We start from the raw sequence: 72,089 nt of genomic DNA, 5'->3' as shown, positions 1-72,089 counted from the left end.
ACCCTAATGCTGGGAAGAATTGGGGGCAGGAGGAGAAGAGGGCAACAGAGGATGAGATGGCTGGATGGCATCACTGACTCGATGGACGTGAGTCTGAGTGAACTCTGGGAGTTGGTGATGGACAGGGAGGCTTGGCATGCTGCAATTCAATGGGCTCTCAAAAAGTCGGACACAACTGAGCAACAGAACTGAACTGAACTGGGAGGAGGAGGAAGAGATACAGTTTGAAAGAAGGTGATCAGAGATCTGAAGGAACCAGGGAGTGAATAATGCATTGTGTGGGGAAAAGGAAAATGCCTCAGGCAGAAGGAAGCTCTGGTCTGAAGACCAGAAGGTGGGAGCAGGCAAGGTCAGTATGCAGAATCTGGAAGAGGCTGGAGGGCTGGAGTTAAATCAAGTAGGAGGGCTGGATGAGGTCAAGAAAGTAATGGAAATGGGACTTGGGGCTGAGCAGGGCTCTACAGACCTTTTAAGGACTTTGGTTTATATTGTAAAGAGATGAACAGCCGTTAGGGAGAGAGAGATAAAGAGAGAGAAACAGAGGACTAATCGATCTGACACATCACTTTAAAAATAGAGTCATTCAGCTACTGAGCTCAGCACAGCCTGTCCAGAGAAAAATCAGAAAAGCCAGTGACGAGGTTCTTATAATAATCTAAGCAAGAAATGATGGTGGTTTGAACCAGAGTTGTAGCAATAGAAGAAATAAGAAACATAGATTCTGGATATATTCAGAGTTTCATTGTGGAATTGCCAGTCTTGCTGTATAGAGGGTAAATTTTTACTTAACATTTACTGAGTGGTTAACTGTGTGCCAGATAGTAGTCCAAACACTTTCTATGTATCTACTCATTTATTTCCCACAACAATCCAATTTAAAGAGGAATCATTATTATTCTCTACTTTACACATGAGGGAACTGAAGCAGAGAAATAATATTGGAGTTGGGAAAATCAGAAGCTTATTCCAGGCATGAGATGATAAGGGTCCGAGTTAATGCAATAGTATTGGAAATGAAGCAGAAAATCAGGCGGTGAAGTGGCGGGGCAGAGAAGATAATATTTTCCATCTTTAGTTATTTTATTTCTTTCTTTCTGAGCCGGGCATTGCATAAGTGGCCATTAAGATGGTGCAGGGAGCTTGAGTCTCTTCTCCAGGCAGAAGTGTTTTTGGTAACGTTTTCTTTATAAAGCTCCAAGAGACAGTTTTTTTTTTTTTTTTCAGAGCTATCATTTTGATTCATGGAGGAAAGTCTTTTAGACGATAATAAAGGATATAGTTGAAAATAACTGCCATGAAAATATATCCTTAAACCAAGAGAGATGGTGAAAATATAAAAATTGAGAGGGTTGAGGGTGGGTTTGTATAACAAATGTTTTAGCTTCTTTGCCTCACCATCTTCTGCTAGGTAAATTTCTAAAGTAGGGGCATAATTTCGATCTTACCTGTGGGGTGACAGGCAATGATATTTGCAAATTTGGAATTACTTGAAATAGGTTTTATTAATGAAGCTGTCAGCATTAGGGTGGCAGAAGGAGCCAGTGTACTAGATTATCTATTGGATTCAGTTGTAAAAGACCTTGATTCTAGTTCTAATGCTGAAGCTTGCTTTATAAAACTTCTTTATATCTTATTTATAAAACAAAGGCCATGAGAGACAGCTTAGAATGGATGCTTCCAAGGCTTTTTGAGGATGAAGGAGGTACCTGATGAAAGACACTTCATAAAAATCTAAAATCTCAAATTAGGAACATTTGAAGGGAGAAAGTTAAGGTTATTTACTCACTCTAGGGAATTTTTCTTTTGAATTTGCCATTCTGACACTTTGCCCAAAGAAAGGGATATAGCAGTTAGAAGTTATTATGATTTACAAATGTCGCTTGTCATCACAGCGGGAAGTCTCCATAACAGCATTTCAGTCTAGACTACATTGCAGGTCTTAGTCTTCATCTTCTTGGGCATCAACTGTAGTTAAAAAGAATCTTTCCTTTAGATTTCTTTGTTCATGGGAATATTTACTCTATTTAAATGCAATTTTATGTTATACCCCTAAATTAAATCTCCATTTTGTGCCTCTGGGAGTACATTAAAAAAATATAATCTAGATAGCTTAAAGATGGTGGTCTGAACTATGTCAAAATGTAACCCTCTGAAACTTACATTTAAACTATTTGATAACGGCATCATCTTGTACTTGTTGATAGGCTAAGAAAGCAGAAATTGATAAGCTATATCATCTGTGAGACCAATCGACCGTGATTTGTAATAAGTACATTTTACTACTTATTTCTTATTTCTTTGGCAGCTGGTGATCACACAAATATTATGGGCCATAAACTAAAAGTACTAGTTTTAAATTAAATTTTAAATTAAGTTGCAATTTAAATTTAGAAGATAGTCTAGCATATGTAGAATTCATAGCCATTTGTATGTTAATTAGGATTCAAAATTATTTTTTAAGTGTCTAGTTTCATGGCAGATTTGAACAGAAATGGTTTCTTAGTGTCCGTCTGGTCACTTCAAAGGAGTATTGAAGGAAGAAAACTTGCAATGTTGTATTAGCATTTTATGGTTGAAAAGGCCCATTTAAAGTCATCTGGCCTTAGCATCTGAGCATCTCCAGGTTAGGATGAGATGAAATTATTTGAATTGCCTCTACAGTTCACAGTACGTGTATTTCCAGTGCCAAGGAACTTATTACTTCCTGAGGGAATCTATTCTCTCTTTAGAATTTTAGACAGATATTCTTTATATTGAATCCAAATTCATCTCCCTCTAACCCTTAGGTCCTTGTTGCAACCCCTGGGACTAAGCCGTATGAATAGAATTCATTTTCCATGTGACAACTCTTCAAATATTTGAAAAAAATCTATCATGCAAGCCACCTTCCCACCCTCCCTTCTTGCCTCTGTCCTCTCTGCTTAAAGCTAAACAACACAGAAAGAACTGTTATTTGTGAAATAGAGGCAAGAACCCTCACCAGTCTGATTAAGTTTAGCAACTTATCATTAAGGAGATACACATTCTTCCCTTTGGGGAACACTAAAAATATATTTCCTTATCTTCATTCTTTTGGAATTGATTTCACCTAGAATTCTAATAGCTCCTCTTCCTCCCCAGTGTCTTGGAATATAACTCATATGAATCAAAACACTTGAATTCATCAAAGGATTTGCAAACTCTCTCAGAATGTCTACATTCATCTGGGGCTTCTCAGTTTTATATTTTATTTTATTGTAGCAAGAACACAACTTGAAATCCAGCCTCATCTTAACACAATTGTTAGTGTCCATGATGTTATTGTTGACTATGGGTTCAATGGACAGCAGGTCTGTAGCATTTATTCATCTTGTTCAACTGACACTTCATGCCAGTTGATTAGTAACTCCTCTTTTCTCTGTCTGCCTAGCTCCTGGAAACCACTGCTCCACACTTTGACTCTATGAATCTGGCTACTTTAGGTACCTTCTGTAAATGAAATCATGCAATATTTTTCCTCCTGGGACTGGCTTATTTCACTTAGTATAATGTCTTCCAGATTCATCCCTGGTGAGGCATGTTGCAGGATTCACCTGCTAAATGGCCGGATGAGGAGAGATTAGAACTTCTTGCTCATTGCCGATGGGAATGTAAAATAGGGCAGTTACTATGGAAGACAATACAAAGTTTCTTCGAAAAGTTAAAAATAGAACTACTATATGAATTAGCAATCCTGCTTTAGGTATTTATCTCCCAAATCTGAAATCAGGATCTTGAAGAGACATTGGCACTCCTATCATGTTCATTGCTTAACTATTCACAGTAGCCGAGATGTGGAAGCAACCTAAATGTCCATACACAAATGGATGGATAAAGAAAATGTGGTATGTACATACAACAAAATACTAGTCAGCCTTAAAAAAGAAAAAGGAAATTGTGAATGTTGATATCTCTTCAGATGCTCTTTTAAAAAAAATCTGCTTGGCAGAAGAAAATTAACTCCCAATAAAAGTGACCAAAAAAACCATGTGTGTGTGTGTGCACACACACATGTATGAGAGATTCATGTATGTTGCACCATATTGAACAACTGGCCATGCCCCTCTTTGAAATTTTCATTATGAATATAATGAGAGCTCTGTGGTCCCAAGTCACTTTCACACATCTCAGCCTCTTCAGAGGCTATTTTCATAGCTCTATGACAGTCACTCTTGTCTGCACATGAATAAGTGCCTTCCCCTCCAGATTTTAGATTAATTTTAACTGAAATTGTTAATAACTGCATAATAGGAATCGCTTTTTTGAGAGCTTTTAACTGTTGAAACATTCATCCTTTTTAGCTTCTCAAGCCCTCTTCCCATGACTGTTTTCCTCTGGGTTGCATTTGGAAGCCTGCCTTCTTTCAATTGATGTCATGTAGCTGACGCTCGTCTTCCCTTAAGTGGCCATAACTAATTCTAGGGTTGCATAGTCATTTTTCTCCTATGTTTTATTTTGCTCTTAACTTTACAGCCAATCTTACCTTGTGAGTTAGAATTATATCCAATTCAGCAAATTCCCCATCTTTTTCTCTATATTTTGAAAAGATGCAATTTTTCAGGAAGTCAAGTGAAGAACTCATCAGACATACTGTTTTTCCCAAATGAGACTTCCAGCAGGTAGCTAGAGGATTGACCTCACTCTCCACAAGTATTTGAGCTACTCAAAGTCAGAGGCAATGATTTACTACTACTAGGTCACTGGGTGTGAAGAGTATATTCAGGATTCAGAACCTGAGCTTATACAGCATAGCTCTGCCTTGTATCAGCTACATGACTTTGGGCAACTTATTTAACTTTGGTGTTTTAATGTTCTCACTGTGAAATGAGAATAACAAAAGTACATAATTCACAGTATACTTGACGAGCATTTGAAAAGTTGTTGTTCAGTCATGTCCAGCTCTTTGCAAGCCCCTGGACTGCAACACTCCAGGCTTCCCTGTCCTTCATTATCTCTTGGAGTTTGATCAAACTCATGTCCATTGAGTCGATGATGCCATCTAACCCCCTCATCCTCTATAGCCCCCTTTTCCTCCTGCCCTCAATCTTTCCTAGCATCAGGGTCTTTTTCAATGAGTTGGCTCTTCCCATCAGGTGGCCAAAGTACTGAGGCTTCAGCATCAGTCCTTCCAAGGTATATTCAGGGTTGATTTCCTTTAGAATTGATTGGTTTGATCTCCTTGCTGTCTAAGCGACTCTCAGGAATCTTTTCCAGTATCACAATTTAAAAGTGTCAACTCTTTGGCACACTTCCTTCTTTATCGTTCAACTCTCACATCTGTACATGACTACTGGAAAAACCATAGCTTTGACTATATGGACCTTTGTCAACAAAGTGATGTTTCTGCTTTTTAATACCCTGTCTAATATTGTCATAACTTTTCTTCCAAGGAGCAAGTGTCTTTGGATTTCATGGCTGCAGTCACCATCCACAGTCACTTTGGAGCCCAAGAAAAGAAAATTTGTTACTGCTTCTACTTTTCCCCCTTTGCCATGAAGTGATGGGACAGGATGTTTTAGTTTTTGGAATGTTGAATTTTAAGTCAGCTTTTTCACTTTTCTCTTTCAACATCATCAAAGAAGTTCTTTAGTTCCTCTCTGCTTTCTTCTATTAGAGTTGTGTGTTAGTCTTTCAGTCATGTCTGACTCTTTGTGACCCATGGACTGTACCCTGACAGGCTCCTCTGTCCATGGAATTCTCCAGGCAAGAATACTGGGGTGGGTTGCCATTCCCTTCTCCAAATTAGAGTGGTATCATCTGCATACCGATACTCCAGTACTCTTGCCTGGAAAATCCCATGGATGGAGGATCCTGGAAGGCTGCAGTCCATGGGGTTGCTGAGGGTCAGACATGACTGAGCGACTTGACTTTCACTTTTCACTTTCATGCATTGGAGAAGGAAATGGCAATCCACTCCAGTGTTCTTGCCTATAGAATCCCAGGGACGGGGGAGCCTGGTGGGCTGCCGTCTATGGGGTCACACAGAGTCGGACACAACTGAAGTGACTTAGCAGCAGCAGCAGCATCTGCATACCTGAGGGTTTTGATATTTCTCCTGGCAATCTTGATTCCAGCTTGTGATTCACCTAGTCCAGCATTTTGCATGATGTACTCTGAATATAAGTTAAATAAACAGGGTGACAATATAGGGTCCTGACACACTCCTTCCCCTATTTTAGTACCCTATGGATTGTAGCCCACTAGGCTCCTCTGTCCATGGGATTATCTAGGCAAGAATACTGGAATGGATTGCCTTGCCCTCCTCTAGGGCATATTCCTGCCCCAGGGATCAAACCCATGTTTACTATTCCTCTTGCATTGGCAGGTGGTTTCTTTACCACTAGACAACCTCACCTGTCATTTAAAAAGTTGGTGCATGTAAAGTGCTGAAAATGGTACCTGCCACACATTAAGCATCAATAAGTGTTTTTTGTTATTATTATTCTGGCAGTGGGTTGATAAACTCATGTATACTTAGCTGAAAAAATTCCTCCCCTCCCTGTGAGGGGGACTGATAGCAGGCAGGATTCAAGAATATCCACTTTGTCCACAATAAGTGTGTCCACAATAGGGTGAAATGTGCTACAAGAAAAAGGTCCTCACATTAGTTGTGTTCATTTGGATAATACCACCACCTCCTAATTGGAGAAGGCAATGGCACCCCACTCCAGTACTCTTGCCTGGAAAATCCCATGGACGGAGGAGCCTGGAAGGCTGCAGTCCATTGGGTCGCTGAGGGTCAGAAATGACTGAGCCACTTCACTTTCACTTTTCATTTTCATGCATTGGAGAAGGAAATGGCAACCCACTCCAGTGTTCTTGCCTGGAGAATCCCAGGGATGGGGCATCCTGGTGGGCTGCCGTCTATGGGGTCTCACAGAGTCGGACACGACTGAAGTGACTCAGCAGCAGCAGCACCTCCTAATACAATGCATGGTGCAAGGTAAGGTATTCAATGTTTGATGAACTAGAAGATAGGAACAAGAGTGGAAAAAAATTGTATGTGTCTAGGGGGACAGTGCTGCCACTGTATGGGTCAGGAGAATGTTCTCTATCTGGCCAGTTATTTGTAAGCTTTCCCACAATAATGTTACTTCTATTTCTTTATCCCACTTCCTTCTTTTTTACCCCTAATAGTTTCCACTATGCCTCATAATGTCTGCCTTTAGGGCTTGAGATTCCCACAGATGTGCTTCCACATTCTCTTCTAATAACTCTGCTTCTAATATTCTGTTCCAATGATTGCTACAATGGCACCAAATCCTGGGGTAAGTTTGAAGCTACCAAATGAAAGAAGGTCAGAGGGGACTAAGGGAGCTTCAGAAGCACAAATAGTCCCCCAATTCACGGAATTTTAGGCTCACTGTTACTTTCCCAGTGAGTAATTTTAGGCTCGGTGCTCTTTGCTTCCCTCCCCTAGGACTATGTTAGAGAGGGTTAGTGAAGGAAGCCAGTTCTTACTCTTCTCCCCTATGTAACCAATACATAGATTGCAAAATAATATAACTCTAACACACTGAATAATTTCTAATATGCCAGATTTTTGCCTTAGCGATATATATCATTGTGACCTCATAAAAACTATGTCAATCATTACCATCACATTTTATATAGAGTACAAAACTTAAGCTCAGAGAAATGAGTAATCTGTGATCCAGGCATTCAGTGACAGACTCCCATATGAACAGACTAAACAAACTCCAAAACCAATTGTACAGAGTATTCCACTCTTTTGTCCCACATAGAGGAGTGTCGACACTAACGGGAAGATATAACTACGTAGGAAGGGATGAAGCCACTGTGCCAGGTGTGTTAGGGAGTGTAGTTTAAGACCTGGCCATATTACAGCATTAAAATTATGCTGCTTAGGTGCTTGCCTACTTAGTCTACAACTAGGGCCTGTACAAAAGCATAGATTTTTTTTTTAAGCAGAAGTATATTTTTCAAGTGTTTACGAATATGGTCAGAGGAAAAGGTTGTAATGGAGAGCTGAAACTGATATCACAGAGACGATTATCTTTGAGATGTATGTGGTGTTGGAGAAGACTCTTGAGAGTCCCTTGGACTGCAAGGAGGTCCAACCAGTCCATTCTGAAGGAGATCAGTCCTGGGTGTTCATTGGAAGGACTGATGTTGAAGCTGAAACTTCAATACTTTGGCCACCTAATGAGGAGAATTGACTCATTTGAAAAGACCCTGATGTTGGGAAAGATTAAAGGCAGGAGGAGAAGGGGAAGATAGAGGATGAGATGGTTGGATGGCATACTGCAGTCCATGGGGTTGCAAAGAGTCGGACACAACTGAGAGACTGAACTGAACTTTTTAAAACTGCCATTTTAAAAAGAGAGCAAGTCAGATTGAGGCATACGTATAAACACTGAATGCCTGAGGACTGAAGAAGGTTGAGAAAATAGAAAAAATAAGAATAATCGAAAATAGAAAATAATAGAAAAAAGTAATAATCTCCTTTCCCCAGAAAAAAACTAGGTTGTAAAACAAGATCACCTGAAGACAGCTTTTAGGCATGATTTTTCACTGGTTTTCCTTAGAGACTTATTCAATAGTTTCAAGAATATTTGAAAACCTCGGCTTCCTAGGTGGAGTTAGTGGTAAAGAACCTGCCTGCCATTGCAGGAGTCTAAGAGACACAGATTTGATCCCTGGGTCAGGAAGATCCCCTGGAGAAATGGCAACCCACTCCAGTATTCTTTCCTGGAGAATTCCATGGACAGAGGAGCCTGGCAGGCTATGGCCCATAGGATCACAGTCAGACACGATTGAAGCGACTTAGCACTAGCACACTTGTAGTCGTAGCGGTAAAGAATCCACCTGCTAATGCAGGAGATGTAGCTTCTATTTCTGGGTCAGGAAGATCCCCTGAAAGAGGAAATGGTAACCCACTCCAGTATTTCTTGCCAGGGAAGCCATGGACAGAGGAGCCTGGTGGAATATAGTCCATAGGTTTACAAAGAGTTGGACACGACTGAGCACATAGATTATACTACTAATTTTTAATAATCTACAATGCATAATGTTTATCATTACTATAAAAACATTATATTCACCATTAATATTTCTTTTTATTTACCTACTCTTATTGAGTTAAACAATGTTAATGACCACGGGGAAATCTTCCTATACCTTGAATACCTTAAAGTTATAATTTGGAGGATACATGCTGATCTTGAATGGATATGTTCCAGAATTTTCCTGTCTACCACCACTGCTGTGTCTATTTAGGTGCTGTGTCCCATAATAACCACAATAACCACAAATGCCCAAAATAGCTACAAGCTTATTTTGTACTGTCCAGAGGAGAGAGAGGAGTGTCCCCACTGGAGGCCACTCTGTGTGGGAAGAGAAAAATTGATGCTTAAAGGAATTCAAAGGCACCCAGCTAAGATTCTGGAGGGCTGGTTAGACCAGCTTAAAGCTGGCAGAGGAAAGACACCTTTCAATAAATCCCTGGCTTGAGGATTCTGAGGACACAAGTTCTACCTTATAACTCTGTTGTAGATTTGACCCATTCTTCTGAAAGGTTGTTGCTGAACTACGAAAAGACACTGAGATTCTTGGCCTCCGAAGGAGAAGAATTCAATCTGGGGCCGGAGAAGAGGCTTGATCGCTCAGAGCTTTTGTGTAATAAAGTTTTGTTAAAGTATAAAGGAGCTAGAGAAAGCTTCTGACATAGGCATCAGAAGGGGGCAGAAAGAATACCCCCCTGCTAATTTTTAGCTGGATGTTATATAGTCACTCGGAGAAGGCAATGGCAACCCACTCCAGTACTCTTGCCTGAAAAATCCCATGGACGGAGGGGCCTGGTGGGCTGCAGTCCATGGGGTCGCTAGGAGTCGGACACGACTGAGCGACTTCACTTTATTTTTTCACTTTCATGCATTGGAGAAGGAAATGGCAACCCGCTCCAGTGTTCTTGCCTGGAGAATCCCAGGGACCGGGGAGCCTGGTGGGCTGCCGTCTATGGGGTTGCATAGAGTTGGACACGACTGAAGTGACTTAGCAGCAGCAGCAGCATATAGTCACTATATGGGCTTCCCTTGTAGCTCAGTTGGTAAAGAATCTGCCCGCAGTGCAGGAAACCCAGGTTCGATCCCTGGGTTGGGAAGATCCCCTGGAGAGGGAAATGGCAACCCACTCCAGTATCCTTGCCTGGAAAATCTCATGGACAGAGAAGCCTGCTGGGCTGCAGTCCATGGGGTCGAAAAGAGTCAGGCACGACTGAGCAACTAACACACTTACTTACACTATATAGTCACTGCTGCTGCTGCTGCTAAGTCACTTCAGTCGTGTCCGACTCTGTGCGACCCCATAGATGGTAGCCCACCAGGCTCCCCGGTCCCTGGGATTCTCCAGGCAAGAACACTGGAGTGGGGTGCCATTGCCTTCTCCAATGCATGAAAGTGAAAAGTGAAAGTGAAGTCGCTCAGTTGTGTCCGACCCTTAGTGACCCCATGGACTGCAGCCTTCCAGGCCCCTCCGTCCGTGGGATTTTCCAGGCAAGAGTACTGGAGTGGGGTGCCATTGCCTTCTGTTAATGAAAGAAAGGAATGTCTTAAAATTCAGAATGGCACCAGGCCCCCTGATCCAAAAGATGTATTTTGGGGTAATCTTGGCACCAGATGAGTCATCCTGGGCCATAAAATGATTGACTTGAATCTTGTAGAAAGGCAGATTACCATACAAAGAGTTTCGTTTACATAGATTAGGGGAACAATGTCTGAGTATAACATACTGGTTTGTCAAGTCGGTTCTGAGCCATACCAACTTGAAGACAGAGTTTGGGGTAAATGCATAGTACATTAACATAACTAAGAAAAATATTTCCGTAAGAAGAATGCATTGGTTAACTCAAGGTTTGAGAATAGTTAACTTCAGGTGGAATCAGGTGTCATTATGGCAATACAGTATTTTAAGAGAAACCTCCTTTTAAATTGGTATAGAGAAGGGAAAGAAAAAAAAATGTATCACTAGTTTGTTTCCTCCTGCTGCTTATGAGAGAGATAAAAAAATGTTTGATTCTTTCAGCCTATTTCCTCCGTTTGGAGACCCCTGGCCTTCCTGCCTGTTAGCCTCTCACTTCTCTTAGTAACAGCTCAGTTTATAATCTAAAGCATTGAGACACACCTCAGTTACACAAATGAGGCCTCATGAAGGTCAATTCCTATCTCCTACTCTTCCAGAGTTAGTGGTTGGAGCCTAGATTTACCTTCCCCCATGGTGGGTGAATTGAGAGAGAGAAGGAGAGAAGAGAGAGAAAAAGAAGGAGAAAGAGGAAGGGAAGGAGAAGAAGGGAGAGAAAGGAGGAAGGAAGTCCAAAAGGAAGGCAGGCAAGAGGAATGAAAAGAAAGAGAAAGTTCCTTGGTCCTGAAGAGATTGAATCTTTGGTGCCAGGAAATTTGAAAGGCCTACTTTCTGGAGTACTTATTTTACTTCTGGCAGTAAATAAAGCCCTTCAGATCAGATCAGTCGCTCAGTCGTGTCCGACTCTTTGCAACCCCATGAATCGCAGCACGCCAGGCCTCCCTGTCCATCACCAACTCCTGGAGTTCACTCAGAGTCACGTCCATCGAGTCAGTGATGCCATCCAGCCATCTCATTCTCTGTCGTCCCCTTCTCCTCCTGCCCCCAATCCCTCCCAGCATCAGAGTCTTTTCCAATGAGTCAACTCTTTGCATGAGGTGGCCAAAGTACTGCAGTTTCAGCTTTAGCATCATTCCTTCCAAAGAAATCCCAGGGCTGATCTCCTTCAGAATGGACTGGTTGGATCTCCTTGCAGTCCAAGGGACTCTCAAGAGTCTTCTCCAACACCACAGTGCAAAAGCATCAATTCTTCGGCACTCAGCCTTCTTCACAGTCCAACTCTCACATCCATACATGACCACAGGAAAAACCATAGCCTTGACTAGACGAACCTTTGTTGGCAAAGTAATGTCTCTGCTTTTGAATATGCTATCTAGGTTGGTCATAACTTTCCTTCCAAGGAGTAAGCGTCTTTTAATTTCATGGCTGCTGTCACCATCTGCAGTGATTTTGGAGCCCAAAAAATAAAGTCTGACACTGTTTCCACTGTTTCCCCATCTATTTCCCATGAAGTGGTGGGACCGGATGCCATGATCTTCGTTTTCTGAATGTTGAGCTTTAAGCCAACTTTTTCACTCTCCACTTTCACTTTCATGAAGAGGCTTTTGAGTTCCTCTTCACTTTCTGCCATAAGGGTGGTGTCATCTGCATATCTGAGGTTATTAGGAAAGGTTATTAAATTATCTGGTCTAGTTAATATACTAAAGTACACTATTTCATACTCCACTGGCCTGAAAATGTTAATTTCATACCATCTGAATGGCACGAATTGCCATTCAGATGGTATGAAACTATGCCAAGTCTTGGCACTTTACAACAGTTAACAAACATTTGGTATTTTTTGCTTAGGTTTGTTTTATTTTTTATTAGTATCTATGGAGAAGGAAAATGAAACAGTAAGGTTCCATTGAGGATACCATGACAATTGTTGGCTAAGGTGCCATCTTGGACTGAAAGGTGCCTTAATCTAGGGTCCTGATCCAGAGGGAAGGAGAGAATATTAGATAGGAAAAGGAAAGGATGGAGATGGAAAGAAGGGAGATGATGTGAACCCTGAGCTTCCTGTGCTCTTGCCCTTTTGATCTGGAGTGCAGTAACCGTCTGTCTCACAACCTTGAATTTTCTGAACCTCGTGCCTGTCCTCCCAAAGATGCTTTATGAGCTGTCGTGTGGGGGCTAGAATAGGATTTTGGAAATGAACAACTGATTTTTATTCCTCTGGATATATTGGTTGCCTGCTGCACTAAAACAACGTGAATTGGTTTTGAAATGAAATGTCACTTATGGAAGAAAAGCACATAATAATTTATTTAATTTAAACAGTGGGGAGGAAGGGAAAGATATCTGAACTGCATATTTTATGTAAATGAATGTTTATTGGACTTTTGGATGCTATAGAAATAAACTTCTGTATTGAAGGGGCGTGATTACACATATTGATCTTACAGGAGGAGCATAGATCAGTATGAAAACTGCTGTACCCTTTAGTTATTTTGGAGATGAACATATTAATCATGTAAGGTAAACTTGAACGCTGCTTTTGTCTTTGAAAGTTGTGAGGGTGCCTTTGTGTTCCAGAAGATGCTTGATGCTGAGCCATCAGATCCCACCTCTCCTTCAAGAATAGGGGTGTTGAGATAGAGATAGTGCTTGGCAAGCCGGAGACTTTCTCCTTATTCTAATAGACCATTTTGCTGTTGTTTGTTCTTCAGCCACTAAGTTGTGTTGGACTCTTTTGCAACTCCCATGAACTACAGTTTATGGAGCTTGCCAGGTTCCTCTGTCCATGGGATTTCCAGGCAAGAATACCTGAGTGGGTTGCCATTTCCTTCTCCAGGGGATCGTCCAGACCCAGGGATCCAGGAGAGTTCGTGAATTAAATAAATAAATGAAAATGCAATGAATAGACGAGTAAATGGATATATATATATATATATATATATATATATATATATATATATATATAAATGTGACATTCTTAAAGTAGCTCCTGGTGAGGCCAAACTCCCAGATATTCAACTAATTATATACGGAAAAGAGAAGCTTGTAAATTGGCAAATGCCTGAGGTTAACCACAGTTAGTGTTGGCTCTGGTCCGTCCAAGACGCCAACAATCGGCTGAAATAAGAGAAGCTGGAATTCCAGAGCGGTCCGGGGCTCCGATTCTCGCCCAGTGGGCTCCAAGAGTTCACAGCCGGCCTCCCCCAGGGCTGCCCGCAGGCCCCACATCTCGGACCTCTCCAGGTGCCCTCCCAACCTCTTCGACTTCCCTGGGGGAGGGAAATGAACCGCCAGGTGCGACCCAGTAGGGGGAGTGGGTGAGCCGGCCCCAGGGCAGCCCGAAAGTGTCCCGGAGTGTGGGTGTGGGTGTGGGGTAACTTGGGTGGGAACGGCGTGGAGGTCACCGCAGCGAAGTCCTGCGCCCGGTCGGTGGGGTGTGTGCCACGGGAGCGAGGATAAATAGGAGGCTCCCTCCTCCCGGCGACACTCGCCGAACCTTCAGGCCGCCTGCCCTGGGTGTTTGCCCGCGCGGTAGCCCGGGTGCCAGCCTGGGGAGTAGTTTCGCTTCCTGCTGGCTCCGGGCATTCGTTTCCAGGCACCCGGTCGGGCGCTCGCGGCTCGGGAAGGGGGCGCAGGAGGAGGCGGGAGGCTCGTCTGGGGGCTGCGCGGCCCCGCAGCGCGGTTGATGGCACGGGCCGCCCCTGGCAGCGGCGCCAGCCCCCTGCCCCTGCTCCCGGCCCTCGCCCTGGGTAAGTGGCCGCAGTGGGCACGGGAGACCCGGGAGGAGAGGCTCGGGTGGAGTCGCAATAAGGGCAAATCTTCCGCGCTGGCGTTTGGACTCCGAGGGCGCCCTGGGGCTGGCAGGGGCGGGTGGAAGAACTTGTGTGATTTTGGGTAGCTCGAGGATCCGGCAATTGGGCACCTGGGGCTGCACCTGCTGCGGCGGCCCTGGGCCCAGGGGGCGACCCGAGGGCAGTAAGGATCCCGCTGGCGGGCGCCGAGCGGAGGGCAGGGGCGCAGGTGCCCGCGAGCGAGGAGTGGTGGCAGGGAAATCCACTAAAGTGGGAGCCTGGGAGACTAGACCGAGAAGACATCCCGGGGAGGAGGAGGAAAAGGAAAAGGAACTCCTTGGCTGGCTGGCGATGCAGGCCTTAAGGAGTGTGGAGCCTGGTGGAGAACTATTTGCCTGTGTGTGCGCCCTGGGCGGGTACTAGAGGTAGGAGGGGGAGGACCTGGGAGGCAGAGGGAGCTGAAGAGGGCCCGGAGAAGAATTATTACACTCCCTTCTTGCTGGCCAAGTTAGGGGGAACAGGAGAAGGGGAGAAAAAAAGACTCAACTTTTGAGATCTTCTGGGTCTTCTGTTGCTGATAGGGAAGCAAAGGAAAGGGAGATGAGGTATTTTGCTGAGGGCTAGTACTACTGATGAAACACATTGGTGCTCCACTTAGAATATATGATTTCCTATTTTAAGGAGAAATTGCAGAGAGAAGACTTTCCTTCACCTCCAAGGTGAAACCTGAGTTCGTAGGTTAGGGACTACTGGGTGTGGTCGCCTGCTAGGAGGGAAGAGTGGTTAATGGAAGGAGTGGCAGGGTGCTGCAACTTCGGATGCTGGCGACTTTATACAGCTGGAAGCAAGGCTCCCCTCGCCCTCCAGTATAGGAAAGTAGCAGGAAGATACTCAGGTGGGAAGATCCTACTACTTCAAGGTGTCCCCTCTGCATCTTGATCATTGGAGGTAGGGGGAGTGGCAGAGGGATGGGCAACTGGCAATATTCTGTAGTCCTGGCTGGGATGAGGGGGAGGGACATCTGGACTTGGGGCACCAATGTGACAGCTGAAGTGTCTATGTGAAGAGGACACTATCTTCCAGTCTGGAAAGGACTGGGCTTTCTCTTATGGAGGAAAAGAGGTGGGGTCTAAATGAAAACTTCCATTTGGCAGTGTTCTTGGAGTAGGATTGGTGCCTAAAAGGTGTCATGGCCTTAGTTGGAAGTAGATCAGACTTACACCATGGTTAGAGAGAAAGAACCGATTTACAGAGCCTGCAGAGGGAGAAGTCAGAAACAATTTAGAAATGGAGTGATGTGGAGCCTGAAGAAGGGCAGTGAGCCTGAGAGGTAGGGCTAGAGACAGTACTATGCATTTACCAGCGTCACTTGGGTGAAACTAGCATTCTCTTCCTCTGTTATATCTGCTCTGTCCTGCTGTCAAATTGTTTATTGAGAATCTGCTACAGTGAGCAAGAGGCTAGAGCATATTAGGATGGGGGTGGGAAGAGGGCTCAAGAGAATCTTAAAACATGATTCTTGACCTAAAGGATATGTGTTAAATTTAGGAATGCAGGACTAACAGATAAGAAACAATAGGAGAAAATGTCATGAAACCAGAGAAAGGAGAACTCAATAGGGAGGAATGGAACAGTGGGGACGCTGCATGGAGGACTTGAGTGGGTTGGATTGGAGCTTGGCTGGGTTTGAAACAGTAAAGAGAGAGGGAGGGCCTCCTGATGGCTCAGCTGGTGAAGGATCCGCCTGCCAATGCAGGAGACCCAAGAGACACAGGTTTGGTCTTTGGGTCAGGAGGATCCCCTGAAGAAGGAAATGGCAACCTGTCCTCGTATTCTTGCCTGGAAAATCCCATGGACAGAGGAGCCTGTTGGGCTACAGTCCATGGGGTTGCAAAGAGTTGGACATGACTGAGCGTGCATGCACACAAACACAGACACAGACACAGACACAGACACAGACACACACACACACACACATGGTTTGAAATAGTGGAGAGAGGGGCAGGAGAAGGGGGAAAAGTATTTACCAAAGTGTTGGTGATGGGAATGAAATTAATTTCCTGGAGTCTGCTTGCCAGAAAGTAGAATTGATGAGAGGCAGACAGATTATGAAGAGCCAAAAGAAGCCAGATTAAAATATTTTGATGAGTCAATAAACAGTTAAACATACACCATCATAGGTCTTGAATACAGAGTGATATAATACAAACAATGATTTAAGTAGACAAGCCTGGCAGTGGAGTGCAGTGTGAAAGGAAAGGGGGCCAGGGTACGTGATTGTCTCATAGATATAATCCAGGCAAGAGCTGGTTTGGGACAAGATTAGGGTGGTGTCTGCAGAAATGGCTATAGTAGAAATGACTATTCCAGGTTGATAGGCATTCTTCACTATTAACTATCACATGGTGCTTTTTAATTTTTTCTCAAAACTTGTCAAAAGGCAGAAATGAAAAAGCAAAACCAAACAGAGCTCTAATCCAGTGCTGTTGTAACTGAGGGTAAGCTAAGTGTGCAACTGCCGTGTTGAATGTTTGGCTTAGCGAATTGAATTCAGTCTCTAGATTCCCTAAGAGGCTCCACTCCTTGCAGAATGCCAAAGGATGTAATTTGTTGACCTCAATGTTTCCATTAAGTGGTCCTATTTCTCTCACACATACTTAATTTTTAAGTCACATTCCTAATTTAAGTCACATGTTATTTTATTTACTTCTTGAAAAGAATGTGAGCAATGGCTTGTGTGATGTTCTAGGGGGTGTGTGTGTGTGTGTGTGTGTGATAGCAAAAGTGCCTTGAGAGCTGGCAGTGAACAGACACGAGACCTGGTTCCAGCTCTGCCATTCCATGACTCTGAGATGTCTGTAAATTACAATTTCCTGGTCATTGTTTTTCTTAAGTAAAGGGATTGCTTTAGATGAGACTAAGGTCCTTATCAACTTGACACTTTGCTGATCTTTTAAAAAAATATTTATTTATTTGGCTGCACTGGGTCTTAGCTGCAGCACTTGGGATCTTTGATCTTTGTTAGACACGTAGGATCTTTAGTCATGGCATGTGGACTCTTCTTAGTTGAGGCATGTGGGAACTAGTTCCCTGACTAGGGTTCAGACCCGGGCCTCCTGCAATGGGAGTGTGAAATCTTAGCCACTGGACCACCAGGGATGTTCCAACACTCTCCTCATCTTTAACCAACATTTCTCCTGGGAATTTAAGAGAAAAATCTTTGTACAATAACATTTAATTTCCATTTACTTGTAATGGATCTTTGTTTCCTATAAACTTTATCTTTACAAAAAGAATCATACATGCTCCCTTCTTTGATAAATATGGTAAAAGGGCAATAACTTTGTTTAAAGTGTTTTTTTTAATTTTGAAGAAGTTGGATTCCTTATAAATGTCTCCTTCTCATCCATTGCTGTAACAAACTAAAGCTAAAATCCTAACCAGTGAAAAAGGGAAAAAATGCTTTATAAAAAACAATGAATGAGTTTTAAGGTCAAAAATATGTTCTGCTCCTTATAAACATCTGCACCATTAATATATGTAAGTTGTTTTTTTCTTCTCGAAGGTATGAATGTATTCATGATGTAATATCTGACTTTCAAGTTGTAAAGCAGGTAGGTGGCAGCAAGTAAAATTCTCATTACAGAAAGGAAGTAGCTGGGGGCCCACACAGTGAGGATTTTAGGATTTGCCTCTTCAGTTATGCTTTTTGGCTTAGAAAAGCCTTGGGAGGTTTTTTTTTTTTTTTCCTTTTCAAAAATTCCAGGTTTCATAGGCCACACTTGCATATTAACAAGTGTTACAAATCAAATTTTGCTCTTGCTCCATTCTCAGTTGTTGTGTGGAAACTCCCAAATAATTCTGCAAGAAAGACCCCAGTATTGCAGACAGGCCTTGTTGTGCCCACTGAAGGTGGCTCTGCCAAAGCTTGGCCTGCAAATATCTGTGCTAAAGTCAAAAGCGCCCAGGAAAGAGAGTACCTGTGTCTGTCCACACCCCTGGCATCACTCCATCTCTGCTGAAAGTGCTTGCCCCAGTTCCGTGTGCTCTTGAAATCTGTGGAGAGCCCAGTGGGAAAGCCTCCTCTTGTTTTTTCTCACCCTCCCTGTAGCTCAGATGGTAAAGAATCTGCCTGCAATGCAGGAGATGGGGGTTCAATTCCTGGGTCAGGAAGACCCCTGGAAAAGGAAATGGCAACCCCCTCCAGTATTCTTGCCTGAAGAATCCCCATGGACAGAGGAGCCTGGCAGGCTACAGTCCATGGGGTCGCAAAGAGTTGGACATAACTAAGTGACTATCACACGTACAGTCAGCTCATGTCAGGACACAGGCATGAATACTACTAGGAGCCTAGGTTAGGGGTGAGTCAGTGAAACAGGTACCACACTGAAGCCGGAGTCAGCCATCTAAACCATGATTATCAGCTTTGGCACAGTGGTAAGGAATCTGCCTGCTAGTGCAGGAGACTCAAGAGACACAGGTTCAACTCCTGGGCTGGGAAGATCCCCTGGAATAGGAAATGGAAACCCACTCCAGTATACTTGCCTGGAAAATTCCATGGACAGAGGAGCCTGGCTGGGCTACAGTCCATGGGATCCTAGAGAGTCAGACTTGACTGAGCAAGGGGGCATAGCAGGCTGTTACAATTAGTGTCTTCCCAGGGTGGTTCAAATAGATTAGCCAGAATCTGAGCTGCAGGCAGTTTAGGCTTAATCCATAATCTTGATACACTTCCAAATTTGTAGACAACCCTTGGATCCACAAAGAATCCATATTCTAGTTGGTCAAGAGTCTCCCAAAATAAAATTTAAGAGGAAAGCAATCTGATTAAAATGGCTATACTTTGTGCTGCTAATGATTTCTAACTTGCTCAGGCATATTTGTATCTTAAAAAAGGAATCTTGGTAGCTCACATGAATCTGTACTTGCTATACTTTTTTACAGAAGATTTTTTAGATGGTTGGAGAGAGATGGGGTATTCCATCTTTACTAGTATCGGTTAGGCAATAACCTATATTGATTATCAGCAACACCAAGTCAAATAGCCAAGAAGTACTTTTATTCATTCTTTATGTTTGTTTTTAAGGGATATGTAGTATAGTATTTGGGCTTCCCCAGTGGCTCAGTGGTAAAGAATCAATCTGCAATACAAGAGCCACAGGAAATGCTGGTTCAATCCCTGGGTGTGGAAGATCCCCTCGAGGAAAGCATGGAAACCTACTCCAATATTCTTGCCTGGAGAATCCCATGGACAGAGGAGCTGGGTGGGCTATAGTCATTAGGGTTGCAAAGAGTTGGACACGATTGAAGCAACTGAGCACACACAGTATAGTACTTACCTGACCTCTAGACCAGAATCACGGATTCCAAAACAGTGACAGAAAGTATGACCGAGTTTGTGTCCAGGCTTCTTATTTCAAAGTGCCCCAATTGGTTGTATAACAGGATGAGTTACTAATATAGCATTTCTCTTTACAAAGAGCTTCCCCAGTGGGTCAGTGGTAAAGAATCTGCCTACAGTGCAAGAGATGCAGGTTCAATTCCTGAGTCAAAAATATCCCCTGGAGAAGGAAATGGCAACTCACCCCCGTATTCTTGCCTGGGAAAGCCCATGAACAGAGGAACCTGGTGGGTTGTAGGCCATGCGGTCCCAAAGGAATTGGACATGACTTTGTGACTAAACAACAGTTCTGCAAAATCATGGATTTATTCATTCATTTAGCCTTATCTTTGAGATGTATAAAAAGTGCATGGCACATAGTAGGAGCTGAAAACATACTAGTTAATTGAATGAATGAATGAATGATTGCAAGTGGCTATTGGTGACAGTGCCCAGGTATGAAGGGAAGAGTATGTTCAGTAAAGAAAACAGCTGTTTCTTGTTGCCAAAACATGCTCACAACTTAGAGATGATGTAGAAGGACACATTTATTCATCTCTTCTTACTTGGGACTTGCCTCTGGTGGTGCTAGAGATGCCTTCACAAAAGGACTTTATTTGGCAAATAGTAAGTTTACTTCTGTTTTAGGTTCAGAACTGCTACTTGTGTCTCACATATTTGGTTCAAGGGCAGATCTCATCAGTCAAAATATAGGCTTTTAGAGCAGGTGTTTAAAGCAGGGAGGGAAATGCACTGGATTCAGGGCATTCTCCATTGGTTCATTAAAGAAAATGCCCTTTGGATTTTGTGAGGTGTGAGGTGACTTGCTCTCGTATATGATTAGAACTTTTCCTAACACATGTGTGTTTCATTAGCTGGGAGTAACAACTTGGTTATTTATGGGTTTCGGCTTAGTATTAAATATATGAAAACTTTTGATGGTTCCCATAGAAGTTGAGATAGATTTGCTGTGGAGGCTGAATGCAGTCTGACTTGTTTGTATTGAGGGAGTCTCTGGCTTATCTAATGTTACGTCGAAGTATTTCATAACTATCCACTGTATGGATTCCTTGATGGTTAGATGTTAGCATTGTGAGCCAATGGCACAGGCCTGTCCAGAGTAGGAGAGGAAGGCTTATTTCTTCCTCTAATACAAACAGCCTAGTAGAAAGGACAGGGAATTCTCATCAGAGCCAAATGAGGCCATTTGAGGGGGGTCGCACAGAGTCGGACATGACTGAAGCAACTTAGCAGCAGCAGCAGCAGTAGCAGACTTGACTTGGGGGTTCCCAGGTGGTGCTAATGGTAAAGAACCTGCCTGTCAACGCAGGAGATGTAAGAGACACTGGTTCAATCCCTGGGTCAGGAAGATTCTCTGGAGAAGGGAATGGCAACCTACTCCTGTATTCTTGCCTGGAGAATCCCATGGATGGAGGAGACTGGTGGGCTACAGTCCATAGGATCACAAAGAGTCAGAAATGACTGAAGTGACCTAGCAAGACTTGACTTGTTCATGACCACCTTCCTATTGGGTTTCTGGCATTTGCCTAGTCCAATCTCGTAGAGTGACTGACACAAGACATTGCTATGTACTCAGATATCTGCTTAACCTTGGGTATGAAATCTCAGCATAATAACTCTTTACACTCTGGACACCTTCACAATTGATAAAGTGTTTTCATATTAATACCATTACCTCACTGATCTTTACACCAAAAATAATAGCAGAGCAATTATGTAGTATGCATTTTGGGCACTATTCTAAGTGTGTAATATCTGGTTTCATCCATGTAACACTATCCCCTGAACACACAAGCTAGACATAATGATGATTCTCATTTATGTTGAAGGATATGAGGCATAGAGGCGTTAAGTAACTTGTTCTGGCTTTATGAGCCTGAACAATGATAATGAAGTGACAATGCCTGGATCACAGTAGATAAGTATTTGTGGCTGAATGAGAAAGACAGCAGATAATAGAACACTAAAGCTCAATATGTATCACTGTATTTAAGAGGAACTCAGTTCTTCTTATTTAAAAAGCATATAAGTCTGTTTTCCTACCATCTTTGCTTTCCCTGCTGCCTACCCGCACATCTGTGGCATCCTTGGCTTGGGCTATGCCTCAGGTTCTTGGACTCTTGGCTCTTCCTCCCAGCCAGGAAACCTGCCCACTCATGTCCCAGGCCCAGGCCATTCCAGCTGGTACTGAACAGTTGGCATTGATCAGGCCAGGTGTTTTCCTTTGGTCTGTGCCTAAAATCACTTTGACCATCCTAGTCTGATCCTGTCCTTAAACAAATCTGAACCTGTGGGGTGACTCCTGCACTTTCCTGGAATGCTTGCAACACTGTGACACTTGGGGAACACTCCTTAGTGCAGGTGGAGAGGGGTGATCTCTCTTTAGATTCCCCCTGATTGCATCCGTAGGCCTATTACTGAGAAGGAGTAAAAAGAGCATATCCTGAGTAATGTGATGCTGTGGGCAAAAGTATAGATTCTGGGCTGGACCATCTAGGCATGATTCCCCTGGCGCTGTGGTTTAACAACTCCTTCCTCTTGGACAAATCTCTTAAACCCTCTTGGCATCAGTTTCTTCATCTGTAAAAGCTGACAGTAACAGAACTGAGACTGTTATGTGGACTGAGTTACTGCATAAAGCACTTCAGCTGTGCCTGCAATATAGTTAGTTCTAGATTAACACGGGCTGTTATAATGGATAACTGGAAAGCACAGATGAAATTATTAATTTTAAAAATTGTAGATATTTTGATTCTGGGTATTTCTAAAATACAATCAGCACCTACCAACTGGTGGGAAAACTTTCCCTTGCCTTTATTTCTCAAATTCCTCCTCCCACTAGTTATGAAATAGGCAATAGATACAAATTCTCAACAAGAGTTCTATTTTGGCTGGTTTTGGTAGGAAGGAACAAATGTAAGAAATGGTGCTGCAAAATGCTTATCTGCTTTCTAAAAATAAAAAGTCTCAATGGATTCTTCTTCAACCGCCAATTTTGATCCTAGTTTTGTGCAATGAAGAGCTTTCCAGCACTTGCCTGACATTGACCCCCAAACCCAGCATCTTAAGGTGAATCAGATAAATAGTCATTCTTCAGTAGCAGAGAAAAATAAAATATTTACAAGATAATTTTGATACTTTTAATCTCATCAAAATGAGGTTGTCCATTTATTGGGAGTTATGCAAATAATTACCTTATATAAAGAGAATAAACTGTCATTTTTGAAGAATGAATGACGATGCAATGTCAAAATTCATTTCTAGATGTCAGACAGATGGAAAATAACCTGGTTGTTTCAGAAAAGCTTTCTTTTGACAAAATAACTTCTCCAGATTTTAAAGAGCCAAGAGCCCTGCATAAATATTAAGTTGTTCCATAATAATTGTCTTATAAGGTTGAGAAAGTTACTTAGGCTCTCTGTGCTGCATTTTCTTATCTATAGAATGACAATAATGATAGTAGTACTTATCATCTAGAGACATGGGAGTGTATTGAGGATAAAATAGGATAATGCAGGAAAAGATTTTAGCAGATAATTGGCTAAAAATTGCTCAAAATTTATTAATATTCTTAACTTTATGAATATGTAGATAACCTTTAAATTATTTCATAGGTGTGTCTAAAAGGGAAAAATAGAATCATTGTGTTCATTAAGCCTATTGGAGTGTTGTTTGTACTTTGATCAAAGGAAATTGCTATCATATTCACCACTGGAAGCATGCAAAGGAAAAAAATGAAGCAGAAGTCTGCCTCATTATAACCATGTTTTCCACAGTCCCATTAGAATGTAAATGGGACTCATGATGTCAGGGGTTTTTATCTGATTTGTTTGCGGCTATATTCCCAGTACAGAGGGAATATACAATTGAGGATTCTTGTACATAGCAGATACTCTCACCTTAATTTAGGAAAATTTCTCCCAATAAGGCTCTGAAAAAAATAGAATCGGCTGCCTTGGGATGTGGTGAGCTTCGCAAGCCTGGATATGTCTGTGGTTGGGTGGCATTTAGGAAGGTTGTATAGAGGTGATTCCCAGGTGAGGTAGGAGTTGGACCAAATGACCACTGAGGGTGCTTATGTCTCTATGAATGATGGATGTTACTATGATGCTACTTCACTTTGGGGATACTTTGGAGGTAGGTAGATAGAGTTTCAAACTAAGAAACTGTCAGCTGACTTCCCTGAGAGGAGAAGAGGCAGGACATTTGGAGACCTTGGGGGCCAATGGTAAAGAATTTGAAAAAAATATCACTTATTCCCCCCCGTCCCTGCCCCAAACTGTATTCAGTAACCATGTCTTTCCATGACTAGAATTATCAAGGTTAACACAACCAACAATGCCAATACAGTATCATGTACCCCTCATATGATGTGATGAGAGTATATCCTGAGATATAGTATCAATCCCATGCTGTAGCCTCAGTTTTTGCCTTAAAGACTCTGCACTCTATATTTTACCATCTGTTGGGATAATAATTATCACTTGGGATCCTATTGTGGAGGGAAAAATCCCTGATATAACTATAATTGATAAGTTCTGTTGACTAAAATTTCAAATGTTATTATTTCAGGAGACACATTTATAAAATTGCCATCCTGTGATAGGAAACTTCCATGAGAAGATTCTCTACTCACTTTTAGATAAATGAAAATTACCCTGGAAGAGAGGGCAAGAAGTACAAAAATGTGACTTAGATGCCAGATGAAATGAATACACTTTTCATTGGCCTTGACAGAAGCATAACAAACAAAATGCACTCTGTTCTTTCTTACTGATTTCTAACCAACAGCATCCACCCCTATTAAATACTTCTTGAGTGGTTTTCTAGATTAGTCAGATGCTTTATTCAGGATGTGGTGAACAGAGGTTTCAAAGTTTCAATTAGAACTATGTGGTGTGACTATTTCTTAATGAGTCTTATTTTCATAGGTCACACAAGAAAACCAATTGAATTATTTCACAGTCACACCACACACATCAAGAAGACCCTTGTTGTCTAATAGTTCTGTGTATAATTCTTCACTCTGATTGGACATCTTTACGCATTGGCCCCCAGAGCATACTCAGCTCCTTTCTATGTTATTACCTTTGGTTCAGTTTGGTTTCCAACTTCTTTTGTGAAACTTTTCCCAGTGATTTCTTCAGCTCAACACCTTGCCTCTTTTTGGAATTCTATTAGAATTTATTTTCTTTATAGTTATTTACCATTAGTCACTCAGTTGTGTCCAGCTTTTTGTGACAACGTGGACTGTCGTCTACGTCTCTTCAGTCCATGGAATTCTCCAGGCAAGTCTACAGGAGTAGGTATCCATTCCCTTCTCCAAGAGATCTTCTTGACCCAGGGATCGAACCCAGGACTCCTGCATTGTAGGCAGATTCTTTACCATCTGAGCCACCAGGGAAGCCCTGGCACTTACAAATATACTATCTGATATTGACTGATATTTCTTGTCTCTGCAAATGGTTTGATCAATAAAGATAATAATGGATTAATGTTAAATTGGGTTAAATTATTTTAAGGGCCTAAATTCTGGGACTTTTTTAGGTTGGGTGAGCATCTACTCTAAAACCCTATCTACTCTAAAACATAGGGTTTTCCTTTCTTTACCATTATTAAAGTTTGATGACTGTTTCCTCATGGGTCAGAGGCTCTGTTATCGCTGGATCGAGAGGCCAACTTTGCTATTCCTCCTCACTTTGCACTTGGATAATCCTCCTTGATAACAAATTTTCTTTTTCTTTGGTTCCTTTTGCTTCCTCTCGTTGAACTATTACGGAAATTCAGTGAGCCCAGAGCTTTTCATTTAAAGTGCTACAATGTCTGACTGTCTTGTCTGGCCTTATCATAAAGGAATAGGATTAAAAAAGTCAGGTTTTGACAACTGATAATTTCTAAGAAACTAGCTCTAGGTTACTATAGGGTTCTTATTCAATTTAGTCATTGTTGTCATAGATTTAATAATGGTCAATGGCCAAAATAAAAAGGTTGATTTACTGGCAAAGGCATTATTGTGTTGACAGCTTTCAGATATATGGGTTAGTTTATGTATGACAGGTTGTTACATTGCTTCCCTTTCTGAGCTTTAAAAATATTATTGTGGTGTTCTTTTATGAGTTAAATATATGTGATCCATCATCCTAAGTCCTTCTTAAACACTAAGATATTGTTTTTACCATTTTGAATAAAATTTTGTATTGAAGGAGGAAGGAGTTCATATTCTACTTCCCTTATTTTGAATGGACATAAACTATTTGTGAAGACTCTCATTTTTTTCTCTACCCTTTTCTAGGTCTCCTCTCCTAGCCCTGAAAATCTGGAACTGGTCTTTCATTTTTTTAAGAATACATAGTCCTTCCGGTGGTGTGATTTGAGAGATATTAGAAAAATCTCTCCTTGTCCTGGAACAAGGCTCCCTCTGAGGTGTTCTGATGCCACCAAATACTCCACTATATTGGGACACAAAGTCAGGCATTTCTTAAGGGCCCTTCAACTACCTCCCTTGTCCCTTGGTCTGCTCTCTGCTCATACCAGCTTGCCCGTCTTTCGGGACTTAGATACAAGGCCATGTCCCAGGGCAGGCATTCCAGCCTCTCACTCACCACGGGGCCAAAGAGAGGGGCAGGCAGCACCCAGAGGGGTAAATTTCATCCAGTGGGAAATGGGTGATGGAAGTGACTGGGGAAGAGAAATCCCTCCTGCATTCTTTCTCCTGTTGTGCTACTTCAAGATGTAGTTCCTTTACAGACTTTTTACATAGACCATGGATGAGTGGACGTGTCACTCATTTCTGTCTTTGTGACTCACTCTGGAGCTGCACCCAGAGTGACGGGTACACTCACGACGTTGCATTGTCTCCTTCTCGGCTTCCTTTCCTTTTTTCTCATTCTCACGACCCAGAGCTTGTACATCCCCTACAAAGTGATAATCCCTTAATCTGTATCTCAGGCTCCTAGAAAACCCAGTTGAGGCACTCTATTCTAGAGTATTTCTGTTGAGTTAAACAATTTCTTTCTTTGCAGGTATGCTTTGAAAGCAAATGCATTTGGAAAGGGAAATCTAGGAAGAAATTATGTTCTATTAGGGGAAATGTTAAAGCAATAGGAGGATACTGGTTTATAGGAGAGGAAAAGACAACAATGAAAAAGGATAGGAAAGGAGTCACCAAAAGATGGAGGAGAACATCAATGTCAAACTTAATCTATTTCACAGTTTTTTACTCAGCCACCCACAAGCTCAATGTTAAAAAGGATTTCTACTCCTGAATATTTTTTTCAAATTCATTTTAGATATGTCCTCTTTTTGGATGTAGAAAATACTTTTTGTGTATAGTATGCATGCTTAGGATTCTGTTTTTCTTTTTAACAATAGAGATACATTGGGGAAATTTCCCAGCTGCTTAAATTCTAACATTGATTTAAATTTTAAAACTTTATTAATTTTATTTTTCAGAAATTAAAAATTAGATATATAATACATTTGATTGCTAAATAGTATCATCTAAGATCTGAATTTATCTGTTATATTTGTATCATTGACTTATTTAACAAACCAACTGAATCAGTACCACCCATCTGACATAAACACCATGCTGAGTTGCTGACAGACTGTACTGAAAATACAAAGAAACATAAATGTAGAAGATGATGTATTTCTATTAATTGGTTGAAGTGTGTTCATGTTAATTATTTTTTAAAAAACACTGGAGAAAAACAGCATGTGAAAAGACCAACGTACAGGTTTTTCTCACTGAACACATTTCATCTTGCACTTTAGAAGTGTAATAGGTATATGTACATTTATTTATCTTTTGTAGGTTGTTTCATAGGAATACTTTACACAAGAGGCAAATCACACCATAAATGTAGAAATGTCCCATTAATGAGAATGAGAATCTATATTTTACTAGAGAAATAAGAATTTTTTTGCTTTTAGTCCCATAGCTGCTATTCTGTTGAGTCCTATATTGTGACAGGTATTGTCAAGGTTAATAATCATAGTTTACTTTTTCCAGTTTCTTTAAGCAGCTAGCTAAATTGTTACCTTGTAAGTCATGTATTATAGGCCTCCATTTGTAGATGGACACCCTGTAGTTCAATGTTGAGTAACTTGATCATATCACAAAGCTGGTAAATTAAAAGGTACATTCAGGATTCAAATACAGCTCCATTTGTCTCCAAACATATCCTTTTCTTATTAATCCCTCTAATATAAATGAACTTTTGGGAATTTGACTATGAAATATTCTTCTGATTTCTGCTTATATTTGTAAATTGATATATTCTCTGTTGATTTACAGTTGGATTGCCTAATGGGACATGGAGTGTGATTTGAATCCTAAAATAAGATTGATATGATATCACAGGAAATCACTGGATTTAGTAGACACGAGTAGATGTCCTAAACTAGGACATACGGACATTTTGTGATACTGTTATATTATTTTAAAAATATAAAATGCACTTGGGTCTAAAAACGGAAAGTTCAGCTCAGAGATGAGGCAAATACAACATATGTGACTGTTTGGCTTGGTCACGTTTGATCTTTTTAAATAGTTGACCCAGCTGGTGTATGACTTACCTCAACATTAGCAGTAACTTTAAGACGACGGGTCATGCTCCTTGTCAACTGTGTCTCTTTGAATGCTTGTATTGTTCCCAATGACTTCATTCTCTATGCTGGCTGATGGGGATAATACTTTTAATACGTTCCATAATTTTTAATTTGAGAACCTCAAAGTGCAGAAAAGTAAATGGAGCTTTGACTCACTAAAGTAGAATTAGGTTTCTTTTCCTTTTTGTCTTTATGAGTAGATTCGCCATTTAAAAACCAACCCCAGAAATACAGACTCAATATCCAGTCACTTAGTAAGCGCAGCTAATTTAACTTTTTTGTGTGTTATTTTTATTGCTTGAATGCATCTGAGAATTCTGCAGGTCATGTGCAGCAGGGAGACATGGATAATAGACTGAATGAAAGAATAAGAAAACAAAGAGATTGTGAAATATTTGGATGGTAGCTAAAATTTAATGCAATATAAAGGGACAACTGCAAATTCATGTTTAGGTGAAAACTGAAACGAAACAAAACAAAACAAAGGAAGAAAAAAATCCATCAATTCACTGCCTTCTAGCATATAAGAAACTTAGGAGTTTCTTTTTATTCTAAGCAGCATAAAACCCCTGAAATTAATGGAATAATTTAAAAGGGCTGATATGCTATGGGGCTGCATATGGTGCCTTTACTGTGGTGGTTGAGAGCCCCACTCTGTCTTTGCCAAACCATGTAAAATACTGCTTTATTTTAACCTTGTATTTAAGGAGGACGTAAGGTTTATGAGAGGTCTTGGTGATTTCAGGTAAAATATGATTGAAGTCACCAGGACGTTTAGCTTGAGAAAGAGAAATTCTTTCAGGAAGGCCTGATTTCTGGCTTCAAATATATGAGGATCTGTCATGAGAAAGAGAGATTAGACTTATTGTATGTGATTCCAATTAGCAGAGTAAAATTATGAAAAGGAAAAAACTAGTTCAACATAAAGAAGCATTTTTAGAGGTTTAGAAATAGATGCTTAATATTTATTTCGAATGAATGACTGTGATCGAAAGAATGGGTGAATGGTCTCATTGAAATGGGATGCCTTAGAAGACAGTGAAGTCTCTGTGCCAAAATTTTAAAGGTGGGCTTAATGAACTGTCTCAGGGGATGTTTTATAGAGAAGCTGAGAGTTGGTTGGGGGCTTTCCAGGTAGAGCTAGTGGGAACCCACCTGCCAATGCAGGAGACATAAGAGACATGGGTTCAATCCCTGGATTGGGAAGATCCCGGAGAGGAGGCCATGGCAACCCACTCCAGTATTCCTGTCTGGAGTATTGCCTGCCTCTCTCACGGATGGGGAAGCCTGGCAGGCTACAGTCCATAGGATTGCAAGAGTTGCACATGACTGAGGCAATTTAGCCATGAGAGTTGGTTGGTAGGAGATTTGAATACCTCTGAGGTTCTTACTAATTCTGAAATTTAATATAATTTGTGACTCTTGAATGAAAATCTTATGTTTTCCACATCTAGGATCATACTTTCTTTCATTTTCTCTAAAATAAAATCCATAGGTTCTCTGATAAAGATAATTTTAATAATGTGTCTTCTTTTAAAAATTCTTTTGCTAAATTATTGCACTTGATTTTTGTGAACTAGATCATGGGATAGGCAGAGAGCCTTTGATTGTACTTTTTCTTGAGGAAAAAGTTCAGGAGAGTGTGTTAATTAACTCAAGGTCAAGTGGTGAATTAATGACTGAGTCTGGTGATCTTTCTATAAGATAATGGCATTTTCCCTAAGAAATTTTTTAAGTCAAAATTTGAGCCTTTGAAGCTATGCAGTTGAATTAGATTAAAGGAATATATTTAAAAAATGAAAGCTGTGTTTTGGATAAAAAAAAATTAAAATGGTTTGAAGAGAATTTCAGTGGTTCTCAACCAATGTAATTTCTCACCCAAGGAAACATTTGGCAAGGTCTGGAGATAGTTTTGATTGTGACATCTTAGGGTTGGATGGAGGAAGGGAGGGGGATGACACTGGCATTTTGTGGGCAAAAGCCAGGTATACTGCTAGTCATAGTACAGCACATAGCATCCTGAAAGAAAGAATTATCCAGCCCCAAAATGCCAGTAGTGTGAAAGTGGAGAAACCCATTAGATATTTCCCACTCATTTTAACCAGAACGTGTGTTTCTGTGATCAGTGAGGTAAGATATATTGAATATAAGATGTCTTTAAGCTTTTATTCACCAAGGACTTTTCATTCACTTGAAATAAAGTTATATCTGCCAGAACTGCTAACTTTGACAGCCAAGTACTGCCTTGCAATTGCAGTGGCCCTGCCTTTTGGGCTAAACTTTCCAAACTCTCTGCCTCTGTCATTCATTCATCCTTTGCCTCTCCCTTGTACCTTTGGCATCTTCCTGTCAATTATCTTTCATAATAAAGATGAAAGCAAAATAATTCTCTTTTCTGTACATATTGACTAATGGTACCCTTCCCTTTCTAATCTTTGAAGAGTAATCTACAGTTATTTGCACATGTTTCATGCCATTTCTATCTAGCAAGATATTGTTAGTGCTTTTTGGTTTTCAAATCTAATGCATATATTTCAGTTTTTATTTTTAATTCTCCATCAGCCCTTATCCCTGCTTTTGCTCAGTCATGTCCAACTCTTTGCAACCCTAGGGACTATATCCTGCCAGGCTCCTCTGTCCATGGGATTTTCAAGGCAAGAATACTGGAGTGGGTCACCATTTCCTCCTATAGGGAATCTTCCCGACCCAGGGATCTAACCAAAGTCTCCTGCACTGCAAGTGGTTCTTTACTGCTGAGTCACCATATACAGTTGATCAAATTCTTCTAGGAAACTTCTCTTCTTAGTTCTGTGGCTGTTCCTTCTTGATCCCTTGAGGTCTCTTCTCTTTCTGCTCCTCTGTGATACTGGTTTTTTTTTTCAGGATTGTATGCTTAGTCAGCTTTTTTTTTCTTTTCACATAGTTCTTTCTAACAGATCCATATCAATGGTGTTAAATACCAGTTTATTTTTCATGACTCCAAAATTCAGAACCTGTAGCTTTGACTTCACTCCAGGGTTCCAGATCTAATATCTATCTACTATTTGTAAATGAGACACAGTCATGTCAGATTCAGAATGTCTAAAACTGAATTTTTCTCCATGCCTATTTTATTCAGTTTGGGCTGCTGTAATAACATAACATAGCCTTGGTGGCTTGTAAACAACAAACATTTATTTTCCACAGTTCTGGAGGCTGCTAAGTCCCAGATGAAGATCTCTAGCAGATTCAGTGTCTGGAGAGAGCCTGCTTCCTGGTTCATAGCCAGCCATCTTTCTACTGTGTCCTTACATGGCAGAAGAAGCTAGGGAGCTCTGTGAGGTGTCTTTCATAAGGTCTGATCCCAAACATGAGGGCTCCACCCTCACGACCTAGTCACATCACATTCGAGATTAGGTTTCAACAAAACAGTCTGTAGCAATCCTCAACCTGTTTGTTTTCTTGTATACCTTATACCGGTGGTTGGTACCGCAATCCAGCCAGTAACTCTAGGCACAAACTGTGGAGTCATCCTAGACTCCTTTTACCCCACATCCTACTCTAGCTTATTAGTCACCAAGTCTTTTTTGTTTATATTTCACTTTGTGAATGTCTCTCATGTTAATTTCTTCTTCTCCATACGGTTGTGTTGCCACCACCGTCATTTAGGTGTGTCTGAATCACCTGTACTGGTATTAAAGGAACCTTTTCAAAGTGGAAAAACAGACGATCACAATGGTTCTCACTTAAAACTTTTCAATGACCCCATTTTAACTACACGAAAGTGAAAGTGTTAGTTGCTTAGCCACATCCAACTCTTTGTGACTTCTTGGACTGTAGCCCTCCAGGCTCCTCTGTCCATGGGATTTTCCAGGCAAGAATCCTGGAATGGGTTGCCATTTCCTTCTCCAGGGGATCTTCCTGACCCAGGGATGGAATCTGGGTCTCCCGCATTGCAGGCAGATTTTTTTTTACTGTCTGAGCCACCAGGGAAGCAGATCCAAAGTAATTAACATGGCTCTTGGCCATTTCTGCGGAGAAGGTGATGGCACTCCACTCCAGTACTCTTGCCTGGAAAATCCCATGGATGGAGGAGCCTGGTAGGCTGCAGTCGGACACGACTGAGCGACTTCACTTTCACTTTTCACTTTCATGCATTGGAGAAGGAAATGGCAACCCACTCCAGTGTTCTTGCCTGGAGAATCCCAGGGACTGGGGAGCCTGGTGGGCTGCTGTCTATGGGGTCGCACAGAGTCGGACACGACTGAAGTGACTTAGCAGCAGCAGCAGCCATTTGTGACCCACGGGCCCCCCAATCTTTTCTTCCATCACAATCCCCACCAGCCCTCCAAAGAACTGGACAAGTTGTATTATTCATGCCATGCCTTTTTATAAGTTGTCTCTTTCATTTAGAATGCCCTGGTTAGTTACAATTTTAGTTGTCTTTTTCTTAAAAATTAATTTTGTTTTTAATAAAGTAATACACATACACAGATTTTTAAAAATCAAATAGTGCTAAAAGGATCATAATATTGAATAGCAGATCTTTGTTCCTGCCTTCCTGGCTCTTCACCTTGCTAGAATCAACCACTTTTGACTCTTTAAGGTGCTGCGTCTGTATTTACCTCTGTATTGCTAAACCATTTGTTTGTAATACTATTTCATGAGTTGTCAAGTTTAGACTTGTTGAGTTTCTCTTCTCATTCCAGTATAGTGACTATAAGGGAAATACTCAAAACACTTTGATGATGAGCACTGCATAGATGAGCACTGCATAGATAATGATTAATCACAACTACTCTACATGGTCTATGTTGGCTAATTAATGGTCTTAATTTTATGACACATTTGATAGCCCAGTTGGTAAAGAATGTACCTGCAATGCAGGAGACCACAGTTCGATTCCTGGGTCAGGAAGATCTGCTGGAGAAGGGATAGGCTACCTACTCCAGTATTCTTGGGCTTCCCTTGTGGTTTGGCTGATAATGAATCTGCCTGCAATGCAGAAGACCTGGGTTCAATCCCTGGGTCCCCTGGAGAAGGGAGAAGGGAAAGACTACCCACTCTAGTATTCTGGCCATGGGGTTGCAAAGAGTCAGACATGACTGAGTGACTTTCACTTTCATCAGTATTTATATTATCATTACCACATAAATATTGTCAACTGCTGAAACAATATGATATAATCACGTTATCTTGATAACTCAGTATTTGTTTTCTAGAAGTTATTGATGTTTTAAAAAAGCAGTTATTACCTATTAAAAAGTCACTGTAATTCCCACCTTCTCTGTGAAGTTTTTGCTGCTATGCAAGTTGATTCTCCACCCTGTGTTAGTCCCATGCTACCTGTTCTGCTTATCACATTATATCTTATGGATTTGTGTATCGATCTTCCTTATAAGAATATGAGTTCCTTGAAGGTAGTGATGATATTTGTTATCTTTGAACATTCAGTGTCTTGCATCAGTGCCAAACCCAAAATGTTTAATAAATATCTGTTGAATTATGGATGAAACAGGAGCGTCCTTTCTCTTTGAAGCAGCCTTCAATATTGAGTAGATGCTTTTGTGAGCACTTCTCTAATTTCTGAGTCTCTCCATATGGATCACACACTCAGATTCCTGTCAGGGTCTAGGAAGTTAAAATAAATGAATTCAGCAAGCCTGATGGAGTCTGTGGCATTTAAAGAGGTCATGTGCTACTAGGTTCCAGCTAGTTGTTGCTATGGAGGTGTTTCAGACTTCCACTTTTTAAGTAGAAGCAGAAAAATCCAGGCTTGATATAAACCATCATGATTCAGTTTTAAAAAACTATGCAGACCAAGTAAATTGTTCTTTAAAATCAAGCTTGATTTGGTTCATGACCACCAGCTAATGAAGATTATTGCATGGGAGTAGGAGGAGCTATGTACCTCATCACAGACCCTTGAACTTGGTGTCTAATTGGCCCGAGAATGTCTAACCCAAGGGGTCCTCCCAGGGGCTCTCCCTAGTGGAATTTCTTTGCCAGCTGATGCCAGCATGTGGAGTGAGCCTTAGCAGAAGACAGCCTGGGCACAGCCTGCCAGAGTGTTCGGAGGCCCAGGCATGATTTCCATGGAATCAGGACTTCCTCTGTCATGTGGGAATAAAGAATGTTGTGTTAAATTATAAACTGATAAGGGAAGGAACTCAAGAAGATTAAAAGTTGTACACTATCTGTCAAGCCGTGTGTGTATCTTTTCTTATGTTAATTTACATTTTACAATAGTCTTAAGATGAAGATATTGCCATCCTTAGTTTGCAGATGTTAAATCTCTATGAGATTTAATGTTTTTTTTTTTCAGTTTCCATCATCAGAACAGATTAACCGAAGAATTAATGCCTCTGATTGTGCCCATGAAGAAAGCCCATATGTGGGGTTTTAAAAATGCTTTAAACCTGTTTTATAATAAAAAAGGATAAAATTTTCCACTGGACATTGACATTGGGATCTTTGAACTTAATGTTTGTTTTGTATGTTCATAGATTAATCTAAGATCACTCTTCTATCAACATTTGTTGAATATCCCTTGTGTTCTGTGTTAAATAACAGGATTTCAGAGCTGGGAAATATATAGCTCCTGTACTTGAGAAGTTTTAAATGACTGTTTCTGGTTTGTTCTAAGTGTGAAAGGAGGAGCCAGGTAACAGGGTTAAAGGCAGAAAAATATATAGAAATTTGGTATTCAAATTGTGCCAAATTGTGTTTGTTTTTTTTTTTAAATTTGAGCTGCTCCTTTTTTCTTGTTTCAACAAACAGAATAGTCAAGTAGAAAAATTAGAAAGTGCAAATTAGGATAATTAACAAAAAATTCTTCTAACCATGTGGGCAACTCTATCTACTTACTTACCCATCTTTTTTTTAAACTATTTATCTATATGGATATTTTTATATTTATCACAAACACATGCAGAAAAAAACACTCAGATCTCACTAATTACTAGTCTATAACTTGCTTCTCTTACTGAGGGATATTTTTAAATGTTTGAAAATAAATTTTTATGACTGAAGAGCATTATATTACCCAGAAGTATTTCCTATATCTTTAATCAGCTCTCTATTGTTAGATATTTAGGCCAATTTCTAATTTTTTTATAAGCCATGTCACATGTAGAAATTTTGTAGTGAAATCTTTTTATGTATTTTAATTTATTTCCTTGGGAAAACTTGCTAGAAATGAGATTACTGGATTTAAGCACTTGGACAATTTTTAAGCTTTTAGCTAAAAGTCCTGATAAATTGTCCTGTGGAAGAGTAGTAATAATTTACCTATTATCAATGGATATGAGTTTCTTTTTTTCTTCACTGTTTTCAATGCTAGGTACCACCTCTTTAAAAAAAAAAATTTTTTTCCCCCCAATTCAATAGAGAGAGAAAAAACTCTCTGTTTTGAAAAAACTGTTTTTGAAACTCTTCCCGCCTTTGAACTTTCTAGATTCTATTGTTATCTGGTACAATACTATCACTGTGTTTTGATCACTTGGTTGGCTGATTACCTGCCTTAGCAGCTTTGGAGGAGTTTGAGGGTAGAGCATTTCCTGTCCACAGGTGTGTTTTGGGGGTGCTTGTGGATGTTTGTTGAGCTTAATTGTACTTGAAGGACATGTGCAGCTTAGAACCTTGTCAACACAACCAGTGGGCAAGTTACTCTGTTCTTGCAAGTTACTCTGTTCCTACTAGTTACATAATAATGAGTAATTTAACAGTACTGATTAAGCGTTAACACTGCATTAAGTGCCTTGCATACTTTGCTGGTTGGAGCCTCACGACAGCACTCTGAAGAAGGGATAATAATTATCTCCATCTTGCCAATGAGGAAACCGAGAGGTTATGAAATTTGCCCATGGTACATGGCTCTAAAGTGGCAAAAACAGATTATGAACTCAGGATCATCCAGCTCCCAAGCAGTTTTATCATTCCTCCTCTGCCCTCTCCTCTCCAGCTTCTTATTATAGATATTTTAAAGTATATGTAAAAGTAGAGACAACAGCAGAGTGAACCTTGACATACATACCACCCAGCTTCAACAATGAGCAATATAGGGACCATCTTGTTTCATCTATGCCTTTCCCTCACTGCTGCACACCTGTCTTCCCTTTTTGGATTATTTTAAAGCAAATCAGAGATACATTAATTTCCTTAATAAGTATTTAAATACATATCTCTAAGAGATATAATTCTGTTTTTAAAATCTAAACCACAATATCGTTATCACACTTGCTGCTGCTGCTGTCGCTTCAGTCGTGTCTGACTCTGTGCGACCCCATAGACGGCAGCCCACCAAGCTCCTCCATCCCTGGGATTCTCCAGGCAAGAATACTGGAGTGGGTTGCCATTTCCTACTCCAATGCATGCATGCATGCAAAGTCGCTTCAGTCGTGTCCGACTCTATGAGACCGTATGGCTAGCAACCCACCAGAATCCTCTGTACACAGGATTCTCTAGGTAAGAATACCGGAGTGGGTTGCCATTTCCTTCTCCTATCACACTTGACACTCTAACAATTTCTTAAGATTGTCAGATTCCCCTGATTATATTTACTGTGATTTTTACTGTTGGTTTGTTTGAATCAGAATCCCTGCAAGGACTACCCTTTGTATTCTAAACTTCCCTAACCTCAGCACCATGTTCCTTTCCTCCGCCTGCTTTTCCATGAGGCCTGTCCTTCTCAGAGACAGAGTTACTAAGCTGGAGGAACTTCAAATTTTAAAACAGTTCCTATGAATTGAATATCTAGTTTGCATCTCCCCAGAAGGAAGCACACTGGGTAGTTAAAACTTGAGAAGCACTGGGCGTGTGAAGACCAGTGGAGAAAATACATTGCCACATGGGTTCATTATCCCTCTTCCCTGAAGCTCACCAGTGTATATATATCCATCAGGTGGCTGAGAACTCCCTTTGTGCTTCTGCTCATAGGATAAGGCTCCATCACAGCTATGGCTAAGTCTTCTCACTTATAGGGCCAGGTCTCATCAGATGTAAGTGATGTGTGTGTGTTGTTTGTTCAGTCGTGTCTGACTCTTTGCAACTCCACAGACTGTAGCCCTCCAGGCTCCTCTGTCTATGGGATTTCCCAGGCAAGAATACTGGAGTGGGTTGCCATTCCTTTCTCCAGAGGATCTTCCCAAACCCAGGGATCGAACCCAGGTCTCCCACATTGTGGGCAGATTCTTTAATGTCTGAGCCACCAAGGAAGCCCAGAAAGTGATACTGGTTTGAAAATTCTGTCTTGAGCCTTGAGCTTGAAAAATGAGACATGCTGGCCTGGGTGCCCCTTCCATGCTGCAAGAAAATAACTTGGAAATGGGAGCCACAGGCTTGTTATTTTCATAAATGGTTGAGACTTTGATAGAATCTTTTGTCTTGAGCACGTTTTCAAGGTTTCATGTTTATTTTGGTTCTGTTTTGAACTTGAAGGTCTAGTGATCCTCCACTGTGTTCTGGCAGATGGGAATTCAACCAGAAGTCCTGAAGATGATGGCCTTCTTTGTGGAGATCACGCAGAAAACTGCCCAGGTAATGCATAACTAGTGATGTCTTTGTATTTCATCAGTTTTGTATTCAATCTCAGAAAGCTGACTTCTCTAAATTTTAAGTTGATAATACAGTAATCATAAAACCAGATAGTTTTTTGAGCACTTGCTAATGTACCAGGCACTGGGCTTTACATACAGTAGTGCATTCACTCCTTGCAAGAACTCTATGAGCTAGTAACATTTTTTACTTTATTTCAAGGTGAAGCTAGAAAGAATATGTAATTGCCAAAGGTCACACCGCTGGTATACTGCAAATTTGGGATTCACACTCAGGTCTTTCTCATTCCATCATAGATGTGACTTCCAGCCTCTAGCATCATGTGATATCTTAGACTAGATTCATAGAAAGTTGGCACATTCTATTCAAATTCAAAATTTTATTTTCTATTTTATAACTTAAAAGAAGGGAAGAAGGCATCAATTTTTAAAACATATTTTACCTTACAGATGCTTGAGTTAGTATTCTCAAAGTTATTAGTCTGAGGCAGGGGTCAGCTTTAGTAGAGTCAGATAGTAAAAACTGAGATTTTGTGGGGTTTGTGGGCTTTTTTGGAACTACTCTGCTCTGCCATTGAAAGCAGCCATAGACAGTATGCAAATGAATGGCTTTGGATGTCTTCCAATAAGACTTTTTTTTTTAGAGAAAGAAGCTGTGAACAAGATTTGGTTTTTGGGTCACAGCTGACTGACTTCTGGTCTAAGGTCTGTCTGTCATTTATACACTGTATGATCTGATCTTCTACAGAGGCTGTTTCTTATTTCAAAACAAAACACAGTACAACATAGGCCAGTTCTGAAAGTAGGGCAGAGTGGAGAAGAACCTCTGGAAACTTCTCTGGGCTGCAGTATGGTGACCTGGTGCAAGTGCTCCTTTCCTAGTGTCCTGGGGATGTTGTAACTGAGCCAGGAGCACGCTGAGCAAGTCGTCCTGATGTGAGTCATCAGTTCTAGCCCGACTTTCCTCTTTCCTCCCTCCCCTTAGTGGGTGGTCTGGAGAGTGCCCATGGGCTGTGGAGTCCATGCTGTCTTAGATCCTGACGGTGTGAGTCTTGTCACCTGTGCAGTGAGAAGGACAAAGCCTACTTTATGTGTGTGTTTTCCTTCAGTCTGGTTTCGAATGTCTTAAATGACACTTTCACATTTCCTTTGGGAGATTATTCTGTAATCTCATGATTGACAGGGTTAAAAACTATTACTTATCATTCTCCTAAATGTAGTTTTAAATTTTGTTATTGTCATGAGAACTTTTAACAACATTTTAAGTGCATGATACAATATTACTGGGGCTTCCCAGACCCCACCTGCCAATGCGGGAGACTAAGAGGCCTCGGTTTGATCCCTGAGTCGGGGAGATCCCTGGCGGAGGGCATGGGAACCCACCCCAGTATTCTTGCCTAGGAAATCCTATGGACAGAGAAACCTAGAAGGCTACAGTCCATAGTGTTGTAAAGAGTCAAAGACAACTGAAGTGACTTAGCATATATTATTAACTATAGCATGTGATGTTGGATAGCAGATCTCTAGTAATTATTTATCTTACAGAACTGAAGCTTTATAGCCCTTGAACAACAAACAAGGCCTCTCCCCACAACCTGTGGCAACCACCATTCTACTCTGTTTCTGTGCATTTGGCTATTTAGATACTCATATAAGTTGAATCATGTATTACTTGTCCTTTGGTGACTGGTTTATTTCTTTTAGCATAATGCCCTCCAGGTTTATCCATGTTGCTGCATATTGCAAAATTTTCTTCTTTGTCAAGATTGATTAATATTCCATTGTCTGTATATACTGTATTTCCTTTATCAATTCATCTCTTGATAAATATTTTGGTTGTTTCCACATCTTGGCTATTGTGAATAATGCTACAATTAACATGGGAATGCAGCTTCTTTTTTGAGATCCTGATTTTTGGATAAATATCCAGGAGTGGTATTGTTGGATCATATGGCTGTTCCACTTAAAATTTTTGAATAAACTCCTTGCTATTTTCTATAGAGGCTGTAGATTGCACTTTCAGTCTATAAATTGTTTCCTAGTTTGTTTAAGGTCACAGGTAAGCAGAGTAGCCTGACATGAACTTGGAAAGACTGGCTCTAGAATGTGTATTGTTAATTCCCATGGTAATATTCTAGAATCACTTTAGAAGACTGGAATGTTCAATACATGAGAAAAATTCTGAAAAAAAACAATTCCTTGAAAGTGCAAATGACAGTGTTTCTTGAAAGAGAAATTAAATGTAAAACAGGAGCAGATTGTCTCTGTTGAGTAACTGTGTGACCTTGAGCACATTGCTCAAGCTTTCAAAGACTTAATTTGGAACCTGTAAAATAAAGAAGTGACTTTCAGTGGTCCCCAACCTTTTTGGCACTAGGGATTGATTTCATGGAAGACAATTTTTCCGCAGACTGGGGATGGGGGTGTTGTTTGGGGATGATTCAATTGCATTACTTGTATTGTGCACTTTGAAAGTGAAAAAGGGAAAGTGTTAGTCAGTCATGTCTGACTCTTGTGACCCCATGGACTGTAGCCTGCCAGAGTCCTCTGTCCTTGAAATTCTCCAGGCAAGAATACTGGAGTGGGTTGCCATTCCCTTTTCCAGGGGATCTTCCCGACCCAGGGGCAGAACTCAGGTCTCCAGCATTGTAGGCAGATTCTTTACTGTCTGAGCCACCAGGGAAGCCCATCGTGCGCTTTATTTCTATTCAAATGCTGCTGATCTGACAGAAAGTACCGGTCTACACCCTGGAGGTTGGGGACCCCTGAATTAAATGATTTTTAAGGGTCCTTCTTGTTTCTAAATGATTTCAGGATTTTACTTGCCAACAGCCCCAGTCTTTAAGCATTCCATTTTTAGTCCGTCATTTTCTATCTTGAATGAAACATTTATTCAGTTTGTCAGTACTTATGAGCTACCTACTATACAGGAGGCCCTGTTCCAAGTGCCAAGGATGCAGCAAAGAACAAAATAGTCAAAGATGAGGTCACAAAGGTAATAGGAAAAAAGAGGTAGATGCCATTTACTGAGATGAGGAAGGACAAGATTTGAGGAGGGTGGAAATCCTAGGTTCCATTTTGGAAGTGTTAAGTTGAAATGCCAGTGAGACATATGTTAATGAGGCAGTTAGCATGGGAGGAAGAGATCTGGGATGGAAACAAATTTGGGCATTGTTATCATTAAGCTGTTTGAAGCCAGGAAACACCCAGAGAGGAAGAGGAGCAAGGAGAAAAGCTGAGTAAGTGTTGCGCCTCAATGCATTGCAAAATTTAGGAGCTGAGGGAGTTGAAGTCAAACCAGCCAGGGAGAATGAGCAAAGGAGGCATCACATGCACTCTTGAAAAACAAAAAGAAATGCAATTTTTTCCCTGTCCATTCTTATTTATCTCCTAGCCAAGAATAATTTTAAATATATGAAATACACGCATATCTCAACACTGAATTCTTTCTTCTTCCTTTAAAAGGGCTAGAATGAAAAGAGCAGCTATAAGTGAATGTCCAGTCCTGTAAGCTCACAGATGGTTGACACAGTCCTTCTGGGTAAAAGACTTGCTGATGAGGCCTGATTGGCCCTCTGTATAAACATATCCTAGAAGCTCAGGAGGGTAACAAATACATCTGTGAGATTTATTTTTCTTTTCCTGGAGAAATAGACCAATTCACATTTTGACAAAAAATGGCATTGAATGTAAGACAAATGGGAATCCTCAATTACAATAAATTTTCTGATGTTGCACTTTTTCAAGAGCATCCTGAATTTACATTCCCCTGTCCCACAGAGATAGTTGGCAAGATAAGAAGAAAAATTAACTTAAAAAATATAAAACCTTCTTCCTCCCTTCTTGGTTTAAGAAGGTTGTAAAATGAAGTCCCTACTGGGAAGATGTCTAAAATATTAAAGTCTCAGGCTGTACTTCATAGTCTAGGAGGAAATTTTCTCCAGATTCTGCTGTGACCATTTGAACTCTTCGGTGCACTGGTTGTTTTCCCCTCTTTTTAGGTCAGATATCTGTGTGGGAAGGTCAATTAATAAGGATTTTTTTCCCTTCCTCTCTCTCTTTGTTAACATTTGTGGAACTTCTATCTCAAAATTTATAAAGTTGAGAAGTTTAAAGTGTTAGTTGTTCAGTCATGTTCGACTCTTTGCAACCCCATGGACTGTGGCTTGCTAGGGTTGTCTGTCCGTGGAATTCTTCAGGTAAGAATACAGAAGTAGGTAGCCATTCTCTCCTCCAGGATATCTTCCTGACACAGCGATCGAATCTGGGTCCCTGCATTGCAGGCAGATTCTTTACCATCTGAGCCACCAGGGAAGCTTGAATTTAGTTCCCCTCTTTTAAATCTCTTACATAGAGATTTAACTATGTATTTAACTAAAGATTTAGAGATACAAGAGGTTATAAATACTATAATGAGATTTACCAAAAAAGCATTATCCCAGTAATTGATTTCAGAAGAGTTGCTGATATTGATACCATTTGCAAAATCATTAAATAGATTTTTCATGAGCATTATCAGAATAGGTAAGAGACGATTTTATGAAAATAAGCCTAATGTATTAATTGTGAAGAGTTTTAATCACAAAGGCATGGCAAAGCCTGCTTGGCTGGAGAATAAGAATCAAGTACAGAAAGACTAGGGCTTCCCAGGCGGAGCTAGTAGAAAAGAACCTGCTTGCCAATGCAGGAGACGTAAGAGACACGGGTTCGATCCCTGGGTTTGGAAGATCCCCTGGAGAAGGGCATGGCAATCCATTTCAGTATTCTTGCCTGAAGAATTCCGTGGACAGAGGATCCTGGGGGGCTACAGTCCATAGCGTCACAAGGAGTTAGACACGACTGAAGCAACTTAGCACATACACACAGAAAGACTAAAGAACCACACTGATTGATCAAAGCATCCATCAAAATGAGGAAAATTCTATATTTAAACTAGGTTATCTGGGTGTCTGCTGTATTTCTCCACTTTAGTTTGGCCCAAGAGAACCCATCACATCTCATCTAATGATTCTAATGACCCCCAAAATGTGACCACTTCTTATCTACCTGCCCATACTATCAAAGAAAGATATTCTTACTTCTGATCCCTTCTACTAACTCTTGGAATCAAATTTTGACATCATTGACCTCCAGTAGCCCTGGTGGTTTCTTATTTAATTGGCTGTAGAATCTTTGGAATATAGTGTCTCATGAAGAGTTTGTGATATGTTACCTGCAGTGCCCATCCACTTAAAAGATTGTGCTGTGATCTGGTACATGCAATTTTTCCATGTAGTTTTGCAGAACAAACTCATTCCCAGAGAAATGATTTGGTTTGGGGAGTGTGAGTTGGAAAAGAGCAAGTAGGAGGGAAAAAGAGTAATTAAGTTCCACCACCCCTAGTATTTGGAATAGGAAATGGCACCCCACTCCAGTATTCTTGCCTGGGAAATCCCATGGACAGAGGAACCTGGCAGGCTACAGTCCATGGAGTTGAAAAAGAATCAGACACAACTTGGTGACTAAATAACAGCAAACAAACCTCAGTATCAGAGGAATCTTCATGGCTGTTACATTTTTAAGACCAGGCCATTCACTTGTCAACAGAGAAACAAAATACGTAGGACTAATCATTCTTTTGTCATAAGATTAACTTTTCCTTTTTCTTGATAAATATCTCTGGAATGGAAGGATAGACTTTACTGTCCCCTTCCCTATGTCATCAGGTCTCATGATAGGCAGAAAATGTTGGATTTCATAGCTGTTCAGTTTTCAGATAATGTGACCTTGATGAATATTAGATGAAAGCAACTGGAATTTTAGGTGCATTTCAAAGGAGGAAATGCTGATAAGCCTTCTCATTTCCATGCAAGAGAGAGAGGGAGAGGCTCCCATTTAGCTTTTTTTGGGGGGGAGTGTGGAGTGGGAAGGGCAATATGTGTGATTAATTTTTCTTCCAGGTTTTAAAGTTCCATAGAGAAATCACAGGACATTTTCTGCTTGGTGACATGGAAGTGTTTTCAAATCCAAATAATGCTGGGAATATTTAAGGGCATGCTTATTTGGCAAAGGAGGGAACTCTGTGAGCAATCAAAACAGGACTTGGCAACCCTTTCCCTGGCATGGATTTGTGTTGCTTGGATGAACCAAGGCTGATCAAATCACTGCATCCAGCAGCTGCTGGTTAAGGCGCTCTCTGGTATCTTGCTCTATGTGGTGTTTATTAAAAAGGCTGGCTATGTTTAGCAGGGCATGGCAGCCAGAGGAATTAGTGAAGTTCAGGATACAGAGCCATATAGCTTATATTTAAAGTCAGGTGTGCTTTACAAAGTAGAAAAGACCTTTCTGGAGCCCAGCAGATCCGTCAGGAAGTCTCACTGCTTCTTTATTGGAGTGCAGTTGATTTACAGTGCTGTATTGGTTTTAGTTGGACAGCAAAGTGATGAATTTATACATATTCTTTTTCAGATTCATTTCCCATATAGGTTATTATGCAGTATTGAGTAGAGTTCCCTGAGCTATACAGTAGGTCCCTGTTCTTACCTGATTATTGTATTAATCATGTTTTAAATTCTCTGTATTTTATGATGGAAATGGTACTGATGATTCTCTATTCTTTTATTCATCTCCTTGCCCTCCATTCCCCTGCCCCAGGTCTGTGTCATGTATGTCTGCGTGGCTCAGATGTGACTTAGTTTCCTCCTTTCCCCCTTGGCATCTTCTTACTTTAATCCATTCTGTGCTTTATTGTCTAATACATTGGTAAAATGCTTCACAGTTTAGCTTTCACACATACCATTTAATTTAACCCATAAGAACCTTCTTCAACTCTCTCCCACCTCATTCAAGGGTAAAACTTCAGCCTGCTGACATTTGAGGTCTCTGACTTCCATTCACAGCCATCCTTGGCTGCTCTCCTTCAGGTCTCTTCCATGTCCATTAAATCTGCCTCCCTCCTCCTGCATAAGGCTGGCATATTCCCGAAGACTGAATTGTCTCTCTTGAAATTCTCCACAACTCTGTTGCTTGCTCACCATCTCCTAGAAGTGTTTCTCAGGTGGGTCAATGGTAAAGAATCTGCCTGCCAATGCAGAAGATGCAAGAGACTCTGGCTCGATCCCTGGGTCAGGAAGAGGCCCTTGAGGAGGAAATGGCAACCCACTCCAGTATTCTTGCCTGGAGAATCCCATCAGCAGAGGAGCCTGGCTGTAGCCCATGGGTCACAAAAAGTCTGACATGACTGAGCACTCATGCTTGCATCTCTTAAAAAAACTCTGCATTTTCCAGAATTTTTTAAAAAATTAGATAAGCCCTCTTTGTACTGCTGCAAGACTTCTCTTAGAATTGTCAAGATTTTCAAGATTCTAGAATCAACTCATTTACTAAGGACTTTATTGTCTCATGCACTTTGCTAGGAATTTGCATACGAAGTGAAGTGAAAGTTGCTCAGTCATGTCTGACTCTTTGCGACCCCATGATCTGTAGCCCACAAGCCTCCTCTGTCCATGGAATTCTCCAGGCAAGAATACTGGAGTGGGTTGTCATTTCCTTCTCCAGGGGGATCTTCCCGACCCAGGGGTTGAACCTGGGTCTCCTGCATTGCAGGCAGCTTCTTTACCAATAGCGCCACCTGGGAAGTTAAGAATTTCCACATGCATTTTTTCACTTGAGCCTCTCAACAGCCCTTTAAGGTAGATGTTAGCATCTTCAGTTTCCAGATGATGGAACTGAGGCTCAGACAGCTTAATTAGCTTGCCTGGACCCATATGGCTCATGTAAGGCAGAGCTGAAAATGAAACGCTGATTTCCTTCCTCCTAAGCCAGTGTTTTTTCCACTGTTTCCAGTGGACCACACTGTTTACGTGGTTACTATGGTTGTTTTTACTGGTTTGTTGCTTATTATTGAATTAAATTTGTTCTATCATGCCAATGTCGCTAGTTAGATAGGGTATCTCTTATTTCTTTGATGTTTTCTCATGCTTACTACAGGCCTCTGGAAAGAGGAGATACTCAATGAATGGAAGTTGATTTTCATTCGGTCAATCTATTTGCCAAAATACACAGATCTTTGCCTTTGAGACATTTTGCAGTTATTTATGGGAGAAATTTCAACCAGAGTCCCATTGACTGGCAGGCATGGGAGCAAATGTCTGGCACGTACGAGCAGTCAGCAGGACTGGTAATCAAGTCACCGACCAAAACCAGGTCAGCCAGTTCCAACGTCTCCCGCCCTCTGAAACTCTGTGACCTGGCATCCCAGGAATTTCCTCTGTACCGATCATCCAGAGTTCTTTGTGAGTGTCCTTTGTGGTGACCCTGGGCAGCTATATATTTACTCATTTCATAATATTAATTAAAAGTTCAGTGGTCATTGCTCTCTCTAAAAGGATTGTTTAATGTCATTGGAGTGCCAGGTGCCATGCCAAACCTAGTGTGAAATGCCCTTCTGTGGTGACCACCGTGGGCTTTCTGATTTCACAGGTGTCTGAGTCCTGCAAGCTGTTGGTCATACCATGACAATGGAAAGTCCGACCCTGGGTCAGCTGGCTAGTTAGCTGTTTTCTCTGGGTGTGGGTAGGCGTTTATTGTGAATCAACCCATGAAACAACTAGTTAGCTTTTTTTTTTTTTTTTTTTTTACTGTTTCTCTTGACAGCCCTTATTTATTGAAACTTTTTACAGGTAAACAATGGAGAAATTGCTCCATATTATCCCCCCTATTCCCCTAATTGAAAAATTAGGCAATTAAGATTCTAAAAGGTAAGAAAAAAGTCAGTATAGGGAATGAAATCCTGGATATGAAGCTTCCAGTCTTCCTCATTCAGAGCAGGAAAAGCCCCCCAGGGGTCCAATGAGTGGGATAATCTCGATTCAGAGAAGCAGGACTTGTGGGTGCCTCAGGCAGGGAGCAGATGACTGCTACCTGCCCAACAGAGTGGGCAAGTCAAACGCAAGGACTGCCTGGGTCTGAGTCCCAGCCCTGCCACATACGAGCTGCGGGATGTGGGAAAGTAACTTAGCTTCGATGTGTTGTGCTTTCCTGTTGTTCAGTCACTCAGTCGTGTCCGACTCTATGACTCTGCGGACTGCAGCATGCCAGGCCTCACTGTCCTTCACCATCTCCTGGAGTTTGGTCAAACTCATGTCCATCAAGTCCATCCAACCCTCTTGTCCTCTGGTGTCCCCTTCTCCTCCTGCCTTCAGTCTTTCCCAGTGTTGTGCCGTGCTCATCCATAGACAGGAGTTAGAATGGTGCTTCCCTCACAAGGCTGTTATGAGTATTAAATGAGCTAATACAGCCCTCCCTCCCAATCTGCGGGTTCCTGTTAGCATCTTTAGATTCAGGCAACCAAAGATCCAACCAGGCAATACCAAAGGCTGACTGTAAACACCACGATATAAGGGTCCTCAGCATCTGTGGATTTTGGTATCAGCTGGGGTCCTGAAATCAGTCTCCTCAGATACCGAGGGATGACTCTATATAGAGCATATTGACCAGCATCTGGCACTTAGTAAGTGCTGTGTTTAAGTTTAAAAAAAGGAAAAGAAGAAAGCAAAAACAAACAAACAAAAAACCCTCCTCTCTTTTCAATGCCATCAGCCCCACACCTCTGACAATCTTCCCAATCTTCCTCTTTTATCACAATTATGTTTACCCTTTAAACAGCGCTGACTTTTCTCAGAGGTCGTTTAAACAGGAATCTTAGTTAAAATCTGAAACATTTCCATCACATTCCCCAATAGCCAGTCTCTAGGGCCAGTTTCTGGTCCCCAAAGTCTGACATATCCCAGTGTGGAGAGAAGGAGCGATGAGAAATGGGAGTATATTCTACAGAAACACTGGCGACACTGGTAGGAATATAATTCTATTACATTTACAAACATGCATTTAAAGTGAGTTGATTTACTGAGTCATTTCTCCTTCTTCAGCTACCACCACACAACCAAAGCGAAGAGGCCACTTCTCTCGGTGCCCCAAGCAGTACAAGCATTACTGCATTAAAGGGAGATGTCGCTTCGTGGTGGCCGAGCAGACGCCCTCCTGCGTGTAAGTGGAGCATGGAGCCTACAAGCCAAGGGGTGCAGACTGGTGCTGGCTTGGGGTGGGGGGGGGCGGTGACAGGAGTGGAAAGTCTGAGCTCACCCAGCCATCTGTCGGGTTACAGTTTTCCCTGGTCCTACCCACCCCAACCCCCCAACTTGTTTAGGGGCAGTGACTTACGGAGAAACTGACGCACACTTTCTTGCTGAAATCTGAGCATGCGAGAGTCCAGATCGCCTTCGGAGGGGGGGCCCGTGTTCCTCCGCTGTCTTGAGCAAGCAAAACTGTTTCTGTCTAGTGTTAAGGATGCTTTTCAGCTCAAATAAACTCTGGTGTGGTTCAAACTCGAACACATTCTTCTGGCATTTGTTAGGTGGTTCATTGTGAATGTAAATATGAAGGAAATTTCTGCCAAATTCAAAGCTACTTTTGCAGGTGTCAATTAAGTGCATGGAAATCAGTCCTATTTTTAGAGATTCATGAAGCCTGTTTAGTGCAGCAGGGAACTGGGAGGAGAGTTCTCGTTCCAACTATTGGTAGATTGAGTCCAAGTTTAATTTTACTCAGGAACAAACAAATTTTTTGCATATCTTAAATATTTATTTTCTGCTAAAGGTGTCTTGCTAAAGTGCTGAGACCTTACCTCATAGAGGAACAAGGTGATTTTTTTAAAATATAATTTTAACCTAAAGTTCATAGAATATTTATGTTCTTCTGTGTAGTCGCCCCAGTATTCTTCTCCCCACCCCCACCTCCCCCCCAAGTATCTCAGGACAGTGATTCCAAGCCCTGATATAGTGGAAAATTGAAGAGCTGAGGACTTCTTCAAAGTTAGATTATAATTTAATTTAATTAAAAATATATAAATAGGTAATACTTAGAGGGGAATAAGAAAAAAGCCTACTGTAAGGAAAAAAGGAAAATGTGCTTAAATTTTGGGGAAAGATAGAGCTGATTTTTTAAAATTTCATTTAATTGCTTACTGGCTTGGGAGAATATAATGAATTTTTAAAAGATTAATGCTTCTTAGCTCAGTACATTTCTCTTACTGGTCCCTATGTCTGTACATGTATTGTTCTTTAATATCGCTGCCTTCTAGAATGAAAACCACAGCTGTAATCTACCTGCCTGGTCTTCCCAGGTGGCTCAGTGGTATAGAATCTACCTGCAGTGCAAGTGACTAGGGTTCAATCCCTGGATTGGGAAGATTCCCTAGAGGAGGAAATGGCAACCCATTCCAGTATTCTTGCCTGGAAAATTCCATGGACAGAGGAGCCTGGCAGCCTATGGGTTACAAAGAGTTGGACATGGCTTAGCAACTAAACAACAACAAAATTACCCAGCCTGTCTCCTTCAGTCAGAGGTTAAAACCCATTTCCTCCCGAGCTCCTTTGATGCTGCCTTAACTTTCTTTTTCAGTTGTTTTATTTTGTTTTTCTTTTATTAGGATTATGTTGAATTTACAAACTAATTCAGGGAGAGCTGACATCTCTATATGTAAAGGAAGTCATGGTCATACTTTGAACCATAAATGTCTCTTCTTACTTGTTTCCAGAATAATCATAGCTTCTCAGCAGATCAGCTCTCTAGACTCCTCTCTAATATCATCTTGAGTCACTCCTCTCACTGACTCTTTTGGTTATATATATGTGTGTGTGTATATATATATATATATATATATATATATTCACTGAAGTATAGTTGAATGGCTTGACTTTCCAGCCATATCTCTCACCACATTCTCAAATGTCCTTATGAAATCCTACATTTGTTTGCAGGGTTTATTAGACAAGCTATTCTCATAGTCTGGAAAGTTTATTCTTATTGAAGCTTTAAGATACAGCTCAAACAGCAGCTCGTCCTGGATCCCTGCACTGACTTGAGTTGGATGTCTGTCCTTAGTGATCTAGTCACATTTCAATGAAAAGCTCTTTCCCCCTGGAGTATCACTGTTGGTTTCTCTGACCCTCCCTTCTGTGACTGTGAGCTCCTAGAAGGCAGGGATGATGGCTTATTCGTTCTCATATTCCAGTGCCAAGCACAGTGCCTAGAATTTACTAGGTGCTTAAGAAATGTCTAATGAATAAATGAACAAGTCCCTCTGTCACAGTTCATATAGTGCTGTGCCTGCGTGCATGCTAAGTCCCTTCAGTTGTGTCCCACTCTGTGAGACCCTATAGATTGCAGTCTGCCAGGCTCTTCTGTCCATGGGATTCTCCCAGCAAGAATACTGAGTTGGGTTGCCATTTCCTCTTCCAGGGGATCTTCCAGACCCAGGGATCGAAATGGTGTCTCTTACGTCTCCTGCATTGGCAGACGGATTCTTTACCACTGAGGGCTTCCCTGGTGGCTCAGACAATAAAGAGGTAAAGAATTTGCCTGCAAAGCAAGAGATCTGGGTTTGATCTAGTGCTGTGCTGAATGTCAAATCCAAGGCTTTAATCTGAACCAGGAACACCTTCTTAGTGGTGATCCGGTATAAGACCGAGGAGGGCAGTGGGCTGATGGAGGAAGAACATTGGAGTCTTTGGAGTAAAATACACCTAAGATTTTGTTTCAACCAACTATGAGCAGTGTTAACAATGAGTTGGTTACCTTTCCTGGGTGTTTAATTATCTCTAAAAGAAGATAATAATATCCTTCTTTCATGTGTTGAAAATTAAGCAAAATAATACATCAAGCAAAAATATTTATTGTGGTACCCAGCACAGAGTAAATGTTCCATAAATGTACTATTGAATTGAATGGGAACTATTCAACTAGGTCTCACCTTTTAGGTGATTTTTTGTAGCACAGATTCAGGCAAAACCATCTTGCCATGGGCGATTATGCCATCTTGGGAAACCAGAAATTTCTCCTTTTGCTTGGGATCATAGGAGTTTGTGGACTCCTGTCTTTATGGCAACCCACTCCAGTATTCTTGCCTGGAGAATCCCAGGGATGGAGGAGCCTGGTGGGCTGCTGTCTATGGGGTCGCACAGAGTTGGACACGACTGAAGTGACTTAGCAGTAGCAGCAGCAGCAGTCTTTATATAAAAAACCAAAGTGTGTGTTTCAAATAACTCAATCCCTTCTTAATCTTCTCAGTATTTTTTTGGGGGGGTGGGGAACGGGGATGATTTGTTTCCAGATACATAGCTTTTATTTTAGATGGCACAGCTCACTTGTTACTGTTTAGTCATTAAGTCATGTCCGATTCTTTGCCACCCCATGGACTGTAGCCAGCCAGGCTCCTCTGTCCATGGGATTTCCTAGATAAGAATACTGGAGTGGATTGCCATTTCCTTCTCCAGGGGACCTTCCCAACCCTGGGACTGAACCCTTGAATCCAAGTCTCTTGCAGGAGACAGGCGAATTCTGTATCCCTAAGCCATCCTGGAAACCCAATGGCTCATCCGGTAAAGAATCTGCCTGCCAGGAAGGAGCCTCAGGAGATGAGGGTTTATTCCCTGGGCAGTATTACATGTGGTTATACAACTTGGGAGCCAGACTTCCTGCATTTGAATCCTAGCCCCCACTCACCTACTTTCTCTGTATCTCAGTTTCTCCATCTTCCAAAAGGGGTCAATAATACTACTTCAAAGGTTGTTATAAGGATCAGTTAGTTAATACTGACAAAGTTCTTACAATAGTGCCTAGTGATTATTTCAAAACAGAGATCCCAGAGTCTTCAAAGGACATCAGATCAGATCAGATCAGTCGCTCCGTCGTGTCTGACTCTTTTCGACCCCATGAATCCCAGCACGCCAGGCCTCCCTGTCCATCACCAACTCCCGGAGTTTACTGAGACTCATGTCCATCGAATCAGTGATGCCATCCAGCCATCTCATCCTCTGTCGTCCCCTTCTCCTCCTGCCTCCAATCCCTCCCAGCATCAGAGTCTTTTCCAATGAGTCAACACTTCGCATGAGGTGGCCAAAGTACTGGAGTTTCAGCTTTAGCATAATTCCTTCCAAAGAAATCCCAGGGCTGATCTCCTTCAGAATGGACTGGTTGGATCTCCTTGCAGTCCAAGGGACTCTCAAGAGTCTTCTCCAACACCACAGTGCAAAAGCATCAATTCTTCGGCACTCAGCCTTCTTTACAGTCCAACTCTCACATCCATACATGACCACAGGAAAAACCATAGCCTTGACTAGACGGACCTTTGTTGGCAAAGTAATGTCTTTGCTTTTGAATATGCTATCTAGGTTGGTCATAACTTTCCTTCCAAGGAGTAAGCGTCTTTTAATTTCATGGCTGCAGTCACCATCTGCAGTGATTTTGGAGCCCCAAAAATAAAGTCTGACACTGTTTCCACTGTTTACCCATCTATTTCCCATGAAGTGATGGGACCGGATGCCATGATCTTCATTTTCTGAATGTTGAGCTTTAAGCCAACTTTTTCACTCTCCACTTTCACTTTCATGAAGAGGCTTTTGAGTTCCTCTTCACTTTCTGCCATAAGGGTGGTGTCATCTGCACATCTGAGGTTATTGATATTTCTCCTGGCAATCTTGATTCCAGCTTGTGTTTCTTCCAGTCCAGCGTTTCTCATGATGTACTCTGCATATAAGTTAAATAAACAGGGTGACAATATACAGCCTTGATGTACTCCTTTTCCTATTTGGAACCAGTCTGTTGTGCCATGTCCAGTTCTAACTGGTGCTTCTTGACTTGCATACAGATTTCTCAAGAGGCAGATCAGGTGGTCTGGTATTCCCATCTCTTTCAGAATTTTCCACAGTTTATTGTGATCCACACAGTCAAAGGCTTTGGTATAGTCAATAAAGCAGAAATAGATGTTTTTCTGGAACTCTCTTGCTTTTTCCATAATCCAGCGGATGCTGGCAATTTGATCTCTGGTTCCTCTGCCTTTTCTAAAACCAGCTTGAACATCTGGAAGTTCACAGTTCACATATTGTTGAAGCCTGGCTTGGAGAATTTTGAGCATTACTTTACTAGTGTGTGAGATGAGTGCAATTGTGTGGTAGTTTGAGCATTCTTTGGCATTGCCTTTCTTTAGGATTGGAATGAAAACTGACCTTTTCCCATCCTGTGGTCACTGCTGAGTTTTCCAAATTTGCTGGCATATTGAGTACAGCAGTTTCACAGAATCATCTTTCAGGATTTGGAATAGCTCAACTGGAATTCTATCACCTCCACTAGCTTTGTTCGTAGTGATGCTTTCTAAGGCCCACTTGACTTCACATTCCAGGATGTCTGGTTCTAGGTGAGTGATCACACCCTCGTGATTATCTGGGTCGTGAAGATCTTTTTTGTACCGTTCTTCTGTGTATTCCTGCCACCTCTTCCTAATATCTTCTGCTTCTCTTAGGTCCATACCATTTCTGACCTTTATCGAGCCCATCTTTGCATGAAATGTTCCTTTGGTATCTGATTTTCTTGAAGAGATCCCTAGTCTTTCCCATTCTGTTGTTTTCCTCTATTTCTTTGCATTGATCGCTGAAGAAGGCTTTATTATCTCTTCTTGCTGTTCTTTGGAACTCTGCATTCAGATGTTTATATCTTTCCTTTTCTCCTTTGCTTTTCTCTTCTCTTCTTTTCACAGCTATTTGTAAGGCCTCCCCTGACAGCCATTTTGCTTTTTTGCATTTCTTTTCCATGGGGATGGTCTTGATCCCTGTCTCCTGTACAATATCATGAACCTCAGTCCATAGTTCATCAGGCACTCTATCAATCAGATCTAGGCCCTTAAATCTATTTCTCACTTCCACTGTGTAATCATAAGGGATTTGATTTAGGTCATACCTGAATGGTCTAGTGGTTTTCCCTACTTTCTTCAATTTAAGTCTGAATTTGGCAATAAGGAGTTCATGATCTTAGCCACAGTCAGCTTCTGGTCTTGTTTTTGCTGACTGTATAGAGCTTCTCCATATATGGCTGCAAAGAATATAATCAATCTGATTTCAGTGTTGACCATCTGGTGATGTCCATGTGTAGAGTCTTCTCTTGTGTTGTTGGAAGAGGGTGTTTGTTATGACCAGTGTATTTTCTTGGCAAAACTCTCTTTGCCCTGCTTCATTCTGTATTCCAAGGCCAAATTTGCCTGTTACTCCAGGTGTTTCTTGACTTCCTACTTTTGCATTCCAGTCCCCTGTAATGAAAAGGACATCTTTTTTGGGTGTTAGTTCTAAAAGGTCTTGTAGGTCTTCATAGAACTGTTCAACTTCAGCTTCCTCAGCGTTACTGGTGGGGCATAGGTTGGATCACCATGATATTGAATGGTTTGCCCTGGAAATGAACAGAGATCATTCTGTCATTTTTGAGATTGCATCCAAGTACTGCATTTTGGACTCTTTTGTTGACCATGATGGCTACTCCATTTCTTGTGAGGGATTCCTGCCCGCAGTAGTAGATATAATGGTCATCTGAGTTAAATTCACCCATTCCCGTCCATTTCAGTTCGCTGATTCCTAGAATGTAGATGTTCACTCTTGCCATCTCTTGTTTGACCACTTCCAATTTGCCTTGATTCATGGACCTGACATTCCAGGTTCCTATGCAATATTGCTCTTTACAGCATCGGACCTTGCTTCTATCACCAGTCACATCCACAGCTGGGTATTCTTTTTGCTTTGGCTCCATCCCTTCATTCTTTCAGGAGTTATTTCTCCACTGATCTCCAGTAGCATATTGGGTACCTACTGACCTGGGGAGTTTCTCTTTCAGTATCCTATCATTTTGCCTTTTCATAGTGTTCATGAGGTTCTCAAGGCAAGAATACTGAGGTGGTTTGCCATTCCCTTCTCCAGTGGACCACATTCAAGGGTCATAGCATCTTTAAATGTTATTTTTAATTTATGAGATATTTATTAAATAAAAACTCATTCATTTGCTCAGCATTTATTAAACATTTGCTAGCATCTTTCACCCTTTCCTCTTCCTTTCCCTTCTGAAATGACCGTTAGCTGATACTTTATTAATTAGATGAGCAGTGAAATAACATGAGTCATTGTAACTAGCTGTGTAAGCCTTTGACCTTCTACATAGCTTCACTGGGTTATAGCTAATAGGAAGGACTGCTTACTGAGAAATTCATTTAAAGCATGGGTGAGTAACTGAACTCAGAGCTTATAATTAGGAAAACATTCTAAAAGAGTAGCAAGTAATTGCCATGTACTTTATGGGCAAAGTTATTGTTTAAAAATGCTGTATTTAGTAAATTTGTTACAGAAACATTCCAGCTAATTAGAAGAGACTATATTTGTAGGTTTTAATTATAACCTTAAAAAAAAACCCATTAAAACCTCCCTCCCACACTTGCGATCAAAAGTGATTCTCCCCCCATTTCCAGTTCTATGTGCAAGAGATTTTTTGATATTTCAGATATTTCTAAGCTCTCTTCCTGTTATTTTGACCTTGCGATGAAGAGTCTAGCTATCTTGCAGGAAGCAATTTTCCCTCATACATCCTGGGGTCATTTTGCAATAGATGGCCTTAGGTGGTTTTTTTCTCCTTTGCTTGCATAGAGCCTCATCTTTCAATTGATGGCTGTGACCAAGCTAGTTTTTCTTTTTTTTTTTTTTTTTAATCATTGTAGCAGCTACAATATAATCAGTCAGGGACCTCCTTACTTGAGAAATAAGGCTTTGTGGGAACTAACTGCCTTGGCTTTTTATCAGACATAGACTCTAGAGTGGCCTGGCAATAGATATCTGCTTAAACAATAACAACAAAAAATGAAATTACACAGTCATCTTTCTAAGAAGCAGAGCTTCATCTTTCTGAAATTTAAATAATTATGTATACGACCAGTATCTCTTTGTGTTTGGCATGAGTCTGAGGAGAAAAAAAGAGAAGATATTTGTTAGCCAAAAGTAGTGATGTTACAACATATCATTTTGGTTTTCAAATATCTTCAGAGAAACTTTTTATGCATCCTTTAGGCATCTGACACAAGTCAGGGACTGCAATGAACAGTCCTCAGATTACTGAATTTTAGGTGGTTGAATGCTGCTTGGTCAAATGGCTCTGTAACTGTAACTTCAGACAGGGGAGCATCTGCTAAGTTGAGGTCAACTCAGGACTGTATTGATGAAGTTGATGAGAGAATGAGAGGGGAATTGGGGCGTTTGGAGAGCTTGCTGATTTCTGATTACTTCACTTTACCATGACCATGCAGCAAAGGGGCCTTTAGAGAGCAGAGGGATAGGTGGGGCTCCCCAATGACTCAGAGGGTAAAGAATCTCCCTGCAATGCAGTAGGCACAGGTTTGATCCTTGGGTGGGGAAGATCCCCTGGAGGAGGAAATGGCAACCCACACCAATATTCTTGCCTGAAAAATCCTATGGACAGAGGAGCCTGGTGGGCTACAGTCCATGGCATCCCAAAAGAGTCAAACACGACCAAGCTAATAAGCACACAGGGAATGGTGCATAGATCTGAGACTGGCTTTAGAGGATCAGATAAAGGAACTGGAGAGGACATCTATTGTGTTTTGAGGGGATGCAGTTGGGGAGGTGCTGAATGGAAGAGACTTACCTAGTCTGACTCCTGCAAGCATTAGAACCAGAACTGATGGGTGGAAGATGAAAAGAGAGGCCAGGGGGTGGGGGAAGGTGTGTGGAGAGGAATCCTATAAAATAACATTTACAGAGCTTTGTGTATGTTCCATGTTTGATCATATAAAACCATATACTTTGAATATAATTTATAATAGGAGAACTCAGGCACACTGAAACTCTTTGTATCGCCCTCTGATGAAATGGGAAATCCTGGGGATTTTTGAATTCCCTGTCCGGGGATATTTAAGCACTTGAGAGTGCTGTATAGGGGATTTTATCACCCCCTCCCTTTCAAACTCAGAATCTAAAATTTCAGGGTAGATTTTAGTGTTACCCTCCCCGTTTATTTATCTTAGACATATTGTTGCTGCTAAGTCACTTCAGTCGTGTCCAACTCTGTGTGACCCAATAGACGGCAGCTCACCAGGCTCCGCCGTCCCTGGGATTCTCCAGGCAAGAACACTGGAGTGGGTTGCCATTTCCTTCTCCTGTGCATGAAAGTGAAAAGTGAAAGTGAAGTCATTCTGTCGTGCCCAGCCTTCAGTGACCCCATGGACTGCGGCCTTCAAGGCTCCTCCGTCCATGGGATTTTCCAGGCAAGAGTACTGGAGTGGGGTGCCATTGCCTTCTCCAGACATATTGTTAATGATGTTCAAAGGATGACAGGTTTTTAGCAAAGAATGAAATTTCTCGTAAACACAGTGATTGTACAGCTTAAACACATTTTGTTTAAAGGAATTGTACCCTTTGTTAATTCCAAGTAATGAAAAAAGTATTAATTTCTTCAACAAAGAAATAGTAGAGATTCTTAAGAGTCTTTTACTTTTTGACCTTGTTGCCCTGTTTTTGTTCTATTTTTATAGCTGTGATGAAGGCTATGCTGGGGCCAGATGTGAGAGAGTTGACTTGTTTTACCTAAGAGGAGACAGAGGGCAGATTTTGGTGATTTGTTTGATAGCAGTTATGGTAATTTTTATCATTTTGGTGGTCAGTATCTGCACATGCTGTCAGTAAGTATTTTTAAATTTAATTTTAAGGAAGTCTAAAAACTTTTATCTTTCCTTTCCTATCTTCTTTCCTTCCTTCCCTCCTTCCTGCCTTTTCTCTTCCCCCCTTTTTTTTAATTTAAATTACCTTTTACAGTTCACCATCATTTATTCTGAAGCATTTATAATAAACACATGACATGATTTTTGTCATTTTTCTAAGCATAATTATTATAATTCAAATAAAATTTATATAAATCCTCTGAGAAAGAGGAAGTGGGCAAAATGGATGAAGGCAACCCAAATGTATAAACTTCTAGTTATAAGATAAACAGGTCATGGGATGTAATGTACACATAGTGATTATAGTTAATAAAACAGTCTTGAATATTTGAAAGTTTCTTAGGAGATCTGGAAAGTTCTCATCACAAGAATGAAAATTTTTGTAAATGTGGAGATGGCTATTAAATACTAAACTTATTGTGGCGATCATTTTCAATATAAACATATATCAAATCATACCTGAAATGAATAAAATGTTACACATCAACTACATATCAATTTAAAAAGTCAGTTTTGTTGTTCAGTTGCTAAGTCGTGTCCAGTCCCATGAACCGCAGCACACCAGGCCTCCTGTCCTCCACTGCCTCCTTGAGTTTGAGCTTTCATCCCCTTCTCCTCCCACCTTCCATCTTTTCCAGCATCAGGGTCTTTCCCAGTGAATCAGCTCTTCACACCAGGTGGCCAAAGGACTGGAGCTTCAGCTTCAGCATCAGTCCTTCCAATGAATATTCAGGATTGATTTCCTTTGGGATTGACTGGTGTAATCTCCTTGTAGTCCAAGGAAATCAAAAAAAGTCAATTATTTAGCCCTAGAGTCCATCACGTTTTATGTAAGTTTGTTAATAGCTTAAACAATACTTTTCTTAAACTATACCGTGACACAAAAACTTTGAAAGATAGAAACAAAAGTATTTTTTATTAGTCACATTAAAATAATGAATTTTATTTACAAAAGATGCCTGCACTGTTTCTCCTGTCTTTATTTTTTATATACCTCAACTTTGTTAATCAAGAAAATCCTTGTTTTTTCTCTGAGATAGAATGGCTTAGTACAATGCTTTAGTTTTGGAAACTCATCAAATTTTTTATCAGGCCAGAACTCCCACACAGCATGCTAAAAAAGCATTTTCTTAAAATGCTACCTTCATGTCTTGAGAAGCCTCCTGAACTGTACTTTGGACTGTGGTTCTCGTTACAGGAAGGTGTTACATGAGTCCTTTCTTTATAGCATTCTTGGTAGAAAAGCGTTAACACAGCTACCAGCTGTCTAGAGAGATGTTTGTCCCAGCTGTGCCATCAAACACTTTTGAGAACTTGGACAAACTTCTTAATCTCTTTAAACTTTAATTTTATTTTCTGTAAAATGAGAGGATTAAACTCTCATTTACAAATAATCTGTAGGATTCCTTCTAGCTATAAAATTGATAGATATTTGTAACATTTTACTTCCTTTATGGCAAAAAGGAATTTTAGAATGCCAAGTTTGGGGCAGAGCTGGGAAATGCTCTATTTTATTACATTCATTTTGTATCATATTTTAAGAAAACTGGACTGCGCTACAGAATATCTAATACGTTTCTTAATTAATTTATCTGGAAACTTAATTAACATATTCAGAGATTACCCTCATTCTCTTAGTCTTATGTTGGTTTCCATTTTGTACTATCTTTTATTTACATACTAAATAATGCTTATCAGTCTATTTTGTAAAATGACTTGGCCTGAAAAGTTTTCTTGTGCTCAACAAGCTCTATCCACAATCAAGTACTATGTTCCTTCTATGTAGCTATAACTACATTCTCTCTGTACTTTCGCTATTGTAGCTATTTGAGCCTAGAGAAAGGGATGGTTAAGAGAGAACCTAAAAAAATTTTTTTTTCATGAACCTGTACATTTTTACCAGTCTGGAAATAAGATCTTAGGCTTTATTGATGTTTAATTTTGTGACTGCAATAACTAAAAGGACCACTCTAATTTCTAACACTTTGTTTTCCAAGTCCTCTTCGGAAACGTCGGAAAAGAAGAAAGAAGGAAGAAGAAATGGAAACTCTGGGTAAAGATATAACTCCTATAAATGATGATATTCAAGAGACTAGTATTGCTTAATGGTAAGTGTGATAAACTTAGTAGATGGGGAGCTCTTCAGGTGATATTTGCCTGGTGAAGTGGGGTTTAATTGCATTCAGTAAATCGATTGGAATTTGATTGTGTTTAAAAACATCTAAAAATAAATTGACAATTTTTTCATTGAATCTGAAGCCAGATAAAAGACTTTATCATATCTTTCTTTTGCATGGTACCACAGAGATAGAATATAGACTTTTACACAGTTTTTCTGATGCACTTAGATCAGTCTGGTTTCTTGTTCTGTGTGGTTGTGGTGGTTATTTTATATTCTTATAAAATATTATAAGATTTTGATATATTTTTCACTTGGGGACACAAATAAGAAAGATTTTAGTTTAGACATCTCACATTGAAAGGAAATAGCAAAAGCAGTGTTTTGATAATAACCATGTTTATGGAGCATTTACCACATTCCAAGCACTGCTCGAGGCTCTTTTAAATGTTCCATCATTTGAGATCCCAGCAGGAATCACAAATTCTCTCAGATGATCCAACAAAGACATTTTGATGAAGGGGCTGGGAGGGCAGGGTTGAGGGAACCTATAGGAATATTGAGGCTCCCAGAGTCTAGCAACTGCTGGAGGCTGTCCCCTACCTGTGCCTGAAAGGGCAGAAAAACACTTACCTTGCCGTTGAGAAGCTGGCTGTGCTCTAGGGCCCACCAGGCAGAAGCTGTAGCTATGGATGGGAGTAGCCATGGTCAGCACCTGAATAAGGAAGGAGGCAGGAGCGGGAGAAGAATATCCCCAAACCTCTGTCCTCTTGCCTTCAGATCTGCAGCAGGTACCTTTCACTAGCCAAACCCAGAGGAAAGAGAGCATCCACATTTGCTTGTACCAGAGTTCTTATGCAGAGAACTATTATTTCTGCCTTTCTGCTTACCATTCCCAGAGCTGGCTTCATCCTTGGCTAAGTCCTCTTAGGTCATAGAGGAAGCTAGCAGCAACCATGGCCACACACGGCCTTGTTCATCCAGCAGGAGAAAGTGGTGGCTTTCCATAGCTTACCCAGCAAAATCTCCTTTTCCAGAAATGCTCAACTGAACAATAGAATACAGTAAATGATTATCAAGAAATTATAATGTTCTTCTAGCTTATTATCAGAATGATATGAATGAATTGAAAACAAAAATGCTGACTCTGGAGGGTTTTGTTTTTGGTGTGTGTGTGTGTGTGTTTTATGAGATTGCAAGGAGAATAGGTGGCTCATGTCCTGAAAAACTTGGAGCTCCCTAAGGGTTTTGGCAAAGCCTTTTTAAAGGACAGGTGGGAGGTGGGATGGCTGGGTACATGATCAGCTTGTGCACAGTTCTCTGAATGGCTGATAATGAGGCAGCATGGTGGTGTCATAGGGATTAACATTATCAGTTTTTAGGCTCCAGTAGAAACTTGGGGCTACGTGTTCAGGGTCATCGGGTAGGTAACTTCTTCTATTTGGTGGGAGGTTTTCCCATTGGCAAAATAAGTCAGGAAATTTGCATCAAATACTATTAATTAGGTACTTGAGAGAGTACATAAAGCAGAGGATACGGGTGAAGGCAGGTCTCAGGAAGTCCCCATAGGGTCTGGCTCAGTTACAATTCCCCCCTTTTCTTATATATTCCTCAATCTTGAGGAGAACGAGTTTTGAAGAAGAAAAGGAATAAAGGTTCAGATAGAGAGGTTAATTAATAAACTTGACAGAGGTACCCACAGAGTACCCACAGTTTCCTGCTTGGGATTTGTGTTTTGGTTTTTTTTTGTAACTACATAATAAATTTCGTTTTAATGGCTTGCTCTTTTCTTTTTTTTCTTTCCTTTTTCCTATAGTCGATGAAGATTACTCCAGGTTGATGGCAAGTTACAAAGTATCTTCTTACTCATTTGAAAATGGACAGAATGTGTCTCAGGAAACAGCTAGCAAAATGAATTTTAAATAATGTATTTACTTTTTGTCTGTAATGTTGATTTGTGTTGTTTACTATTGTTTTTGTAATACTAAGTAATTTTATTATTATATAGTGTTTGGGAAAAGCACCCAGTTAAGCAGGGACATTTTAATAAACTTCCAATTCAGTTTTGTCACCAAAATTACTAGTCAAACAAAAAAGAAGAGTAGGAAGGAGTTTAGATCTTAGGAATTGCATTAATAATAAAACTACCATTTATCCAACACTTACTATGTGCTAAGAGTTTGAAATACACTATTTCCTGTAATTCCTTCAAAAACCTATGATTCTCATTTCTCGTGTATAGAAACAGGCCCTAAGAAGCTAAAGGACATTCCCTGGTGGCTCAGATGGTTAAGAATCTGCCTGCAATGCAGGAGACCTGGATTTGATCCCTGGGTCTTGCAGATATCCTGGAGAAGGGAATGGCAACCCACTCCAGTATTCTTACCTGGAGAATCCCATGGACAGAAAAGCCTAGCAGGCTACAGTCCATGGGATTGCAAAGAGGCAGATACAACACAAGAAGTTAAATGATCTAACCCAGATTTATTGAGTTAGGAATTGGTGGAGCTGAAATTGGAACCAATATTTAGCCAAGTTCAAAGTTTGCTGTTAACCATCATTTTTGTTCACTGGAGTTGTTGCAACCTAATGCACAATATAACCCAAGACTTTACACTAAACTGTGTTTGCAATGACTGAGGCACTGGTACATTTTCCTGCAGAAACTCAGATTGCAGAGTCCTGGATACATGTTAACTGTTACCATCATGCTTTCTATAGGCTTGACTTTCATTATGTTTCTTTGCTCCTTTGTAAATTCTCAGTGATATACATACATTTTTACATTTCTAAAGCAAACAGATTTGTTCCACAGTTTAGGAAAATGACAGAGATGGAAAGTAATTGCATGACCATCTTTAAGCTCCAAGTAAATGTTTATGCTTGCTAAAGGATAGATGAAGCGCTGGAAGAGGCTGTTTATCCTGGGGTAAATGGTCAGGGACATCACAACAGAGCCCAGGCAGGATGTATAAGGCATATCCTGATTTTTGTTCTTCTGGTGCTTCCCAGGTGACACTAGTGGTAAAGAACCCACCTGCTAATGCAGGATACTTAAGAGACACAAGTTCAATCCCTGGGTTGGGAAGATGCCCTGGAGGAGGGCATGGCAACCTATTCTAGCACTCTTGCCTAGAGAGTCCCATGGACAGAGGAGCCTTGTGGGCTGTGGTCCATAGGGTCACAAGGAGTCTAACACAACTGAAGTGACTTAGCACACAAGAAAGCAGTACCTGTGATTGCTCTCAGATGAATTTTAGTGCAATCAAATTATGACCATAGTCACCTGTTACTTGGGACCATCTTGCCAATGCTCCTTCAACTCCATATTACATTTAATGAAGATTCTTTTTAAATCTGAAAAAGCAGAATGTACATTTAGCCAAAATTCCATAGAATATGGAATTTCCTACATTGGCTGGGTGTATCATTTATAAAAACTGATGGCAGATATCCTCAAATTACTACAATTTTGCTATTGTGCCTATCAGCAAAACAGCTTTTCCAGAATCTTTGTAAATTCTAATTTGCAGTGTAGACTCCATGCCTGAAATGAAGCAGAGAATTCAGAGAAAAGGTGAAGTTGTGTATTACTTTTTATCACACACCGTATTTCAAGTGAGAATGAGGCTGTGCTTAAGTATAACACAGAAATAGGTCAAATATTAGTAAGAACTGAGTCAAACAATGGAGAAGGCAATGGCACCCCACTCCAGTACTCTTGCCTGGAGAATCCCAGGGACGGCGGAGCCTGGTGGGCTGCCGTCTATGGGGTCGCACAGAGTCGGACACAACTGAAGCGACTTAGCAGCAGCAGCAGCAGCAAGTCAAACAATGACCATCCTTGAATAGGGTCAGTTTCACCTGATTCATTTTGTATACACTCTTTTCAAAAGCTTCCTCTGAGTTTCTTCATGCTTTCTCTTTCTCAGTCTTTACTGATACTAAGAGTGCTTGAAACAAATGTTCGTTAGAGCATTTAAATTTTTAAAAAATGCTATAACTGTTTCTTCTTTCCTTAATCAAGGTTGGTTGACCAATGGAATCTCTCAAGGCAATTCAAGCTTGGAAATTATGTTCTGATGCTAAAATGTGTCTCTTGAAATTTGGTAGATCTGAACTACCAATAAAGAACTTCAAAGATTTTCCTATGTTTTTGAAATGCATTTTATAATTTTTTTTTTTTGCCTATACTGAATGACCTCATTTATGTAAACTGTCAGTATTACCATGTAATAAAATAAATTTATTTTTAAAACAAAGCAAATATATATTTGCTTAGGAATTTTCTATTGTTACCACACATTATTAGTAGAAATAAATTTGAACATTATTGCCTTACAAAACCTTGTGTTTTATAGCAACTATCATGAATACCGTTGAAGTAGTTTACTCTGACCATAAGTTTTCCTTGGAAACTAAAGAATTTGAAAATGTAGTAGATACTTATGAGACTGGTTACTCAGCAGCCTGGACATATTTTTTAACCTCACTCTGTGGTGCTAGTGGTAAAGAACCTGCCTGCCAATGCAGGAGACACAAGAGACGTGGGTTTGATCCCTGGGTTGGGAAATCCCCTGGAGAAGGGAATGGCAACCCACTCCAGTATCCCTGCCTGGAGAATCTCATGGACAGGGCAGCCTGGTAGGCTACCGTCCATGGGGTTGCAAAGAGTTGGAACCCCACAACTGAGCATGAGCACCAGCTGTATTTGGTTGGTCCAAGGTGGGCGATTAATGAAATTGGGCCAACTGGAGTCATTTCCTGGGAAATTGGGAACTTGAAATAAAGTTATCCTTCTTTGGGTTCTTGGAGTATACAGATGTGCAGTTCAAAGCTATTGACAGTCATGTTTTGTTCCACGAGGGCCAGAAAAGCAAAGAAATTGGTGAAAGAGGAACCGAGGTGAAAGGTGAATTTCCTGACAGTCTGAATTCCTGTCGCATGCAATCTCAGAGTTTAGCTTCATTCAGTTCCTGTGTGTAGCCTCCATGAGACCTGTCAGTATCTTTGTAATGAATTCCTTCTTTGGCTTAAACTAGTTCTATTTGGATTTCTATGACTTAGAACCAAGATCTTGACTAACTCCAGTGTATCATGAGATCATGGATGACAGTTTCTTAAAGCAGACATGACTTTGAAACAGTACTATCAAATAATGCCTTCAATTAGAGGAGCATTTCTAGCAATAATATTCCATTTATCACTGTATAGTCATTCAGGATAATGATTTCAGGGGAGCATGGAGACTAAGTAGACAGTCCAGCGAGCACTGATTGGGCATCTCCTGTAATTCTAGGCACCGTACCACCCACTGTGACAAATGTTAAGGAGAAATAAGACATGGTCCCTTGGACAGTCTACAATTTACTGGAGGAAACAGCTACTCAGTGATAATTTCAATATAGTTTCGCAGTCTAAGAGAGACTCAGGTACTATGGGATCAGAGAGGAGGATGACTTAGCCAGTTGAGAAGGAATCATGGAAGATTCTGGAGGGAAATTACATCTGAACTGATGACTGGCTCTGAGAATAAAGGTCTTTACCTCTTTACCCCATATCCCAGGTAAGGCCAGATAGTTCTTGGATCCTTAACAAATTCTACAGAATTTCTTGAAAAGCCTTATCAGTAGAAGGACTAGTGGGTGTTGCTATGAGAGACTATGAGAAGAGAAAGAATGAAGCCTTCATGCCTTGTTTCAGAATGTCCTGTACATGACAGGGTAAAGTATATGGGCATGTGAGCTGAGAGGTGAGATGTTTCTGCTTCCAATACTGTTACAGCAATGAGCTGAGATAGAGAGCTTTTGATTGCTTCCTGGAGTGGATTATTTCCACTCTATATTATTGACCACGGTGTTACATAGAGAGTAGAGTAAAATGTTCTGGGTCAAATAACCTGCTATGTGGAAAAGGCCCTGGTTTGTGCCAAATTTTATGAAGGAAGTCTAGGACACATTTTAGTGCCCATGGTTTTAAGACCAAGCTATTGCCTTAATGAAACCTTCATTCTAATATAGTCTGTATACACTACATTATGAGAACCTAAATATATTGGGGCATTGCTGTCATTCTTTCATTCAAAAATATTTGTTAAGTACCTACTAAGTGCCAAGTACCTTGGGTCCTGGGACCTCATCAGTGGACAAATAGTGACCTCAGGGTCACTAGCTTATGTTGTAGTGGATATAATCCTTCACAGCACTGAAGTTAAAACAGGGCTTATCCAAGAAGTTATGTTATCCAGAGGACACTGTCAGACTTTCAACCTATACCGCTGTCTTGGAGCGTGAAGCTCAAGATGAGCATTCCCAGAACTCAGTATATGGTGAGAGAAAGTTTTCTTTTTACCCCCAAGTAATTTACGTATTTTAATAATAACTGTCAGGAGCAAAAAAAAAAAAGTTTGTTTCTTCGCTGCAAGAATCTTGGTTTATACAATCTTTTTTGTTATGGTTGATGAATGTGGGCGCTACATTCGGACATCTGTTCTTCAAAGACTCTTCTATGCCTCAAAGTATTTTTCTGCAAAGAAACCTGTTCCCATGTGACCTGCTTCGGCATTTGAGCACTGACACTGGAACATAACGTGCGAATAGTCTATTCCTGTCTCTCTGCTAATGTGACTTGATCCTGAGACTGTGTATCTTATAATAACATCTAGTTTGCACTTTTGCAAGTTCATTCAGCCTTGGGACCTGTCAGCTTTTGGTGTCTGAAGTAGTCTGAAATTCTGTATTAGAAAACTAAACCAATGCTATAACTCTAAAAACAAAATCAGCAATTATTTTTCAAGAGATAAATTATGTTTGTGCTATTGGAAATTTCAAAATGTGGGTATCTACGAACATTTATGCAACAATTACAGCCAGTACTTGTATTATAAAGGAAATGTTAAACGTGTTTCCAAGGACATTCTCCTTCACTTTTTCTTATTCTTACTCGAGTTTCAGTTACCAGGAAAGAAGTGCAACAGAAGTACTTCAGTAGGTGTTTTCCCTTTTCTCCTTTTTCAGCTTATTTAAATAAAAACAAAACAAAACAAAAAAACAGAACTTCACAGATACAGAACTCAGTGTTACTTGCTGCAGAAAGTGTAATTATTCTTGTATGATGTGTGCAGAATAATAAAATATTTTGAAGCTCTGTGATCCAAGCTGGATGACAACTTTGTCATATGCTGGTTTTAGAAAGAAGTGAGAGAGAATCTTTTTCTGACTTGCTCTATAAAACCATTTTTATATTACTGCCATGTGTAAACTAATTTTAATAAAGCTGTTTCTAGCATATTCTTTTTTTTTTAATACCCTAGGAACATTTGTTTACTCAATGATCCAGAACTAGCAACTCTAAAAAAATAATTTGCACGGTGCTTTTTGTTTGTTGATTGGTCTTGATTTACTCCTGAAGATAACCTGGTCTTGCATTGTGTACAGTCACCCCTCTGTCTCATAGCTTCAACTGCACACCAAAGTATCTGAACTCTAATCTGATCCTTCTGTAAATGGCATAGGGTTGGGAGAAACTTGCTTCTTAACTATTATAACATAAAGGTTCTGAGCACAAGATCATAATTCAGACAGATTTGGGCTTCAATCCCAGGTAACTTACTATGAACCCCTGGGCAAGTTACTTAACCTTACTAATGTTTTCATCAGCAAAGTGAAAATAAATAATAAATAGGGTGGGCTGAGAGGATTAGATGAGACCATGCCAGTAACATGCTTAGCCTAGCACCTGGAATATTTTTAGTATTCTCTAGGTAAAGGTTCAAGTAATATTAGTTATTATTAGAAAGATCAATAATACTAAGGATGATGGTGGTGATGATACTGATGTTCTCTGATCACCCTTATGGAAAACAAGGAATTCTTTTCTGAACTTAAATTGCTGCACTGATACAGTAAAAGCTCTCTGTATTTTCAAGAGTTCATGATCCCCAGGAATGTCAATCTACTCTTGTCTGAACAAGCCATGTTTAGGTAGAGATTCCAACTCAGTGACTGGCCCTACGCAACTGCTCATTTCTCTCCCTGTATTCTTCCTCTCTCCCTTCTCCATTTCTTCCTTGAAAGTACCCAATGAGAAGAATTAAGGAAGAATTATTACAATGCTATTGAAAGTAATGGAAGAGCTATTAATTTTTAAACTATGCTGAGTTCAGCTTGTTATTTTTGGAAGTGGGGTAGGACTTTTACCATTTGTAAGCTCAACATTACTTGAATTGAGTATAGTTTGACTCCGGGCCTGGGAATAACCTTTCCTATTGATTATTCACCATGTTCTTGCATAGTTAGAATTATCGTACACATTTATACAAGTACGAACTTAAGGCTCAGGAAGCTTTAGTCCCCTCCCAGACCACATTGTTAGTAAATCATTGTCACTTGCCTCTTAGGTATATTCCTTGATTTCCATAAGAGTGGTCAGAAAACACCAGAATCATCACCACTATCACCCTTAATATTATTGATCTTACTAATAATAACTGATATTACTTGAAATTTTACCTGCATGTATGTGTGCGAAATTGCTTCAGTCATGTCCAGCTCTTGAGACTCTATGGCCTATAGCCTGACAGGCTTCTCTGTCCATGAAATTCTCCAGGCAAGAATACTGAAGTGGGTTGCCATGCCCTCCTCCAGGGGATCTTCCCAATCCAGTCACTGAACCCATGTCTCCTGCGGCTCCTGCAACCCAATCCTCCTGCAGGAGGATTCTTTATCACCGAGCCACCAGGGAAATATGAACCTTTACCTAGAGAATGCTTAAAATATTCCAGTCGCTAGACTAAACATTTTGCTGGCACTATCTTGGTACCTCAGAATTTGCAATAAAAGTACAACTGAAATTATCTACCTTCCAAAAGGAAAGAAACAGAAATTTGTTTTAGAGTCTGCCAATTAGCTCAATAAATTCCCCCTAAGACTATGTGGCGGACAAAACTTTGAGACATTTTAAAAAGTGAAAACTGAACAGGAATAAAATAAGAGGGTTCTGTAACAACCAGCTGAATATGTTTTTATTTGTTTTTAAAATTCAGCGTCTCAGCCAGGTTGAATAGGCTTAGCTGACTTTTCTTAAACCTGTTAAAATATCTGGAAATAAGAAAGGACACTGACTAAAACACAGATAGATTTAGCAACAGGGCATGCTACTAACTCAAGGCACGCACATAAGACTCTTCCTGGAGAGTACTTACTTTGATAGGATAAAATAATTATTTGAGCCACAAAAGATATGAGGAAATAAACAGCCTGTAAAGTATTTGCCTATTCCAGAAGCTTTTGCAAATAATGAAGTATAATACAAATAGTTTTAATTTAAAAACATTTTTCTGATACCCCAAATTGACTCCACATTGCTCGAGTGCATTGAATCAATGGAACTTAATTAGTTTAAACCTCACCCATCTAGAATTTGTCACTACTTAGGCATGGACTGGGCAGATATTTACCTTCATGAAAATGAAAAAATAGTATTTTTAAAACAACATTCAGTAGATGTCAATGTTATAAACCCTTCCAGTACATTGAAAATGTTATTTCAGCAGCAAAACTTTTTTTCATAGTAAATCATCACCTCATGTGACATCAGTACATGTTTAAAATCAGACTTGTCATTTTTATAAACTACCTTCAGATCCTAATCCAACTGGTTAAATATTACCAGAAGCTGACAACAGGAATGTGCATAAAAGTGTTGTTAAGTGCAGGGAGAATGCCAGTCTAGGTTCAATGCACGATGCTGGACGCTTGGGGCTGGTGCACTGGGACGACCCAGAGGGATGGTATGGGGAGGGAGGAGGGAGGAGGGTTCAGGATGGGGAACACATGTATAATTTTTTTTAATTAAAATTGAATAAAAAAAAAAAAGAAAGGAGAACAACATACAGTGTATTTCTTTCAAATAGGAGAAAAGACATATTCACAAAGTTACAATAAAAAGCCAAATAAGTTCTATTTATTCATCCAGTGAATATTCAGCACATCTCTATGCATAGCATGGTGCCAAGAGATCAGGATAAAAGAATGAACTAGACTTAGCCCTGTCCCACAGAATTTTACTCTCTAGCAGCGAAGATGAAAGTTTTATACATACAAATAATGCCTTGCCAGTATGGACTAGGGATTTAGGGATTATGGAAGACTTCTCAGAAGAGGTGGTATTTATCTAGGGCTGGAAGAGTGAGTGGGATGCAGAAGACAGAAATTCGAGTGCCTGGCTTAGTGCAGATGAGAGCGTTGGGGAATCCATGATTGATTAAGGAGGGGAGAATATGCTTCTTTAAATGCTCTGACATAATGTTTGTATGGATGATGGTGGTGAACAGGACAAGTGTACATCCAACCAAAAGGAATGTCTGCTTCCAAATGGAATGTATGCTTCCCAATGGGCCAAGTGTTCTTTAGGATGTCTATGGTCAATGGGTGTGTGGTACCCATTTCATACCATATGGAGTATACCATAAATCAGAGGCACTGTGTAAATTGTCAAAAGTACAATGAGTGTTCAGCAGTGATATACTAGATTATTGACAGTGACATATTTAGGCCTGGGGCAAAAAGAAAAACGTGAGTCCCTGTATACACTTATCAAAACATCCTTTTACATTTTGAATCAAGAAAAAAACATATAATGAAAACTCTGTAATAACAAAGCATGACTGTACATGTGAATACACATGACTAATCGATAAAGGTCTGCATTGCCCACTCTGTTCACAGGCCCTCCTCAGTGCTCAAGAATTTGTCCTGCTGGGGACCTGATGGCAGCAGGCCTGGAACTGCAGGCTGTCTGAAGGCAGAGTGTTTCTGTTGCATAATAATGCAAGGTTGTAAAATAAATAACCACTGGTTATTGGTTGGTGGGTCTTTAATTCTAATTTAGATAGTTTATTCATCATGGATTTTTTTTGCGTGAATTTTGATTAAAAAAAATCACATTGCACATTATTTATCTTCAATCCTCTGTTTATTGGCACCTCCTTTAATTTTGGTCTAGAGCAAGTGTCAGGCTCACTCCCCTCATCCTAATCCCATAGCTGGTTATTGACAAAAGGAAGAAGAAACTAAATGCAGCAGGTTCTCCATGCAACTTTCCATAAACAAACAACTACAAAATCTCCACGACAACTTAATGAATTTTACATTTCATTATTCCCAATATCATTCTAGAGATGTAATAAGGTCTTTAGATTGAGTTTAAATGTGAACTCTATTCCTTGCTAGTGAAAAGTCTTTGGACAAATCATATACATTTCCTGGGCTTCCCGCGTGGCTCAGTAGTAAAGAACGTACTTGGAATGCAGGAGACATAGGAGACTTGGGTTTAGTCCCCAGGTTGGGGAAGATCCCCTGGAGGAGGAAATGGAAACTCACTCTAGTATTCATGTCTTGGAAATCCCATGGGCAGAGGAGCCTGGTGGGCTGCAGTCCATGGGGTCGCAAAGAGTCAGACACGGCTGAGCAACTGAGCACGTGAGCTCACACAGTTCTTAATCTGTAAATTTGATACAGTAATACTCATTGCATCACATGTTGGTGGCAAGCATAATTGAAACACTGCTCATGAAAACTCCTGGCCAGAGCTCGCTGTGTGGGCGTTTGACCTGTGCAACACACTGGACCTTGTTCTAAGAATGGCTCCACACAAGTGCTTGGTACTTTCATTGGGCACCAGAACCCACAAATTATGTAGCTGGTCATAGTCACGGCAGAGTAGGCACTCATAAAACCATGATGGATCTTGTTATAATGCAGTTGATTTGTGGACATGTGTGTGTGCTCAGTCATGTCTGACCTTTTGCCACCCCACAGATTGTAGCTTGCCAGGCTCCCCTGTCTATGGAATTTCCCAGGCAAGAATACTGGAGTGGATTGCCATTTCCTCCTCCAGGGTATCTTCTCTACCCAGATATTGAACCTCCCTACCTCCTGCATTGCAGGAGGATTCTTTACCTGTTGAGCCATCAGGGAAGCCCTGATTTGTGCACACACACATATTTAATGATTCTTGCCCTGTGCTTAGCCCATGAGGATATGTTGGTTTAAAGAAAAAAAAAATTTGTTAGTTATGGCCTTTATCTCCTGTTTAGGAAAACCAGAATGGAATGGAAGGATACAAGAGACAATTGGGAGGTTTCACTGATGGTGATTTTAAATGCAATTCTACTTTGGGGAAAACAAACTTACTTCCTTCTTTTTGAATTGTCCCAATGCTAGAGATATACCCAGTCCAGGAAGGAGGTCCCCAGTCCCTCAGAGTTATATTACCATCCATTAGAAGCAGGGTCTTTCCTGCTCATGTTAAACTGGTCTACTCTAAGACAAGTATCTCCTTCAGCACCTGCATGCCTCAGTCATGGACAACATTCTATAGCTCTCAGATCATGTCCAGTCCTTAAGGTATCCATTCGTCAGCATCTTTTGGAGTATCT

At 40.6% G+C, this 72,089-nt stretch overlaps 1 protein-coding gene across 3 annotated transcripts; it reads left to right on the top strand.

The window, feature by feature from the left end:
- The first annotated feature begins 13,957 nt into the window (after positions 1 to 13,957).
- On the top strand, positions 13,958 to 63,801 carry BTC (betacellulin). 3 transcript variants are annotated; one of them, XM_061420481.1, is made up of 6 exons: positions 13,968 to 14,366; positions 37,870 to 37,938; positions 47,864 to 47,981; positions 57,346 to 57,492; positions 59,529 to 59,639; positions 61,467 to 63,801. In XM_061420481.1, exons 1-5 carry the CDS (start codon positions 14,303 to 14,305, stop codon positions 59,635 to 59,637), a joined length of 507 nt encoding a protein of 168 aa, XP_061276465.1. In that variant the 5' UTR covers positions 13,968 to 14,302; the 3' UTR covers positions 59,638 to 59,639; positions 61,467 to 63,801. The 3 variants fall into 3 exon arrangements, with proteins under 3 accessions (XP_061276466.1, XP_061276465.1, XP_061276464.1); XM_061420480.1 differs by having other exon boundaries at positions 13,969 to 14,366; positions 37,840 to 37,938; XM_061420482.1 differs by lacking the exon at positions 57,346 to 57,492 and having other exon boundaries at positions 13,958 to 14,366; positions 37,840 to 37,938.
- Positions 63,802 to 72,089: the final 8,288 nt, after the last annotated feature.

The sequence above is a fragment of the Bos javanicus genome, chromosome 6 (genome assembly GCF_032452875.1).
Source record: "Bos javanicus breed banteng chromosome 6, ARS-OSU_banteng_1.0, whole genome shotgun sequence".
In the NCBI taxonomy this organism is placed as follows: Eukaryota; Metazoa; Chordata; class Mammalia; order Artiodactyla; family Bovidae; genus Bos; species Bos javanicus.
The sequence above is the reverse complement of the archived record's forward strand: the minus strand, read 5'-3'. Positions and strand labels throughout refer to the sequence as shown.

Coding starts and splice junctions, on each gene's coding strand:
- BTC (XM_061420480.1), top strand. CDS start 14,303: ATGGCACGGGCCGCCCCTGGCAGCGGCGCCAGCCCCCTGCCCCTGCTC. Junction 37,939..47,863: donor TCACGCAGAAAACTGCCCAG/GTAATGCATAAC, acceptor CTCCTTCTTCAG/CTACCACCACACAACCAAAG. Junction 57,493..59,528: donor AGTATCTGCACATGCTGTCA/GTAAGTATTTTT, acceptor TTGTTTTCCAAG/TCCTCTTCGGAAACGTCGGA.